The sequence below is a fragment of the Loxodonta africana genome, unplaced genomic scaffold (assembly GCF_030014295.1).
Source record: "Loxodonta africana isolate mLoxAfr1 unplaced genomic scaffold, mLoxAfr1.hap2 scaffold_50, whole genome shotgun sequence".
In the NCBI taxonomy this organism is placed as follows: Eukaryota; Metazoa; Chordata; class Mammalia; order Proboscidea; family Elephantidae; genus Loxodonta; species Loxodonta africana.
The window spans coordinates 1,686,238-1,758,326 of NW_026975218.1; the positions used below are offsets into that span (position 1 = coordinate 1,686,238).

Sequence of the window (72,089 nt, forward strand, 5' to 3'; positions counted from 1 at the left end):
TACCATCCCCATGTTGGAACTTTTATTTTCCTTGGAGAAGTCTGCTCCTTCCTCATCACCACCCCAACCTTCTTAATTTCTTCCTGAAATGGTCTCCCCATTTGCTGGTTTCTCTTCTAAATGGCCTCCTAAACAAAAACAGAGTCTGTCATGGGATTTCCCCAAGTCAACTCCCAAACTTCCCATTCTGGCTGACCACAAAATTCCTGAGTCTTAGGGCTTTTTGGTAAGTCATAAACCTCATCTGTTCCAATGGGGTCAGTTTTCTTCACCTCCACGCTTCACCAGGGAGAGCAGGCCAGCAGATGGGAAGGGAGAGAACATTTCCTAGTCAGAGAGCAGAGCCTGTGTGAAGACTCAGAGGCTAAGGAGACCTAAGAGGGGCTCAGAGTGGACATTTTATAACCAGAGCTGGAGAGACATGATTCCAACAGAGTCAAATGAGAGGATTGGGAGAAAGCAGCTGCCCATGATACTGTTATCATTCCCTGTGCTCTCATTACCCACCAAGGGATAGTAACCCCTTACAGGGCACCGAAAAGTTTCAATTCATTTTTAGTATCTAATCTCCTTCTTCCCACATTGGCACTAGCACTTCTCAAGCGCCTACCTGACAGTTTCATGTTTTTCTGGTTGCCGTGTTTAGCTTCAAACTGGGCCCATGGAACTCAGCACTGTCAGCAATGATGTCACACAGGATTACGGAAGCCTTGGTGCTAACTCAGATCTCAGCTGCATTTTGAAAAGGGTGCCAACCTCAGGTCTTGTGGGAGAGAAACTGTAGCTACTGAATCAAGGAAATTCAGGGGCAAGGCAGAGTCCCCAGGTTATTAAAGCTTCCTGCTGGGAGAAGGGATAAAGGTCCCTCAGACCATTATGTTTGGACATCTTCACCCAAGCAGGATGAAACAGTGACACACGAGGAAAAGGCCTTTCTCTAAGACTCCAGATAAAGGTGAGGAAAAGTTGTCCCAGACTGATGAGTGCTACAGAACAAAAGGTCTGACTTCCAGCAGAAAAGAGAGCCATGGTAGGACAAGATGAAGGATTTGGGATGAATGGATAAGGTCATAAGGAAGATTCTCCTGAGAAAGCACATTCTGTCATTTAGTAGATAATTAACCAAAGTTTATTTTGTCAATAAGAAATGTAGGAATAAATGAGGGATGAAATGAAAGAATTCAATTGTAAGTTTGAGAGCTTTCCAGAATAGCTGCAGAAAAGGCACTCTTTTGTTCTGGATCTGAACATGGTGGAAAGGAAGGAAGCCAGTGGGCAACTGGGGCAGAGAGTATAGGATGGTGGAAAGGGTGGGTTGCAAGAAGCGTACGTCATTATTATATTTTCTAATGAGATGGAATTAATATACCATGTGAAGAACTAAGGAAATTTCTCAGGAGGTTCTGGGAGTGGTAGGTTGAAGAGGCCAGAACCCACATCATTGAGGGCAGAAGAAGGGCTGTAGACTCCTTCCTAGATCCAGGAACTCCCCTTCCCCTCCTGTGTCTCCTGCCCACCTCCCTCAAGAGCCTAACAACCCCTAACCACAAAGATGGCTACAGGATAGAATTTTTTATTTTTCCTACTTTTCTCAACCTGAGCTTCATCTAGGATCAGTCATCTATCACTCTTTTCAGGGCAGTTTTGTTGCCCTCCCCACTACTATTACCTCTGCTGTCCTCCTCCACCCAGTGCTGCCCTCCACTGGCCCTGCTTCCTGCTGCTTGCTTCCTGCTTTTCTGACTGGCCTCTAATACCCTTTGAGAGATCCCCCACCCCATCTTCTGTCTGTCACTGGAGCTTACACTCCCCTCCCAAACTCCTTCTCTTTCTTCCTTAACTCGCCAATCCTTCCCTCAAACTCAGAAAAAAACTGACCCTTCAGCTGACATATACAAGCCCCGCTCGCCCACACAGGAGGCATGGTTGTGATTCAGCTACTACGGTTTGTGCCATCAGGCTCTCAAATACGGACATCTGTTTCTGCCTCACGCTGAAGGACATGGTAATGGGCTTCTGTTCAGAGAAAGGCAATTTTAATCTCCTGGTGTAGGCTAGTTAAGGGTACGAGGAGAAGTTTTAAATCACACAGAAAAGTACAAATTACGCTGTCTCTTTAAGTATAATTCCTTCTGTGAAAATCCTTCCCTTAAAAGGAGGATGAAAACAAGTTACAAAGAGGAGACCGATTCTCCTGTTTCAATGTTTACACTCTAAATTTACTAAAAAAAATAACTTTCATAGAAAACAGTTTTTAGAGAAACCATGTATTATCATGAAGGTGCAGAGGATGAGGTAACTTCCATATTCCACAGGAGCAAATTCACTTCCATCCAACAAACGCAAAAAAAAAAAAATTTTTTTTTAATGTGGCGATCCTCTGTTTATATTATAAACTATCACAGGATAAACCTTCGGCTGCTAACTAAAAGGTTTGGCAGTTGGAATCCACCAGCGGCTCCTTGGAAACCCTAAGGGGAGTTCTACTCTGTCCTATAGGGTTGCTATGAATTGGAATCTACTAAAAGAAAACTGGGAGTTTTATTTTTAAATCAATGTATTATAATTTTTTAAAAACGATAGAATTTCGCTATAAGGTAGCACCATCACTGAAATTTTCTGGAGGAGACTTTATTGCCCAGAGTAAATTCCCTAAAGTATGGTCTGTGCCTGGGGAAGAAGAAAGAAACCATGGGGACTGTGGAAGTGGAGGATGGTGGTGATGGAGAGGCCTCCAGGGATCCCTAGACCAGAGACTTAGGTCACAGTTGAGACACCAGAGCCCAGAGGGCTCATGTAAATTAACTCTCCACTATTGCAAGTCTCAACCCAAGAGGAAAGTGTCACTCAGGGTAGAACATGAGAACAAAAAGCCCAAGTTCCAAGCCCAGGAGGATTCCCCAAGTATCAGTGAGGCCTTTTGCATCAGCTTCCACTAGGCAGAATTCCCACTCATCAAATTACTCCAGAGATCCATAGGTCAAGTATGAGTATTCTACCCAAGTGTGTAAGGTCAAGGGGTTAGCCATGGTCTGGCAGACCAGACCAAAACATCTCACACCCCTGTCGGGAAAAGGCCCCTGGTCTTGAGGCTGAGTTTTTGAAGAAAGTGAGTGCCATCAGGTCTGCCCTCAGTCTAACCAACACTGAGTTCCTGGTCAGCATCCTGGAGTCCTGTCAAGAAGAGCCAGGCACCTCCAGGAGCATCTGGAGGAGGAGACAGGGGCTGAAGAGGCTACCACACCTACTGGTGCTGCTACACATGTCGGAGACCTGGCTGCAGAGGGTGCAGGCATGGCCTCAAGGTCAAAGGAGAAAGCGCCTGAAGACGTGCTAGGACTCTTAGACTGAGAGGAGCAGGATGTCTGGACTGCAAAATATGCACCCTTCAGGGAAGAACTTCATTCAGGCTTCTTAAACCCACCTCACCTGGAAGATCCACTCTTTTAGCCTTGTGCCCCTTCCATGACCCCTCAAGTACATGGAGAGATCCAGCCCTAGAGCACCAGGGTGGAAGAAGCCCCAGGATAGCTGTCCAAAGACATGAGGTCCACTCCAAAGCTCCCCCCGCCAAGGAGAGAAGAGGACAAGACTCACCTGCAGATGAGGTCTCAGGGCCCTGAGAATGAGCACAATGTTTGTAAGGAAAGAGAAATGGGATTTCAGTGGGACATGGAAGTCTGACAAAGAGCCTCTGCAAAGATAGCTCTAAGGGAGGTGTGATTGTGAAGGTGGGCTGGTCACTGAGTTCTTTGTAGTACAAGGTACCAGACAGAAGCCAGACTCTGGAGGGAACCTGCCTGCCGGTGAGCAGTGGGCTTAAAACCCTAAACCAATGAGAATCGAATCCCTTCCCAGCAGCTTCTGCACAGATCAGTGATGTTTGCTTGGTCTTTCTCTTTTCTGTGGTCTAACCTGATCTGTCCTGAGATCAGAGAGTTGGAATAGAAAAGCCTGACTGAAATGAAATGAGCAAAGAGAAGACAAGGCCTCCTAAATCTGGTGAAGACAGAACACAGATAACCAAAGGTGAGGATGGGAAGAAAGAGATTGAGTTCCAAGTCCCATCCACAGTATCCCAGGGCCTGGGAATCCCTGGAAGTGCCAGAGGTGTGTACTCCCTGGGAGATGTGACCCCAAGTGTCAGAGGAAGCCCTACGGAGCAAGGAAGGAAGGGCAGGGACTCTAGGATGGGCACTTCCATACAGGCTGCCCATGTGAATTTCTCAGAGTGACCGTGACAGATCCTGAGAGGGACAGTTTGAGGCAAAGGAAAGTAAGTTTTCTGAAGAGGGGTGAATTCCACAGTCTCCTGATAATGAAACAGAAATCCCGTCCTGCTCAGAGGTACTGAGTAGGAGGGATTGTGAATTCCCATCCTGCACAGAGGCTGGCTGGGAAGTTCGACTGTCTAAAGACAATGTGGCCAAAGTCTTTTTTATCTTTCAAAGATATATCTTCAACTTCCTGCAAATTCAATCCTGGAAAAAAGCCTAGAATATACAAGTGTGGGTTTTTCAGGAGAGCAACAAGGGGAGAAGGTGATAGTGGCATATCAGAGAAGGAGAACAACAGTCTAATAGTCCCTGTGTTACTTAATGAATCACACATGGTGTCCAGCATTCTTCCTTATCTGTAGACATGTAAATGCAGTAGATGTTTTAGCAATAACCGAATTAATCCTCACAGAATTCTTTTTGGCCATTTCCAGGTACAGAGACCAGAAGAAGTCATTAGTTACAAGAGCAAGCAATAATTCGCTGGTCTGAATTTTGTTCAATATCTGTGTTTGCCCTTCATAGATTGATAAAAGTCTCTGAATCTGGCATTGAAGACAGTGTTTTCTCTATTGTTATGGATTGAATAGTGTCCCCCAAAATGTGTGCCAACCTGGCCAGACCATGATTCCCAGTATTGTGTGGTTGTCCTGCATTTTGTGATCTGATGTGATTACTTATGTGTTGTAAATTGTAACCTCTGTGATGTTAATAAGGTGGGATTAGAGGCAGTTAGGTTAATGAGGGAGGACACAATCTACAGGATTAGGGTGAGTCTTGAGTCAGTCTCTTTTGAGATACAAAGAGAAGAGTGAGCAGAAATGAGAGGGACCTCATACTACCAAGGAAGAAGTGCCTGGAGTGGAGCACGTCTTTTTGACCCAGTGTCCACGCGCTGAGAATTTCCTAGGCCAGGGGAAGATAGATGACAAGGACCTTCCCCCAGAGCCACAAAGAGAGAAAGCTTTCTCCTAGACCTGGTGCCCTGACTTCAAACTTGTTGCTTCTTAAACTGTGAGAGAATAAGTTTCTGTTTGTTAAAGCCATCCACTTGCGGTATCTCTGCTATAGCCACACTAAAAAAAAAACTAGATAACTAAAAAACACATATATAAAATAGTCAAAAGAAAAAAAGTTTCAAATACACACACATACACGTATGATGTTATTAAACTTTAAAAGCTTTTACATTCTTATAACACATTTAACAATAGAGATTTGTATATAGAAGTTATAATAAGAGCCATCCCCACATAAGTATATTGTACCTGCTCCCCTGAAGTGTCCAGTGTCCAAAGATACATATGTACCCTTTTACACACTTCTTTTTGCCGGGACACGTGTAAGTACATTCATTTCTTTGTTTTTATGGAAATTAGGTCACACTCTACCCATGTTTTTCTCTGAATCACTCTTCACTTGGTCAATATCATGAGTCAGAATCAGGCCAGGGGCTGACTGCAGAACAGATGATCAGTTGCTCATATTCACGTTCAAGTTGAAGCTGAAGAAAATTAAAACAAGTCCATGAGTCAAAGTATGCCCTTGAGTATATCAAACCTGAATTTAGAGACCATCTCAAGAATAGATTTGATGCACTGCACACTAATGATCGAAGACCAGATTAGTTGTGGGATGATAGCAAGGACATCATATATGAAAAAAACAAAAAGTCATTAGAAAGACAGGAAAGAAAGCAAACACCAAAGAGGATGTCACAAGAGACTCTGAATCTTGCTCTTGAATGTACAGTAGCTAAAGAGAATGGAGGGAAAAATAAAGTAAAAGAGCTCAATAGAATACCTGAAAGGGAAGCTGGAGAAGACAAAGCATGATAATAATAATGTGAACAGATCTGGAGTTAGAAAACCAAAAGGGAAGAAAACACCTGGCATTTCTCAAGCTAAAAGAACTGAAGGAAATATTCAAGCCTCTAGGTGCAATACTGAAGAATTCTATGGGCAAAATATCGAACAACAGAGGAAACATCAAAAGTAGATGGAAGGAATACAAAGACTCAATACACCAAAAACAATTGGTCGACGTTCAACCATATCAGGAGGTAGCATAGGATCAAGAGCTGATGGTACTGAAGGAAGAACTCCAAGCTGCACTGAAGGCATTGGCACAAAACATGGCTCCAGGAATTGATGGCATACCAAATGAGATGTTTCAACACAGTGACGCAGTGCTGGAGGTGCTCACTTGTCTATTCCAATATATTTGGAAGACAGCTACCTGACCAAATGACTGAAAGAGATCTATATGTGTGCCCATTCCAAAGAGAGGTGGTCCAACGCAATGCGGAAATTATCGAGCAATGTCATTAACATTACATGCAAGAAAAATTTTGCTGAATTTAATTTAAAAACAGTTGCAGCAGTACACAGACAGGGATCTACCAAAAATTCAAGCTGGATTCAGAGGAAGACATGGAACGTGGGATATCATTTCTGATGTCTGATGGATCTTGGCTGAAAGTAGAGACTATAACTAAGATGTTTACCTATTTTTGTTTATTATACAAGCACACTCAACTGTGTGGCTCATGACAAATTATGGATAGCTTACCAAAGAATGGGAATTCCAGAACACTTAACTGTAGTCATGCGGAATATCTACGTAGACCAAGAGGCAGTCATTTGAGTAGGGCAAGGGGATACCGTGTGGTTTAAAATCAGAAAGTTATGTGTCATGGTGGTATCCTTTCACCATACTTACTCAATCTGTATGCTGAGCAAATAATCTGAGAAGCTGGTCTGTAAGAAGAAGAACATGGCATCAGTTTTGGAGAAAGATTCACTAACAACCTATGATATGCAGCTGATACGACCTTCCTTGCTGAAAGTAAAGAGGACTTGAAGCAGTTACTGATGAAGAGCAACCACTACACCCTTCAGTATGGATTACACCTCAACATAAAGAAAACAAAAATTCTCACAACTGGACCAGTAAGCAACACCATGATAAATAGAGAAAATACTGAAGTCATCGAGCAATTCATTTAACTTGAATCCATAATCAATGCCCACAGAAGCAGCAGTCAAGAATTCAAACAATGTATTGCATTGGGCAAATCTGTTGCAAAAGACCTCCTTAAAGTGTTGTGAAGGAAAGATGTCACTTTGAGGACTAAGGTGTGCCTGAGCAAAGCCATGATATTTTCTATTACCTCACATGCTTGAGCAAGTTAGACAATGAATACGGAAAACCGAAGAACTGATTCATTTAAAATATGGTGTTGGCAAAGAATACTGAATATACCATGGACTGCCAGAAGAATAAACAAATCCATCTGGGAAGAAGTACACCAAGAATGCACCTTAGAAGCAAGGATGGAGAGACTTCGTCTCACGTGCCTTGGACATATTTTCAGGAGGGACCTGTCCCAGGAAAGGCTCATCATGCTTGGAAAAGCTGAGGGTCAGAAAAAAAGAGGAAGGCGCTCAACAACATGAACTGACACACTGGCTGCAAGAATGGGCTCAAACATAGCAATGATTGTGAGGATGGTTCAGGATCAGGCGGTGTTTCATTCTGTTTTACACAGGATCGATGGCCTCTAACAGTCACAAGTAACATATGTAAGCATATATGGGGGTGTGTGTGTGTGTGTGTGTGTGTGTGTGTACCCATTGCTGTCAAGTCGGTTCCAACTCATAATGACCCTACAGGACAGAGTAGAACTGCCCCACAGAGTTCCCAAGGAGCGCCTGGTGGATTCGAAATGCTAACCTTTTGGTTAGCAGCTATAGCTATTAACCATTATGCGACTAGGGTTTCCATATAAAAAAAAAAAAAATTTTTATATATATATATACACACACATATATATACACACACTCTTTTTTTTTTTCATATATATGTGTGTATATATATATTCTGTTCACCAGTTTTGCATCTCTAGAGATCCCAGGCTAAGACATTTGGTACCGACACTGGCTCCAGAGGAACCAAATCTTAAGGACGAGTTTTCTGAATTGATTCTCAAGTCTGGCTAATCTTAAAGGCACTGATGACTGTCTCCAGTAGTAAATAGGCTATTGCTAATCCATGGTGGGAGGTGACAATAGAAATACGCAAAATACTACTACAACTGGATCAAATATTTGTGAGAGACAAGGCTCTGCCTGATTACATATTTGATACTTTTCTATAATTTTGTCAGAATAAGAATAATAAGGAAGCTGCTTGGTTGGTCCTGCTTTTGCTAGCCACACTGGTGAATGAAAGAAATGGACTCAAAGCTCAAGCACCACATACAAGATCTGAAAGCTGCCACTTGTGCCCAGAAAGAAAACCATATTTCTTATAGTAACAAGGCTAATGCTGCCAAAAATAAACTCAGATTCTTATCATAAGAGTGACTGAATTAAAGCGCCAGTTGAATATCCAACCTCAAATGCTTTCTGAAGTTAAAGTAAGGGCACTGATTGGGAAGAAATGGGATCCTGAAACTTGGGATGAGGACATATGGGCAGATAGTCAGGAAGCGGGGGACAATGAACCTCCAATTTCTGTTGAATCGCTCTTCCTAACAGAACCAGACCTCTTACTCCCATCTGAAGAGATTCTCTAACTTTGCCTGCTAAGCCACCCTTCCCAGTAAAACAATTATCCCTTCCACCTCCATCTGATGAGATTACCCCAGCTGTGCCTGAAGTGTCTTGTTTGAGTTGTCTCCTGGGGTGGTGTCTGGGGCATTGCCTGGGGTATCACCTTAGGCAGATGCCTTATAAGACACGGCTGAACATCCCACTGCCACTGTCCATTTTTGCTTCTAGACCTATACCTAGACTTCAGTCCCAACAAGCCCCAAAAGGTGAGCTATGAAGTGTGACCCAGGAAAAGCTATGCTAAACTCCAAAAGAACTGCTTGATTTTTCTAATATATACATACAGAAACCTGGTGAATATGTGTGGGAATGGCTATTATGGGTGTGGGATAACGGTGCAAGCAACATAAAGGTGGATTAGTCTGAGTTTATTGATATAGACCCAGGAAGCATAGATTCTTCATTCAGTGTTTCAGCTTCAGAGGTTAGAAAAGGATCTCATAGTTTATTTGGCTGGTTTACTGAAGCATGGATTAAGTGGTGGCCTAAAATAAATCAAGTGGAAATGGCAGATCTGCCATTGTATACTGTAGGAGAAGGTATCCAAAGGCTGAGGGAAATTGGAATGTTAGAATAGATTTATTAGGCTGGACCCACAGACCCACACACGGAGTGCCCAGAGGGCTCTCTTTTTACCATAGCAGTGAGGTACAAATTTGGGAAGCAAGCCCCAGCATTATTGAAGACTTCTGTGGTTGCTATTTTATGTAAGTAAGAGTCCACAGTGAGAACTGCCCTAACTGAATGAAGACACCTGACTACAATGCAGTTGACTGGACCCCATGGTGGTAGCAGCCAAGTGGTGGCACTCAATCAACAAAGACAAGGTGGGTGTGGTTACCGTAACAGACAGTAGAGTCAAAGCAGTAATCAGAACAGTCTGCTCACGTGGATTTATGGCATTGGCTACTTAGTCATAGTGTCCCTGGGAGTGAAAGAGCTGGGAAATGTACATCTCCTGGTACCTAGCGTCTTAGATATCTAGTGCTCCTGTAACAGAAATACCACAAACGGATGACTTTAACAAAGAAAATTATTCCCTCACAGTCTGGGAGGCTATAAGTCCAAATTCAGGGTGCCAACTCCAGGGGAAGGCTTTTTCTCTCTGTCACTCCTACGAGAAGGTCTTTGTCACCAATCTTCCCCTGGACAAGAAGGTTCTGAGCACAGGGATCCTAGGTCCAAAGGATGCACTGCTCCTGACACTTCTTTCTTGGTGGTACTGAGGTCCCCCTGTCTCTCTGCTCTTTTCTCTTTTATATCTCAAAAGAGATTGACTTAAAACACAACTTAATCTTGTAGACTGAGCCCTGCCTCCTTAACATAACTGCTTCAAATCCTCGATCATTAACATCATAGAGGTATGATTTACAATACATTGGAAAATCACATCAGCTGACAAAATGGTGGATAATCGCACAATACTGAGAAGCATGGCCTAGTCAAGCTGATATATACATTTTGGGAAGACAGAATTTAATCTGTAACACCTAGTATGCAGCTATCGACCTGTTAATGCCTTTTTCTCCATACCTGTTTCGAAGTATCACCAGAAACAGTGTGCCTTCTCTCTGACCTAAGTATATAAGGACCAAATAATGTACAGGAATCTCTGTTACATTTTCTCCATCTTACCATTATTTGGCCTCATACGCAGACCCAGTCACTTAATTGCGCAGCAGAATGAAGAGATTAAAGCCCCAACATTCTTGCCAGTGGACCAGGAAGGTAGCTGCTCAGACATCAGAGAGCCTCAGAGAGACAGAGACCAGGCGGCTCAAGAGAGGGATACCATAAAGTTGTTTTTCATACCCCTCCCCACTCCCACAGTTGCATATGCTTTGCTCTGACCCTAAAAAGTAGATCAATCCTTTGAGAACTGCATTATGGGTTAGAACACCAACAAGGTCCCAGACTGAGTGACACTCCCATAGATTACATCCAAATATCACTGCAAAGTCTTCAAAATCTGAACTGACATCTGAGCCACAGCACACAGAAGTTGGGAAAGAACCTGCAGCCTGAACATAACTGGGTCAAGTGATTCCTAAAACAAACAACATCGACATTTTCTGTAAGATTGAAGTAAGACACAGTCTTGGAAACACAGACAAAAACTTTAAAAAGCTACTTTAACCATGCTCAAAGAAGTAACAGGCACAACTTAGAAAAATAGAAAAATACACAGAAACCATTCACAAATGAAAATTTTAGACAGGAAAAACAGAAAAATGGAGATAAAAAATTCACTTGATCAGCTCTACAGCGGAATGCTGTTGACAGACAAAAGGATCAATGAGATGAAAACAGTTCAATTGAAAATATCCAATCTGAAAACAGAGAACAAATATTGAAAAAAAATGAACAGAGCCTCAAAAATATCTAACATTTATTTATTGGAATTCCATAAGGTGTAGAGAAAATATGTGGTGTAGAAAAAAGTATCTGAAGAAATACTGGCTCAACACTTTCCCAATTTGTTGAAAGACATAAACTTACAGATTCAAGAAGCTATGCAAACTCCAACAAGTTAAACTCACATAATTTTATGCCCAAATGCCTCATTGTCAATTGTGGAATAACAAGGACCAAGAAAATATCTTCAAAGAAGCTAGAGAGAAAACAACTCATCTCACACAGGAGAAACAATTGGAATGACTCTGTGTTCATCATCAGAAGCCATGGACGCCAAAAGGCTGTGAAAACAACATTTTTTCAACACTGAAAGAAAAGAAACATTAACCCAGTGTTCTATAGGCTGTTATTTCCTTCATGAGTAAAGGAAAAATATTGACATTCTCAGGTGAAAGACGCTTAAGAGAGTTCATCGCCACCAGACTTGCTCTAAATGAAACACTAAAGGAAGTTCTTCAGGTGGCAGGCTTGGAATTTCAGGAATTATGGAAAGCAACAAAGTGGAAAGTATCTTCGGAAGTTCGCCCTCCACCAAAGATTAGACAGGTCTATAAAACAAACAACAACACACGTGAAGAAAGTGTTTCTTAGTTCAATCATGTGTATGAGACCAAAAGTACAAAACCAGCCCAAAAGCACTGAAAAGAGGGCAGGACGGAACAGGAATCATGGCGGATGGAAACGGGGAACTGGAGCATAGGAGAGGACAATATTGACACATCATGAATATTGCAACCAATGTCACAAAACAATTGTGTATAAATGGTTGAACAAGAAAGTAATTTGCTCTGTAAAGTTTCAAATAAAGCACAATAAAAAATAAAAAAAAGTGGTAGGTGTCTCGGTAAACATATTATGCCAACCCTGTTGTCACTGCACAACATGGTGCAGGACTCCCCTCTTTGGATAGACTTTCTAGCCTATTGGAAAAACTTTGGAATATACTCTTGGTGGCAAATTAGTATTAGAGAATGGGGTTAATTTTGAAAATATGAGATGTCTGTACTCATGCCTGGTGAATAAACTGGATAATAATATTTTCAGAGCGAAATGAGATGTTCTAACAGAAAAATAGGCCTGAATTCCCACGTGGGCCATGAGCCTACTACTCTGAAAGCCTTTCCCAGAGAGGCATTTCAGGCACTTCTAGAGCAGCAGGAGCACTGGGGAATGCAGGTGTCAACCTCCCCCAGGGCCTTCTCTGAGGGGTAAGTACCTGCTTTAGTACTGAGCTTAGTGGTTCATAAATTGTCATTCTGCATAAGGTCTTCAGGTTCAAGTCTGTAATGCAGCTGGGATTCTGTGTGTGCTGCATCTCTGCATCAAAAGAACATGCTTCTAGAAGCAGAATGCCAGGAGAGAGGCGGTTGGGCAGTTGGCGTTGGGGGGTGCTGCGCAGACAGGGGTGCCCGAGGGAGGCACAATATAGTCATTCTGCAGGAGGTCTAGTCCTTCTGCACAAGAATTAGAATGCTTCTCAATGCACAATAGTTTACATGCAGGACATAAACAAAGTGACTGAAGGACAAAGTTGAATAGTAAACCAAGCCACTCCCTGTCAATCCTTACCTGAGAGGGTCTTCATCAGGACTTCCGGGGATGGAGAAGGACACAGTAAACGCTGATTTATTTTACCTCTTCCTTCCTCAAGAAACAGGAACTGGTGTTAAGATGTCAGGTGTCAAGCCCCAAACTCCTCTTCTGGTCTGTATTTAAGCTGTATAATAAAACTGGGAATCAGGCAATCAGCCATGAGCAGACAGACCCAGGAGTATTTCCAGTGCCCCACATCTTTGAGCTCCAGTGAGATCCTGTTCTTAGTCCCTAGATTAGCAGAGGAGCTGAAAGACTGAAATTCCGCGTTTTCAGGCAACTTGGGCTTCAAGCAGGCACTTATTGCTAAAGTCGTATTTCTCTGTGTTAATTTATGATCCTTAACTCAAATCCGGACTTTGAAGCTCATTTTGATAACTCCTCATTAGTCTGCCTAGACAAGAGTCTGCTCACAGTCAGTGATGACAATGGAGGAAACAAAGTCCCTAGCCCAGAGGAGGGACTGTTCCCCAAATTTGGGGCAATGCCCCTGGGGAGCATCGGCGAGGTGCACTGTGGCCTCTGTGGATTTGCCTTCTGCTCCTGGAATTGCACCCTGGGGGCCTCCATATGCAGACGCAGAGTCCGTGGGTGACCACAACTCCTGCCCTTCTGGGTCATCGTCCGGACGCACGTTGCGATATGCTTCCTGCCCTCCTTCCCAGCATAAGTGCTGCGATCACACGTGGCAGAACCAGTTCCCAGGTCCAGACCCTAGGTCTTGCCCTCCTTGGCCTTAGGCTTCCCCTAGTCCTGGGGGAACCCGCAAGCCTGGCGGGTGCGAGGTGAGCACCCGGCTGGGCGGGCTTGGGCCTGTCTCAAAAGGCTCATGGCGCACGCAGGTTCCACCTCCTTAGAGCCCGCGGGCTTGCGGCGGGCAGCCCGGCATCTCCTGCCTCCCTCGGGCGCCCTCTCTGGGCAGCAGCTCCCCTCCCCCCGCCCCGCCAACCACCCAACAGTCGCACTGCCTGCTTTCTGCTTCTAGAAGCGTGTTCTTTTGATGCACACATGCACACACACAGAATCCCAGCTGGATTACAGACTTGAACCTCAAACGCACAACTTTAAAACTACTAGACTGGGGAGGGGGGGTATTGGCAGTGAAAAAAGGAAAAAAAAAATAAGAAAGAGAACAATTACAAAAAAAGTATTAGAAGACTGTAACCTCACGTTATGGACTCAAGAAGGCTGCGGATACACAACTACGTAGATAGCATACTGTTGTCTCTTTCTTTGCAAATACGTCTTAGATGAGGGAATTTGGTACCGGGAAGAGTTGCAGAGCCTGACTTTGGGGAAATCTGGGATTGATTAATTGGCTTGCATGAGGCTACAAGCCCTGATAATCAATATTTAAAGATGAGATTCGAGCAATCTAGAACATGCATCAGAATTTTTTACAAGTAAATTAGCACCAGAAGAGGCCTTTAACCACTAAATAAAATGGGTCAGTAGTTCAAGATCTCCCTACAAAGAAAATGGCAGACCTAGATCGTTTCCAGTCAGGTTCCAGCAAACATGCAAGAAACAGTCATTTTAATCTTGTACATAGTCAACAGAGATTAGAAAACCATGAGATACTCCCCTAACTTGATCCTTATGGCTAGTTTAAAAATGATAACAAATTAGAGAAGGAAGGTAGAAGAAGAGTTAGAGGACAAGCACACTCAGTAACTGAGATGCAAAACCCTACATAAGATGCCAGCAAAGGAAATCCAGCAAAGGGTAAACCACGTAACATGCCATGATCAAGGCGGTTTATTGTAGGCATACAAATTTGAGTGGACATTAAAGATTTAGTAATTTCATTCACCACATGCATAGGTGAAAGAGGAGAAGACATATGCTCACCTCAAGAGATGGGGGCAAAGCAGGTTGATAAAATCCAATCACACGGAGAGATAAGGACTAGGTGCAAACATGGAACAGAAAAGGAGTTCCCGAACGTGGAAAACTACAACTAGCATGATAGTTCATGGTGATGTGTGGGACATTCTCTTTAAAATTAATAAAAAATAAAATAAGGATGCTTCTATCATTATTTTTATTAAACATTTAACACTGGAAGTGTAAGCTAGTACAAAAAAAGTATAACTGCTATTCATAGATTATAGGACTGTCTCCATTGAAAACCGTAGAAAATATTGGAATTAATAGTAATCATAAATAAAAAATAAATTGAAATTTCAATGCGTCAGCATCAAGCGGACTCTGTCATAGCTCTTAGGTGAAAGCAAAGGACACTGATACGGAAAGAGCAGGTTCGGGTGGGCTAGACCAAGGAGGGAAGAAAATTATTCTGCACTGGGCTGAACTTATAAGCACGGGTAGGTGTGTTAGTTACCTAGTCCCTCCATAACAAAAAATAACACAACTGGATGGCTTTTAAAGGACAGAAATTTATTTTCTCACAGTTTAGCAGGTAGTCGTTCGAATTCAGGGCATGGCTGTAGTGGGAGGTCCTTCCTTGTCTAACTCAGCTTCTAGTAGATGCCAGCAATCATTTGTGTTCCTGGCCTTCTAGAAGCATCTGTCTTCTTTGTCTGTCTTCCTTTTCACCTGTTTGTGTCTGTCTGTGTGTATTCTGCTCCTTTTATAACTAAGAAGAGTTAGGCTTAGGACCCACCCTACATTGGTATGACCTCATTCACATAATAAAAGCAGGCCCCTTATTTCCAAACAAGGTCAGAATTACAGGTACAGGGGTTAGGATTTCCACATACATTTTGGAGGGACACAATTCAATCCCTAACAGTTGATTTACCAGATATTCTGGATTGAGAGTACTCACATGAACAGCTGAGAGTAGTTCCAATTCTTTGCTACATTCAGTGGCTGAAACCTGTCTCAATGGTCACCCATAGGAATGCTGGAGCAATTTATTGTGCAGGACCTGGCCTACCATTCCTAATCATGTCCATTGTGTGGAAAAACACACACTCCCATCACCGAAGCCTTGAGAAATTCATCGATAAGAACGGAATGGTGGTTGGAACCAAGAATTGTTTCATAGCCTAGATAACATGGTGCAGCTGTTAGATATTCACATGGAGATGTCAGGTAATAAAACTTCACCCCACATGGGGATGTCAAGGATAATACCAACGGCTAATGTTCATTGAGTACCTACACTGGTGCCAGGCACTCCTGTGCTTTTTCTTTCATGTTTGCTTTTCATGATGGCCATATGAGGAATGTATCATTATAATGCATAAAGAGGTCAATACAGAGAGTTAGGCTCACATTTGAATATATGAGTCTGGACCCAGGAGGAGTTTGAATGGATGGAGGTATAAACCTCACGTCCTTAGCTACAAATAGACAGCAGTAAACTCACTGAGGCATCCTAGAGGGAGGGTGTCAGTAGAGAGAGGAGCAGGCACCAAGCCCAAGGGTACTCGGGTATCTAGAAGCTTGCCAGGTGAACAGCAGCCAACAAGCCTCTCTGAAGTCCAGTGTGGTTCCTGGAGGGTTGTCTGTCCTTGCTCTCAGCTGCATTTCCCCAGTGCTCCTCCCACCTGCACTGGGTTGTCCCCTTCATGAGGACAGGGACAGTGTGTACCTTTCACCACTGTATCTGCATAACATAGACTACTTCTGGCCCATGGAATATACTGACTGAATGAAAAATAAACAAAGGATAAGTACGTAAAATCCTTCGTAGTTGATACCTTGAAATACATTAAGGGGCTTCATGAGTAAGAGGGAGAAAAATTGATCAGGGCTGCTTCTGAGACCATCCCTTAGGCGTAATGAGTGTTAAACAACACTTAAACAAAGAGATTTAATGGCAGAGATGTATGTTAAAAAGATGTAAGTATAGCTTAAAGATTACTAGAAACATGCACATTATTGCAACTATAGTCAAATCGCTAAAAACCATATAGTACATGCACACAGAATATTACAAAGTAATTTAATGCCCTCATTAAAAAAAAACAAAAAAAAATTACCATGAAAAGACTAATGTTGAATGAAAATATCAGGATATAATATCTGTGTTAATATACATAAATGTGTGTGCGAATACACACATAAAACCAGTTGTCATTGAGTCAGTTCTGATTCATGATGACACCAGTGTGCCAGAGTAGAACTGTACTCCATAGGGGTTCCAATGGCTGAGTTTTCGGAAGTAGGCTGCCAGACCTCTCTTTCATAGCAATTCTGGGTGGACCTGAACTCCAACTTTCTGTCAGCAGCTCAAGATATTAACCATTTGCATCAACCAGAGACTCTAATACACATACATGCCAATATAAGCAAGAAAATAGACATATCGGAACGTTAATAATTTATTCGATGCATTACGTATGCTTTCTTGTTTTTTTTTTTTTTTTTTGCATACTTTCCCATTGCTTCCAAGTTTTTGAGGAATAGAATGTACTTCTGGAAAAATTCATGAGAGATTTTTAAGTAATGAAATAATTAACAGAAACAGAATGAGTAAATCTGTGGCAAGGCAGCCCATGAACCCAAGATTACAGTAACACTGGTATGAAAAGCAGAATTGTGGAGTCCTGAAGCTCAGTGGTTCCATGCATCCATCAGGAAAGAGGGAAGAGCAAATAAACAAGGAGAAAATACAGTGAGCCAGAGGAGTGGGAGCCCTCTGTTGTGGGCACAGTTTTCTCATGAAACTTTAGATGGACACAGTGGGTGGGATTATCCACTTCCATCATACAAACATCTTTATTACCCTTGATTTTAACGGAACTATGTTATAAAAACAAATAATAAAATAGAGTATAATAAAAGAATAAATCTCATCAGTGGACTACTATCATTTTCCCCAGCCACTGAGGAGGGCAGGAGACACACAAGGGAAAGAAGATGGAGCAGTGTGAAAACTCATGCTAAGTGGGGAGGAGAGCGTTTCTGAGACAGGCCTTAGCTGCTACCACCTAGGGAAGTAGGCAGCCGTGCAGGACCAACTGGAAGAAATGGCACATTATTTCTGAGACCTACTCCAGCTCATAACAAATTATGGATAACATGGGGAAGAATGAGATTTCCAGGACACTTAACTGTTTTTATGAGAAACCTGTACATAGAACAAGAGGCAGTCATCTAAACAGAACAAGGAATACAGCATGGTTTAAAGTCAAGAAAGGTGTGCATCACTGTTGTATCCTTTCACCATATGTATTCAACCTGTATGCTGAGCAAATAATCTGAGAAGCTGGTCTGAAGAAGAATAAGGCATCAGGATTGGAGGAAGACTCATTAATAACCTGAGATATGCAGATGATACAATCTTGCTTGCTGAAAGTGAAGAGGCCTTAAAGCATTTACTGCTGAAGATCAAAGACTACAGACTAACAGCCTAACAACTGGACCAATAAGCAACATCATGATAAACGGAGAAAATGTTCACGTCATTAAGGGCTTCATTTTTACTTGGATCCACAATAAACACCCACGGAAGCAGCAGTCAAGAAATCAAACGACACATTGCATTGGGCAAATCTGCTGCCAGAGGCCTCTTAAAGTGCTCAAAAGTACAGATGTCACCTTGAAAACTAATGTGCGCCTGACTCAAGCCATGGTGCTTTCAGTCGCCTCATACGCACACGAAAGGTGGGCAATGAATAAGGAAGACCAAAGAAAAATTGAAGGCATTGAATTACGGTGTTTGCAAAGAATATTGAATATACCATGGACTGCCAAAAGAATGAACAAATCTGTCTTGAAAGAAGTACAGCCAGAATATTCCTTAGAAGCAAGAATGGCGAGGCTTCATCTCACATATTTTGGACATGTTGTCAGGAGAGATCAGTCCCTGGAGAAGCAGGTCATACTTGGTAACAAGTGGCCACAACAATCGGCTCAAACATAACGATGACTGTGAAGGTGACGATAGGTAGTTTAACATACATTTTGACCCATATGAATTAAAATTTAAACAATTATTTCATGCCTTTTTGTAGGGGTTTTAGAATATACAATTAAAATAAATGTAAACAATTAATAGAAAAAATCTCTGAAAATAAAATTTAATTTTTTTAAATCACTGCTCCATACCCCAGATCTAAATGGCTTGATATAAAGCACTGGTCTTTGTGATTCACAAAAAGGAGGTGCCAATTCCTGGAGGGGGGATGGGAGGATAGAGAGAGTTGGAAGCTGGCAAAATTGTCACGAAAGGAGAGACTGGAAGGGCTGACTCATTAGGGGGAGAGCAAGTGGGAGTACGGAGTAAGGTGTATACAAACTTATATGTGACAGACTGACTTCACTTGTAAACGTTCACTTGAAGCTCAATAAAAGTTAATATAAAAAAAAAAGCCCAGCCCTGACCAATGTTTGCTTAAAAACTTTGAAAGTTTGTTCCTCTCTAAAATAAAGCAGGGTCTAACTTTAAAAATAAATAAATAAATGTAAACAATTTTTAGAAAAAATCTCTGAAAATAAAATTTAATTTTTTTAAATCACTGCTCCATACCCCAAATCTAAATGGCTTGATATACAGCACTGGTCTTTGTGATTCACAAAAAGCAGGTACCAATTCCTGAACAAGAACTGAAATGACAGGAGAAACCCCCCATGCTGTTACAGCCCTGAGTATGGGCCCTAATCCAGTGATCTGTCTTCATTAATTCCTTTTCATTTCATCTCTGTGAAAGAGGGGAGGGAGAAGGTGAGAGAGGGTTACATGTGCCTATTCTGTTCTTTAGCATCCAGTTCACTGCCAGGAACAAGTATTCGTAAGAGTCTAAAAAACGTTAAAGTACAAATAAGGAGGAAAACCTCCTAGTATATATATGTATTCGGTGGCACAAAGAGTTAAGTGCTCAGCTACTAACTGAAAGGTTGGCAGTTTAAATACACTCAGAGTTGCCTTGGAAGAAAGGCCTGGCAATCTACCTCCAAATAGTCACAGCTATTGAAAACCGTATGGAGGGCAGTCCTACTCTGAAAACTCACGGGGTCGTCATGAGTGAAAATCTACTCAACGGCAACTGGATTGGTAATCTATATATGGCATAAATGTTCGGAAAATTAGTTTCTGAACATATACGCGGCATACAGAATACACTGCACATTAGTATTATGTGCCAAAACCCACTGTCATCAAGTCGATTCTAACTCACAGTGACCCCAAAGGACAGAGTAAAACTGCCCCATAGGGTTTTCACTGAAGCGGACTGCCACGTCTGTCTCCTACAGAGAGGCTGGTGGGTTCGAACCACTGACCTTTCAGTTAGCAGCCAAGTTCTTTAACCACAGAGCCACTAGGGCTCACTGCTGTCATGTACGGTGATTACATAAGCAAATTCTGAAACAAACTGCCTGGGTTTAAATCCTAACTCAATTTATCAGCTGGGTGATCTGGGCACGTTACTTTACCTCTCACTGCCTCAGTTTCCCATTTCTAAAATGGGTCTTATTCAAAAGGTTGTTACGCAGGTTAAATAAAACACACAAGGCACTTAGAAAAAGGCCTTACACACAGAATGAACATAATAATTGTTAGCTTTCATAATTATTAAGGGAATACAAACAAACGGCTAGGTTGAAGGAACTTCCATTGAGAAAGAGCTGAGTTCCAAAATTCATGTGTAAAGTCATTTACATCAACTGTTAAAGTTGTATGTTTAGATTCAAGTGATTACTGAGGTGTGTTATGATCTTGAACAGAGTTCTGGGGACTATACAGGCAGACTCTGCATGCCCTTCTCCTGCACATCCATTCCATCTCCCTTGGAGCCCAGACATCATGTTATCAATTAAACCCCTTCCACGCTGGTGGTGTACTGTTTAAGAGCTACGGCTGCTAACCAAAAGGTCATCAGTTCAAATCCACCAGGCACTCCTTGGAAAGTCTATGGCACAGTTCTGCTCTGCCCTATAGGGCCGCTATGAGTTGGAATAGACTCAGTGGCAATGGGTTTTTAACGGGTATGAGGTAACTGTGCAGTGCTTAAAGACATACCAAAAGCAACCACGAACACAAAAGTATAGTAAAACGTTATTTCAGAGTAGCAAAACCTTAGTTTCTAACACAGTGGTGAATTAGGGTGGACTGTGGATCAAGAGGAGCTCTGGTGGCATAGTGGTTAAGAGCTCAGCTGCTAACCAAAAGGTCAGCAGTTCGAATCCACCAACTAGTCCTTGGAAACTCTATGGAATAGTTCTATTCTATGCTATAGGGTCTCTATGAGTTCGAATCAACTAGGGTCTCTATGAGTTGGAATCAACTTGATGGTGACAAGTTTGGTTTGGTGGGTGTCATGGATTGAATTATGACCCTAAAAAATGTGTGTCTCAACTTGGTTAGGCCATGATTCCCACTATTGTGTAGTTGTCCTCCATTTTGTGATTGTAATTTTACTTTAAGAGGATTAGGGTGGGATTGATTGTAACACCACCCTCACTCAGGTCACCTTTCCCTGGGGTGTGGCCTGCACCACCTTTTATCTCTCCAGAGATAAAACCAAAGGGAAGCAAGCAGAGAGTTGAGGGCCTCAGACTATCAAGAAAGCAGCACCAGGAGCAGAGCATGTCCTCTGGACCCAAGGTCCCTGCACCTGAGAAGCTCCTTGACCATGGGAAGGCTAAGGACAAGGACCTTCTTCCAGAGCCGAAAGAGAGAGAAAGCTTTCCCTTAGAGCTGATGCCTTGAATTTGGACTATTAGCCTACTTCAATGTGAGGTATTAAATTTCTCTTGGTTAAAGCCATCCACTCATGGTATTTCTGTTATGGCAGCACTAGATGATGAAGACAGTGGGTCAAGGTGGAAGGGGTGGATGAAGGACAAAAAAAGAAAAATGGACAACAGGAGAAATATAAGAATTCAGAGAACTGTGAAAATTTAATTCCTGAATATACTTTCTTTCTCCTCCCTATAACTGGAAGGACTTTTCTCATATACAGCATATATAAGTAAATCCTGGCAATATTTAAAACACTTAGATTTTTGTAAAACTCATTCTCTGAAAACTCATGGTGGCCCCATTAATTTCTGGCTTAAAAACAACTCAGAACTAAAAAGAAGCATAAATAAATAAATAAAGGCACTGCTGTCATTTGCAGGTGATGTTCTTTTCCTGCTATCCACAACCCACACACTCGGGTTAATTTTCCAGGGTCAGTGTTCATAGACCATCCTCTTTCTCTTACCACCACCCACCACCCTTAATTATTTAGAAAGGGCAGGGCCAGTCAGTGCTCCAAACATCAAGTTTTCTCTCCAAAATGCCAACTGGCACTTGGGGAGCAGGCTACATTCTCAGCTGTCAGCACTTCCACTAGCCCCTGCAGATAAGGAATGTGTCTCCACTGAACTGTTCGTTGTAATCAAAAAAAAAAAAAAAGTAAAAAACTGTTTCTTAAAAAAAACCAGGCATTTCCCTATTACCCACCCACCCCACTCTCCCACACCCAGTGCTCCCTCACCACACACACACTCAAATATTTCATACCAAGGGTGTGTCCCAAGCACGGGGTCTGGCTCCGCTCTTCTTTTACACCCCTTGGAGGCCTCTGGAGAAACCATACCTTTGGTTGGCAATTCCCTGAACCCTGCCTATTCAAGCTGGCACTTATTCAAAAAGGCAGGTGAGTCTTCAAGTCAGGTTTTTAAAAGGAGTTTAAGAGGTGCCAGGTGATATGCCTACTCACCCTCAAATTTCTCAAAGGTAATAATTTCTTCAGATGTTTACAATGTCTCAACTATGGGTTAATTAAATCCCTTAGGATGGTGGGCATAGGAAAATCCTCCATCTCAATGCCCCCCATTTCGAAAAAAAAAGAGGGGAATCTCCAAAATTACAAATTTCAATTTCTACATACTTGATTGAACTAAGGAGTAAGTTCCTCACATGTGTTATTCTTGGTCTGAGTCCTGGTGGTGCAGTGGGTAAGAGCTCAGCTGCTAACCAAAAGGTCTGCTGTTTGAATTCACCAGCTGCTCCTTAGAAACCCTATGGGGTACTTCTACTCAGTCCTATAGGGTTGCTAAGAGTTAGAATTCACTGGATGGCAATTGGTTTGTTTGCTTTTCAATCTTTGGCTGAAAGGTAGACTTTGTTATCAATTTATTAAATCAACTGGTAATTTGCTGGATATTTCTCATACAGGAACTTATGATGTCTTCAAATCCAGCTAATCAGGTTTAGGGAGAGAGAAACTTCTCTACCTTAGCTTCCCTGCCACTCCCACATCTTTTTCACTGATTTCCATGCCCTGTTTAAGTGACATCACTCATCACTTCTCACTGTCTAGGTTATCTGAGCCAATTCATGGCAGTCAATTCCACCTGAGCCCTAGGATACCCTCATTTACATACTCTGCCCTGTTCCTTCACCAATGGCTGACCTCACATCTCCCCTTGAATGTCTACTAGGCATCTCAAACTTAATGTGGTTCAAATAAAATTCTTCGTCCAAGTGTCTTATCTACCTCCCAGTCTTCCTTATCTCAGCAAATGTTCTCACTATCCTCTGGGTTGTTCAGGACAAAAACCTAGAAATCATCCTTGATTTCTCTCCTTTATTCAAATCTTGCATCCAATCCATTGACATATTCTGGACTCTTGGCACTACCTTAACATAAATCCTGACTCTATCCACTTCTCACTACCTCCACCTTACATCCACCATCATCTCTTGGTTAAAACTGGACTCCATGCACCGATCTTCCCTCTTATAATCTACATAACAGCATCATTTCAGTGGCTTCTCATGGCAATTAGGAAAAATTCCCAAATCCTTCCCATGGTCTTTCATGATGTGGGACTTGCTCACCATACTAACATCATTTCCTAACAGTCTTCCCTCGGTTCACTCCACACTAGCCATGACTTATTTCCTGAGCTTCCTCAAACGTGCCAAAACACTTGGTTATTTAAGGGCCTCAGAAACAACTCTTTCCTTTATTGGCAATATCCCTCCCTTCAGAACTTCATACAGCTATTCTCTCCTTTGATATAGGTCAGTTATCTCCTCAAATATCCTGCTCCCATAAGCCTTTACTATTAATCTAAAACAGCTCACCCCACTCATTCCCTCACATGCAACTCTGTCTTATTTTCAAAATATTTAGCTCTCCTTGACATTTTTTGTTAATTATTACCTGTATTTTTTCTGGTTGAGAATATATGCAGCAAAACATACACCAACTCAACAGTTTCTACCTGTACAATTTAATAACACTGGCTACATTCTTGAAGTTGTGCAACCATTCTTACCCTCCTTTTCCGAGTTGTTCCTCTGTCATTAACATAAACCCACTGCTCCTTAAGGTTCCTATCTAATCTTTTCAGTAGCTGTTGTCAATCTGATGCCATGTAGACAGTTCTTAAAAGAGCATATGCTCAAGGTAGACCATTTTTATTAGTTAAGTAAGCTAATGTTCTGGAGCCCTCATGGCACAGTGGTTAAGTGATACGGTAGCCAAGCAAAAGAAGAGCAGTTTGAATCCACCACCTGCACCTTGGAAACTCTATGGGGCAGTGCTATTCTGTCTTACAGAGTCTCTGAGTTGGAATCAACAGCAACAGTTTGGTTTTTTCTTTTTCATACTTCGGTTTTAAGATGATTCAAGGGAATGCTTTTGGTGTAATGTTTAAAGATTATCTCACGGCAATAGTTTCAGGAGTTCATTCACCCTCAGTGGCTCCAAAAAGTCTAGGGTTCATTTGAAATTCTGTTCTGCATTTTCCCCCTTTTGATCAGGGCTTTTCTATGGACTCTTTGATCAAAATGTTCAGCGACAGCAGCCGGGAACCTTCTGGTTCTTCTGGTCTCATGGCATGCTAGATGTTCTTCTAAAAAACATGAGTGGATGCTGAAGGTTATCAAATACTTATTTTATTACACCTATTAATGTAATCACATTTATTTTACCTGTACATATGGCAAATTATACTGATTCATTTTCGAATGTTAAACTAACCTTGAATTCTTGGGATAGACCCAACTTGGTCATAATATATTCTTCTTTAGAGTATTGCTGGGTTTGTTTTGCATATTTATTTTTATATTTTGCATCTATGTTCATCAGTGACATTGGCCTGTAATTTTCCCATCTTGTGCTGCTCTTGTCAGGTTTTGGTATCAATATTCATTCTACAAGCTTTATAAAATGAGTTTGGGTATATATTTCCTTTTATATTGAAGAATTTGTGAAATATTTCTTGAATATTTGGCAGAATTTGCAGGAAAAGCCATCTGATATGAAGTTTTCTTTTTGAGAATAGTTTGAGCTCTAATTCAATTGTATTAACAGTCGTGGAATTACTTTTGCTTCCTGTTTCTTCTTGAATCGTTGTTATTAACTTACATGGTATGATACGTTTGCCTACTTTACCTAAATTTGCAAATTTATTGGCTAATACGGTTCATAACATTCTCACATTATCTTTATGTTCTGCAAGATCTGTAGTCATTTTCTTTCTAATTCCTGATATTCGTTTTTTATATCTTTATTCTTTTTCACTTGATCAATCTTGCCTAAAGTTTGTCAATTTTACTAGCATTTTCTAAGAATCAACTTTAGTCTTTGTTGATCGTCTGTTGCATGTATTCAATCATTAATAGAAACAAAAATTCCTATGAATGTTTGTTTCTGGTTTTTTCCCAACATTTTGAACGGATGTTTAACTCACTTATTTTTCAAGATTTGTTCTTTCCAATTATATTTTTAAGGCTATAAGTTTCCTATATTATATTGTCTGTACTGCACAAATTTTTATATGCACTATGTTCATAATTGTTCACTTCAAAATGTATTCTAATTTTCATTATGATGTCTTTTTTGACTCATAGTATTTTAAAATATCCAAGCACATGGAGATTTTGTATTTTCATTTTCTAAGATGGTTTTTTTTTTTAATTATGATGTACTAACATAAAAAAAAAATGGAGATTTTGTATTTTCATTTTCTAAGATGGTTTTTTTTTTTAATTATGGTGTACTTACATAGTATCCTCTATGTTATTGCAGACTCTTGAAATTTGTTGAGACTTGCTTTATAACACAGTATACAGTTAATTTTTATACACGCTATGTATGTGCATGAGATGAATGTATATTCTTTCCTGGTTAGATAATACACACACATACACATATATCAATTTGGTATTTTTTTTACATGTTAAATCTTCTGTATCCTTGATAATTTATGGACTTCTATGTTTCTGAGGGGTGTGTTAAAAATCTATTATGATGCATGATGTCAAAAGGAGCCCCAGTAGTGCAGTGGTTAAGCACTCAGCTGTTAAACCTTTTGATTTGATCCACCAACTACTCCACAGGAGAAAGATATGACCGTTCCCTTCCATAAAGATTACAGCCTTAGAAACCTTTGGAGAAGTTCTACTCCATCCTATATTCACTATGAGTCAGAATTGACTCAACAGCACACAAGAAAAAATGTATGATGTGATGGAAACTCAGAAGTACGAAGCTAAAAAGAATTGGTCCTACCTCCAGGGTCAAAGGATGAAGGACAGAGAAAACAGCAGAGACATCCAAAAGCTTGGAAAAAGGGCTGAGAGGACAATGGTTGGTGGTTTAAGGGCTTTGAAGGGCTACCATATATACTGAGGAATCTGAAGTGCAATGTTCTTGCCTAAGGATGAAGACATGCTCATAAAGATCCTGACAAAGCTTTAGGCTTGCACCTCTGGTTGATCTTTGGGCTCCATGGGGGCAGGAAGTGAAGGCTAGGGCAGAGTTTTAGGCACTCTTGCTTAGCATTGAAAGAACGTGCCAGTTCAGAGCCAATCTGCAAAGACTGGGATAATGTTACTTTTTCTTTTTGGCTACAAGCATTTAAAGAAAGCACTGTCATGTCATGAACTGACTGCTGAGATAACAGAACAGAACTTCAGTGTCCACACATGAGAAGACATACAATCTTTGCAGAAATAGTTTGGAAACATCACTAAGCAAATGGATGACTGGCCCTCAACAATTAAAAAAAAAAAAAAAAAGCAAACCCTAATGACAGGAGGGAATCTGATTTCCAGAGTTACATTATAATATTTAAGATATCCAGTTTGCAACACACTATTCTAAGTCATAAAAAGAAAAAAGAAAAGGATGGTTCATTTGTTAAGAAGAAAGAAAGAAGAGAAATGAACAGAAAGCATCCCTAAGGAAACACAGATATTGGGATTACTAGACAAAGATTTTAAACCAATTGTCTTAAATTTCCTCAAAGAGCTAAACAAACCATAGACACACACACAAAAAAAGGAAACCAAGAGAAGAAATGTATGAAGAAGTAGAAAACATTAATAAAGAAATATTATACAAAAGAACCACATAGAAATTATAGAGCTGAAAAGTTGAATAGCTGAAATAAAAATTTCATTAGAGATTCAGGCAGCCAACAGATACATGAGAAAATGCTCTCGATCATTAGTCATTAGAGAAATGCAAATTAAAACTACGATGAGATTCCATCTGACACCAACTAGACTGGCATTAATTCAAAAAACACAAAATAATAAATGTTGGAGAGGCTGCGGAGAGACTGGAACTCTCATACACTGCTGGTGGGGTTGTAAAATGGTACAACCACTTTGGAAATCCATCTGGCGTTATCTTAAACAGTTAGAAATAGAACTACCATACAACCCAGAAATCCCACTCCTCGGAATATACCCTAAAAATACAAGACCCTTCACACAAACAGATATATGCACACCCATGTTTATTGCAGCTCTGTTTACAATAGCAAAAAGCTGGAAGCAAACAAGATGTCCATCAACAGACGAATGGGTAAATAAATTGTGGTATATTCACACAATGGAATACTACGCATCGATAAAGAACAGTGACGAATCTCTGAAACACTTCATAACATGGAGGAATCTGGAAGGCATTATGCTGAGCAAAATGAGTCAGTTGCAAAAGGACAAATATTGTATAAGACCACTATTATAAGATCTTGAGAAATAGAAAAAACGGAAAAGAACACATACTTTTGTGGTTACAAAGGGGGGAGGGAGGGAGGGAGGGAGAGGGCTTTTTATTGATCAATCTGTAGATGGGAACTGCTTTGGGTGAAGGGAAAGACAACACTCAAAACATGGAAGGTCAGCCTAATTGGACAGGATTAAAAGTAAAGAGGTTTTCGAGAGAAAATGAAAGCTTCAAAGGATAGCGAAGCAGGGGCTGGGGTCTGGGGAACTTGGTTTGAGAGGACTTCTAAATCAATGGGCAAAACAATTCTATTATGAAAACACTCTGCATCCCACTTTGAATTGTGGCACCTGGGGTCCTAAATGCCAACAAGCAGCCATCTAAAATACATTAATTGGTCTCAACCCACCGGGAGCAAAGGCAAAGGAAGAACACCAAGGTCACACGACAACTAAGAACCCAAGAGACAGAAAGGGCCACTTGAACCAGAGACCAACAATATCCTGAGACCAGAAGAACTAGTTGGTGCCCGGCCACAATCGATGTCTGCCCTGTCAGGGAACACAACAGACAACTCCTGAGGGAGCAGGAGACCAATGGGATGCAAACCCCAAATTCTCATTAAAAGACCACACCTAATGGTATGATTGCGACTAGAGGAATCCCAGAGACAATGCTCCCCAGAACTTCTGATGGCACAGGACAGGAACCATCCCCGAAGACAAATCATCAGGCATGAAAAGGACTGGTCAGTGGGGGGGAGAGAGATACTGATGAAGAGTGAGCTAATTAAATCAGGTGGACACAGGAGAGTGTGTTGGCAACTCTTGACTGGAGGGGGGATGGGAAGATAGAGAGAGAGGGAAGAAGGTAAAATTGGCACGAAACGAGAGACTGTAAGGGCTGACTCAATAGGGGGAGAGCAAGTGGGAGAAGGGAGTAAGATGTATGTAAACCTACATGTGACAGACTGATTGAAATGGTAAATGTTCACTTGAAGCTTAATAAAAATTTAAAAAAAAAAAATTTCATTAGAGGAGCTCAACAGCAGATTTGAGCAAGAAAGCAGGAAAATGTAAACTTGAAAAAGCACAACTGAAATTGTTCTAACTGAGGAGCATAAAGGAAAAAGAATGAAGAAAATGAATAGAGCCTAAGGGACCTGCGGGACAACATCAAGCATACCAATATACTCATTAAGGGAGTCCCAGAAAGGAAAGAAAGATGAAAGGACAGAAAGAATATTTAAAAACGTAATGACTGGAAGTTTCCCAAATGTCATCTAGATATCCAAGAAGCTCAATAAACTCAAAGGACAGTAAATACATAGATATCCACAGACAGACATAATCAAAATGTCAAAAGACGAAGACAGAAACTTGAAAGCAGCAACAGATAAGTGACCCCTAATGTACAAGAGAGTCTCAACAAGTTTAACTGTTGATTTTTCATCAGAAACCATTGAGACAAGAAAATAGTCGAATGATGTATTTAAGGTACTGGAAAAAAAATACAGAAACAAAACTATGAACCAAGATGTCAATATCTAGCAAAACTATCTTTAAAAAATGAAGGTGAAATTAAGACATGCCCAGATACACAAAACCTGAGGGAGTATGTTAGCAGCAGAACTGCCTTATGAGAAATGCTACAGGGAATCATCCTGGCTGGCACGGAAGGACACTAGACAGTAACTTGAAGCCATAAAAAGAAACGAAGACTCCGTAAAGGTAACTACTTAGATAAAACAAAGTCGGTAATATTTTTATATCACGCCTCTCTTTTTTTCATATATGATTTAAAGCACAAATGCATAAAAATACTTACACATCTCTCTTAATGCACACACAATGTATAAAGATGCAATTTTTGTAACAGCAACGTAAGTAGGGGAGGTAACTGAGCTGAATAAAAGCAGAATGTTGTATACTGTTGAAGCTAAATTTGTATTAACTAAAAGAAGATTGTTATGAACATAAGATATTAATTGTAATCCTCATGGTCACCACTAAGAAGTTAAAAAACATAAGGAAAGGAAATAAGGAGAGGATCAAAATTGTACACTTGAAAAAAATCAGTCAAACACAAAAGTGGACGGTAGTGAAGAAAATGAGAAACAAAATATGTATATGACCTACTACAAAGTAGAAGACATAAGTCCTTCCTTATCATTAATCGCTTTGAATTTAAATAGATTAAATTCACAATTGGGATCATTAAAGTTGTGTGTCAACTTTGTTGGACCATGATTCTCAGTGCTTTGGCAGTTATGATGTAGTTTAGCAGTCGTATAACGATGCAATCATTTCCATGATGAGATGTGATATAATGTGATTACCTCCATGATGGGATCTGCTGTGAGTAGCCAATCAGATCTAAGGGAGTTTCCTCGGGGGTGTGGAATGCATCCAATATAGGTGGACTTTCTGGCAAGGCTCTTGAGCTTTTGCTAACTCTGAATCCTGCAGCTGGCTCCTCTTCATCTGATCTCAAGTTTTTGGGACTTGAACTCTCAGCTTACCTTCCAATTTTGGGATTCACCAGCCTCCGCAGTCTGTGAGCTGCGGCCTGCCAGCTTACCTGCCGATCTTGAGATCTGTCAGCCTTTGCAGCCTGTGAGCCACAGACCTGTTGTATGACCTGCAGATCTTGAGTTCTGCAGTCCCTGCATCTATGTGAGTCAGGAGAAGCCACAAGCCTGACCCATGGACTTGAGACTTACCAGCCTCTACAGCCTCGTGAGCCATTTTCTTGATATAAAGCTATTTATATATAAATATATATATATACACCTCACTGGTTTTGTTTCTCTAGAGAACCCAGCCTAAGATACCAATTAAAAGACAAACATTGGCAGAATGCATAAAAAAATCATTCGATTGCTATCAAGCTGATCTGACTCATGGTGACCCCTCCCCTCATGTGTGTCAGAGTAGTACTGACACACAAGTGTGTCAGTTCAATGGCTAATTTTTCAAAAGTAGATCACCAAGCCTTTCTTCCAAAGTGCCTCTGGGTGGACTCAAACCTCCAACATTTTGGTTAGCAGCTGAATGCATTAACCGTTTGTACCTCCCAAGGACTACAACATGTATCTATGTTTATTTCTGTGTTACTTCTCTTTATACTATATACATACATACACACATACACACACATAGACATCCATGAGTGGTTCATACAGATGCTTTGGACTTCAACTAGCAGGGCTCTATTAATTATTGATAGAAAAGTACTGATACCAGTTATAAATGCGTATTTGTCCATTTCCCCTTTCAGATTTATTAGTTTTTGTATTTTGGAGCGCTGTTGTTAGACACGTACACATTTAGGAGTGTTTTATCTTTTTGGAGAATTGAACCTTTATTATGTTATGTCCCTACTTATTCCCAATAATACTCCTTTTTCTGAAGTATAATTTGTCTGATATTAATACAGCCACTGCAGTAGAACTGGATAATTTTCAACCATTTCAAGAGGTAGCATAAGATCAAGAACTGATGGTATAAAAGGAAGAAATCGAAGCTGCATTGAAGGCATTGGTGAAAAACTATCCTCTCTCCACCATCTTCACTAACTCTGACACCAACTGTCCCTCACACAGCACTCCCTACTTCTCTGCCGGGTTCAATAACTCATTGCAATGGCCACACAGAACTCATAGTCCATATTCACGATTATGGAGTTTATTAGGGAAGTAACAGTTATAACTCAGGCTCAACGACACTCAGAATACAGTTCTTCTATCAGGACAGCCTCTTCCCTCCTGTGCTCATAGGCGTGCCTCTGCCTGGCCTTGGGCCGGTCTCTCTCCAAAGGCACTCAGCTTTCCTTCTCCATGGGCCATCATCTCCTATAGCCAGGTCCCTGTTGCTCGGTCTCTCCTGCCATGGCATCTTACCATCTTCAGGGTTACAGCTTCCTCTCTCTATCTCAGTCTCCTGCTTCTAGGAGCTTCTCAGTGCAGGGATCTCAGGTCCATAATATACGCTCGGCTCTTGGCTGTTCTTCCTTGATGGGAGTTGAATCCTCCTCTTTGCTCTGGAACTGGTTCTCTTTGAAGGGAAAATAAACAATCCCCTTGGTGAGCCACAATTACCCTATCACACAGTCCTGCCCAAGCACCAGGGTGGATGTTATAAGACCATGGCTAGAAAGGCCACACAAAGTAAACAATCACATCACAGTACCTTGGACTCATTTTTCAAGTGAAGTACCAAAAATCCCATACAAACAGATTGGTAAAGAATATAATCAACAGCAAGAACATTTTCATACTTATGTTTTCTGTATTTGGAAGAAATCTATAGCACTATTCTTATTTTGCCAATTCACAGGGATCACAGAGATTAGTGGTAGATGTTGCAGTACCAGAAAACTCTCTGGTCAAACAGTCTGTGAGCAGTCTTACAAACATGGATATTCCACCAGAGTCAAAAGAATGACGTTACATATCATCAAAGAGAACATTTCAAGATCTAGCCTGAAGTACAATGTTGTCACTGATAGGCTAAAATCCATACACTTACAAGGAAGACCAGTTTATATGACTATTCAAATTTATGCACCAACCACTAATGCCAAAGACAAAGAAATTGAAGATTTTAAACAACTTCTGCAGCCTGAAATTGATCAAACATGCAATCAAGATGCATTGATAATTACTGGTCATTAGAATGTTAAAGTTGGAAACAAAGAAGGAAAAGTAGTTGGAAAATACAGCATCGCTGAAATAAATGACGCCAGAAATCTCATGAAAGAATTTTGCAAGACCAGTGACTCATCCACTGCAAATATTTTTTTTCACCAACATAAACGGCAGCTATACACGTGGACTTTACCAGATGGAATACACAGGAATCAAACTGACTACATCTGTGGAAAGAGAAGATGGGAAAACTCATATCATCAGTCAGAACAAGGCCAGGGATCGATTGTGAAACAGACTGTCAATTGCTCACATGGGAGTTCAAGTTGAAACTGAAGAAAATTAGAATAAGTCAAAAGGGGCCAAAATATGACCTTGAGTATATCTCACCTGTATTTAGAGACCACCTCAAGAACACATTTTACGTGTTGAACACTAATGACTGAAGACCAGACGAGTTGTGGAATGACATCAAGGACATCACACATGAAGAAAGCAAGAGATCCTTTAAAAGACAGGAAAGAAAGAAAAGACCAAAACGGATGTCGGAAGTGACTCTGAACGTTGCTCTTGAATGTCGAGTAGCTAAAGTGAAAGGAAGAAATGATGAAGTTTTGAGTATTGAGACGCCACCAGTGATCCCTCTTACAAAAAAGACCAGAAAAAACAAGTGAAGCGATTATATTTATGACAAGCTAGGAGCCCTGAACATCAAAGGTAAAGTTAGAAAACGGACTAGGCAGCGGAGGGAGGGAGAGACTATTCAGAAGCGGAGAGGAGTTACTGAACATGAATAGCCAGGAACCCTCAGGCACCGTTCCCTGGAGCGACTGCAGTGGGGCTGGCAGTGGCCTTCCAGAGGCGCTTAGCTCAGGGAAAGACAGCAAGTTGCACAGACTACTCACACCTCCAGAACAAGAGAAGAACGGCACTCTCAGCGAAAGCTAATTACTTGTGTTTATTTTACCACGCCCCCAGCCCCCAAGCTGGCTTCAGTGGCTGTCAACTTCCCTGGGCCTGAGATAGGCCCTGGTAGCGCTCTGAGCCATTTTTCCATCCTTGAAGAAGGTATAAGTTCACAACTGGGGGAAAGATAATCTGCCAGCTCAATTAAGCTGGGGAGCTCAGGACAGAAGCAGCTCTTGTTCAGGAACAAACAGTCCATGGGCTTTGAATACCTTTCACCCCAGCATGGACCTGTGTGGGCCCATTTCAGGAGAATAGGCCCTTGTTGCCAGACTGCAACTGTTTCAGCTGGACGGTGGAAAGATGGGTGTTTGATGTTTGACACTGCTTTGCCTATTAAACAGGGTCTTCACCTCCCCACATCAGGGGCCTAAGGACTGGTGGCCCCACCCACAATACCTAGCCACCTGTGACAGGGTTCCAAGGATAAGTAGTACCGCCCAGAACTTACAACCAAAAGCATTGGGTACCCATCGCCCTTCTGCAGAACCCACCCGTGTGCTCTACAGAACAGGGATGCGCTTTCCTCACAGACTCTCAGAGGACAGCTGTCAGACCCCTGCCTTGATCAGAGTCTGACCCCCTACTGCAGCCAGATACTTCTGCCTACACCAATAACCCCTGCCCCTCTAAGACTGCAGGACAGAGCCTGTACCTTACACTTTATGACCAACTACCTGGGCACCTGAGTTGAATCCATACAAGAAAACTAAATGAACTCCTAGGCTCATATACCTGGTAACAGTGCTAGCCATCTGGTGATAGTACATTAGAGCTTCAAAGGTGAAAATAATCAACCTAGCCCACTCAAGCAGCTTATTTGGGTATACCAAAACTAAACAAAGCAAGAAGCTAGGATATAAAAAGCAAGCATAAAATAAACTAGTACAATAACTTATAGATTGCTCAGAGACAACAGTCAACATCAAATCACATAAAGAGGCAGACACGGGGGCAGGACCAAGATGGCTGACTAGGTAGAAGATTCCGCTTATCCCTCTTGAAACAAAGACTCGAAAAAACAAGTGAACTGATTACATAAAGGGCAATCTACAAACCCTGACCATCAAACACAGAACTAAGGAGCTGACCTGAGTGACGGGGGAGTGAAAAGCCACGCTGCAGCAGGGACCGCTTCCAGAGCCAGTGTCCCACGCCGCAGCCTTGAGCCCTCGCGGTTTCCTCATGTCAGAGTGGTGGGGCTGATTGTGGCTTACTGAGACAGGGAAGAAGAGATATAGGCCTAACCCTCAGGACCAACCTCAGAGGGGACCCAGGCAGCACACGCAGGCTCCAAACAGACGCAGCTGACAGGGAAACGAAAAACTATAGGGAAGCAGCGACTGGTTTTGGAGCCTGGAGTGCAGCATCCCAGAAAGGAAACCCTGGTGCTGGGCTTTGGACTAAGTGTGGGGGAGCCGATTGTGGCTTCCTGAGATGGTGTGAGCATGGATGCAGCCCTAACCCTCTGGGACAGTCTCAGCAGGGATCCAGCCAGCACACACGAGCGACACAATGCTCTGGAATCTCAGAAAAAACAGTCCTCACCAAACAACATAAGTAACTTTCTATATTTTGCCAGGCTACTCTCTTCTATATATCTGATTCCACCCCTCATTGCCCCAGCCAGCTTCATTAACATTGGAATTCTCTGTGCCAGAGAGTGACGTGCACTGCTGGATTTTTTTTCTTCTTTCTTTTCTAACCCATTCTCCTGGCCTGAGAAAAGCAGCATTTAACAATCAAAGAAAAAATCCTTCCCTGACTTCCCTAAACTGAAATAACAGTACAGAATCAGCTCCATCCAGGTATTAACAGACCCATAGTCTTTGGCTTTCACCCTACAGGTAACTAGGTGGCTATTACAATGTAAAGGCAATTCTGATAGAGATCTGACCATAATTGTTTTAGCTCAGCAGTGGAAAGGCAAGTTTTGGAGGTCAGATACCTCTCTACCTATTAAACAGAGCCCTCGCTGATCCACACCAGCGAACTGAGGGCTGAAACTCCACCCACACGACCTAGCCACCTGCTAGAGGGGTCTGAGAATAGTGACGCCTACCCAAGCATTGGGTGCCTAAGATACAGCTGCAAAGCCCACCCACCAGAGTGCTCTAGAGAATAGAGCCACACCTACCTCACTGACACTTGAAGGAAGGCTGTCAGCATCCTGCCCTCCTCGAAATGTGACCCCATGCCACTCATAGAAACTGGTGCATAAACCATCACCACTACTCCTCTAAGATAATAGGTGAGAGCCTACACCACACACTAGGTGACCAGCTATCACGACACCTGAGCTGATTCTATTCAAGAATAGTGAATGGACTCATACACTTATATACCTGGTAACAGCTCAGGCAAGCTGGTAACAGGACGTAAGTGATTCAAAAGCTACATCAATCACGATACCACAATCTAGTAGCCCGTCTGGGTGTATTGTAACAAAACAAAATAAGAAGATAAGACTCAGTGAGCAAATATAAAAGAAAATATTACAATATCTTATAGATGGCTCAGAGACAGCAGTCAACATCAAATCACATGAAGAAGCAGACCATTATTGCTTCTACAAACCCCCAAATCAAAGAATCAAAATCATTCCCAGATGTAGATACATTCCTAGAATTGCCAAATGTAGAATATAAACAAATTGTATACAGAATGCTTCAAGACATCAGGAATGACCTCACAAATGAAATAAGGCAATCTACAGAAAACACCAAGGAATACGCGGATAAAGTAGTTGAAGATATCCAAAAGATTATTCAACAACATAGTGAAAAAATTAATAAGCTGTAAGAATCCATAGAGAGACAGCATTCAGAAATCCAAAAGATTACAATAAAGTCACAGAATCAGACAACTCAATAGGAAGTCAGAGGAGCAGAATAGAGGAACTGGAACGCAGAGTGGGGGAGCTGGAGGATAAGGCAATTGACACAAATATAGTTGAAGAAAAATCAAATAGAATTTAAAACTATGAAGAAACCCTAAGAATCATGGGGGACTCTATCAAGAATAATTTGCGTGTGATTGGAGTTCCAGAACAGGGAGGGATAACAGAAAATACAGAGAGAACAGTGGAAGATCTGATGGGAGAAAAATTCCCTGGCATTGTGAAAGATGAAAAGATATCTACCCAAGATGCTCATCGAACCTCATACAAAATAGATCCCAAAAGAAAATCACCAAGACATATTATCAAACCTGCCAAAACCAAAGATAAAGAGAAATTTCAAAAGCACCCGAGGATAAATGAAAAGTTACCTACAAAGGAGAATCAATAAGTTTGCACTACTCGGCAGAAACCATGCAGGCAAGAAGACAATGGGATAACATATATAGAGCACTGAAAGAGGAAAAACTGTCAGCGAACAATCATATATCCAGCAAAATTCTAAAACATGAAGGTGAAATTAAGATATTTACAGATAAACACAAGCTTAGAGAATTTGCAAAAACCAAACCAAAACTGCAAGAATTACTGAAGGAAATTCTTTGGTCAGAAAATCAATAATATCAGATACCAACACAACACAAGGTCACAGAACAAAACATCCTGATATCAACACAGATAGGGAAATCACAAAAACAAAATAAGATTAATTAAAAAAAATGCTCAAAAGAGGGAATCATTGATGTGATTATATAAAAGATTAAGATAGTGAAAAAAGAGGGACTAAATACAGGAGGCTTAGAAATTACATATGGAGAGGAAACCAAGGCGATACAGGGCGAAACAACTTAGGTTTTTACTTACTCAAACCAGGGTAAATATTAAGGTAACCACAACAAGGTCTAACAATTCCATACTTCAAAATAAAAACCAAGATAAACATAACGACTCACCAAAATAAATTCAACTACTATAAAAAGGAGGAACACACATTCTACAAAGAAAAACTCAGCACAAAAAAGTAAATGCAAAATGAAATTGTCAAAAACAGGCATCAAAATGACAGCACTAAACTCATACTTATCTATAATTACACTTAATGTAAATGGACTAAATTCACCAATAAAGAGACAGAAAGTTGCAGACTGGATAAAAAAACACGATCAGTCTGTATGCTTCCTAAAAGAGACACGCTTTAGAGTTAAGAGACACAAATAAACCAAAACTGAAAGGATGGATAAAAATATATCAAGCAAACAACAATCAAAAAAGACCAGGAGAGGCAATATTAATTTTGAACAAAATAGACTTTAAAATAAAATCCACCACAAAGGATAAAGAAGGACACTACATAAAGATTAAAGGGACAATTTACCAGGTACATATAACCGTATTAAATATTTATGCACCCAATGATAGGGCCGCAACATTCATAAAACAAATGTTAACAGAATTAAAAAGTGAGATAGACACCTCCACAATTATAGCAGGAGACTTCAACACAACACTCTCAGTGAAGGATAGGAAATGCAGTAAGAAGCTCAATAGAGACATGGAAGATCTAATTGCTACAATTAAACAACTTCACTTCATAGACTTATACAGAACACTCCACCCAACAGCTGCAAACTATAATTTCTTTTCTAGTGCACATGAAACATTCTCTAGAATAGATCACATATTAGGTCATAAAACAAGCCTTTGCAGAACCCAAAACACTGAAATATTACAAAACATCTTCTCTGAACAAAAGACCATAAAAGTAAAAATCAATAACAGAAAAACCAGGGAAAAGAAATCAAATGCTTGGAAACTGCACAATACCCTGCTCAAAAAAGACTGGGTTATGGAAGACCTTAAGGAGGGAATAAAGAAATTCACAGAATTCAACAAGACTGAAAACACTTCCTATGAAAACCTTTGGGACATGGTGAAAGCAGTGCTCAGAGGTCAATTTGTATCAATAAAGGCACACATATTAAAGAAGAGCCAAAATGAAAGAACTGTCCCTACAACTTGAACAAACAGAAAGAGAGCAACAAAAGGAACTGTCAGGCACCAAAAGAAAGAAAAAATAAAAACTACAGCAAAATTAAATGAATTAGAGAATAGAAAAACAATTGAAAGAGTTAACAAGGCCAAAAACTGCTTCTTTGAAAAAATTAACAAAATTGATAAACCATTGGCCAGACTGACTAAAGAAATACAGGAAAAGAAACCAATAATCCGAATAAGAAATGGGATGGGCCATATCACAACAGATCCAACTGAAATTAAAACAATCATATCAGATTACTACAAAAAATTGTATTCTAACAAATTTGAAAACCTAGAAAAAATGGATGAATTCCTAGAAACACACTACCTACCTAAACTAACACAAACTGAAGTACAACAACTAAATAGACCCATAACAAAAAAAGAGATTGAAAAGGTAATCAAAACACTCCCAACAAAAAAAAGCCCTGGCCCTGACGGCTTCACTGCAAAGTTCTACCAAACTTTCAGGGAAGACTTACCACTACTACTGAAGGTATTTCAAAGCATAGAAAAGGACGGAATACTACCTAACTCCTTCTATGAAGCCAGCATAACCCTGATACCAAAACCAGCAAAAGACAACACAAAAAAAGAAAATTACAGACCTATATCCCTCATGAACATAGATGCAAAAATCCTCAACAAAATTCGAGCCAGTAGAATTCAACAACATATCAAAAAAATAATCCACCATAACCAAGTAGGATTTATACCAGTTATGCAAGGTTGGTTCAATATTAGAAAAACAATTAATGTAATCCACCACATAAAAAAAGGACAAGAACCACATAATTTTATCAATTGATACAGAAAAGGCATTTGACAAAGTCCAACACCCACTCATGATAAAAACTCTCAGCGAAATAGGAATAGAAGGAAAATTCCTCAACATAATAAAGGGTATTGATACAAAGCCAATACCCAGCATCATCCTAAATGGAGAGAGCCTGAAAGCATTTCCCTTGAGAACGGGAAACAGACAAGGATCCCCTTTATCACTGCTCTTATTCAGCATTGTGCTAGAGGTCCTAGCCAGAGCAACTGGGCTAGACAAAGAAATAAAGGGCATCCAGATTGGTAAGGAAGAAATAAAATTATCTCTATTTCCAAAGACATTATCTTATACACAGAAAACCCTGAGGAATCCTCAAGAAAACTAATAGAAGGGTTCAGCAAAGTTTCAGATTACAATACAAACACACAAAATCAGTTGGATTCCTCTATATCAACAAAAAGAACATTGAAGAGGAAATCATCAAATGAATACCATTCACAGCAGCCCCCAAGAAGATAAAATACTTAGGAATAAACCTTACCAAAAATGTAAAAGTGCTATACCAAGAAAACTACAAGGTACTACTGCAAAAAGAACAAAAGGGACCTACGTAATTGGAAAAACATATCTTGCTCGTGGATAGGAAGACAACATTGTAAAATTGTCCATTCTATCAAAAGCACTTCCGATCCAAATTCCAATGACATTTTTTAAAAAGATGGACAAACAAATCACCAACTTCATATGGAAGGGAAAGAAGTTGCGGATAAGTAAAGCATTACTAAAAAAGAACAAAGTGGGAGGACTCACTCTGCCTGATATTAGAACAAATTATACTGTCACAGTAGTCAAAACAGCCTGGTACTGGTACAGCAACAGACACATAGACCAATGGAACAGAATTGAGAATCCAGATATAAATCCATCCACATATGAGCAGCTGATATTTGCCAAAGGCCCAGTGTCAGTTAACTGGGGAGAAGATAGTCTTTTTAACAAAAGGTGCTGGCGTAACTGTATAGCCACCTCCAAAAAATGAAACAGGACCCCTACCACACACCATGCACAAAAACTAACTCCAAATGGATCAAAGACCTAAACATAAAATCTAAAACGATAAAGATCATGGAAGAAAAAATAGGGACAACATTAGGAGACCTAATACATGGCATAAACAGAATACAAAACATTACTAAAAATGACGAAGAGAAACCAGATAACTGGGAGCTCCTAAAAATCAAACACCTATGCTCATCTAAAGACTTCACCAAAAGAGTAAAAAGACCACCTACAGACTGGGAAAAAGTTTTCAGCTAAGACATCTCCACCCGGTGCCTGATCTCTAAAACCTACATGACTCTGCTAAAACTCAACCACAAAAAGACAAACACCCCAATTAAAAAATGGGCAAAGGATATGAACAGACACTTCACTAAAGAAGACATTCAGGCAGCTAACAGATACATAAGGAAATGCTCTCGATCATTAGCCATTAGAGAAATGCGAATCAAAACTACAATGAGATTCCATCTCACTCCAACAAGGCTGGCATTAATCCAAAACACACAAAACAAATAAATGTTGGAGAGGCTGTGGAGAGACTGGAACACTTATACTCTGCTGGTGGGAATGTAAAATGGTATACAACCACATTGGAAATCAATTTGGTGCTTCCTTAAAAAGCTAGAAATAGAACTACCATACAACCCAGCAATCCCACTCCTCGGAATATATCCTAGAGAAATAAGAGCCTTTACACAAATAGATATATGCACTTCCACGTTTACTGCAGCACTGTTTACAATAGCAAAAAGATGGAACCAACCAAGGTGCCCATCAATGGATGAATGGATAAATAAATTATGGTATATTCACACAATGGAATACTGCACATCAACAAAGAACAGTGACGAATCTGTGAAACACTTCATAACATGGAGAAACCTGGAAGGCATTATGCTGAGTGAAATTAGTAGCAAAAGGTCAAATATTGTATAAGACCACTATTATAAGATCTTGAGAAATAGTTTAAACTGAGAAGAACATATTCCTTTGTTGTTATGAGGGGGGGAGGGAGGGAGGGTAGGAGAGGGGTATTTACTAAAGAGATAGACAAGAACTACTTTCGGTGAATGGAAGAACAACACTCAACACAGTGGAGATCAGCACAACTGGACTAAACCAAAGTAAAGAAGTTTCCTGAATAAACTGAATGCTTCGAAGGTCAGCAAAGCAGGGGCAGGGGTTTGGGGACCATTGTTTTAGGGGACATCTAAGTCAACTGGCATAATAAAATCTATTAAGAAAACATTCTGCATCCCACTTTGAAAAGTGGCATCTGGGATCTAGCAAGCAGCCATCTCAGATGCATCAATGATTCTCAACCCACCTCGATCAAGGGAGAATGGAGAACACCAAGAACATAAGATAATAACGAGCCCAAGAGACAGAAAGGACTACATGAACTAGAGACTACATCATCCTGAGATCAGAAGAACTAGACAGTGCTGGGCCACAACCAACGACTGCCCTGACGGGGAACATAACAGAGATCCCTTGAGGGAGCAGAACAATGGGATGCAGACCCAAAATTCTCATAAAAAGACCAGACTTAATGGTCTGACTGAGACTGGAAGGACCCCAGTGATCATGGCCCCCACACCTTCCGTTTACCCACTATGGGAACCATCCCCAAAGCCAGTTCATCAGACATGGGTTGGACTAGACAATGGATTGGAGAGGGATGCTGGTGAGGCGTGAGCTACTTGGTTTGGGTGGACACTTGAGACTATGTTGGCATCTCCTGCCTGGAAGGGAGATGGGTGGGTAGAGGGGCTTAGAAACTGGCAAAATAGTCACGGAAAGAAAGAGTGGAAGGAGGGAGTGGGCTGTCCCATTGGGGGGAAAGTAATTGGGAATATGTAACAAGTTGTGTATAAGTTTTTATGTGAGAGACTGGCTTGATTTGTAAACTTTCACTTAAAACACAATAAAAATTATTAAAATAAAAAAAAAAAGCTGACCCATGATTGCTTCAACAAGCTCTCAGAACTAAGACTCAAGGAATCTTCTCGATGAAGGTGCAATCCTGGAATTACCGGATACAGAATACAAAAGATTAATATACAGAACTCTCAAAGATATCAGGAAGGAAATGAGGCAAAATACAGAACAAGTCAAGGAACACAAAGATAAAGCAGCTGAAGAAATTAAAAAGGTTACTCAAGCACATAATTAAAAATTTAATAAGCTGCAAGAAACCATAGAGAGACTGCAATCAGAAATTCAGAAGATTAACAATAAAATTACAGAATTAGAAAACTCGACAGAAGGTAAGAAGAGCACAATTGAAGAACTGGAAGGCAGAATTACTGAGAATGAAGATAAAACTCTTGGGACCAATATATTTGAAAAGAAACCAGATAAAAGAATTTTAAATGAAGAAATCCAAAGAATCATGTGGGACTTTATCAAGAGAAATAACTATGAGTGATTGCAGTACCAGAACAGGGAGGGCTAACAGAAAATACAGAGGGAACTGTTGAAGATTTGTTGGCAGAAAACTTCCCTGATATCATGAAAGATGCTCATCAAATTCCACATAAGGTAGATCTCAAAAGAAAGTGACCGAGACATATAATAATCAAACTTGCCAAAATCAAACATAAAGAGAATTTTAAGAGAGGCTAGGGATAAAAGAAGTCACCAAAAAAGGAGAGTAAATAATAATAAACTTGGACTACTCAGCAGAAATCATGGAGGCAAGAAGGCAATGGGATGACTTACACAAAATATTGAAGGAAAAAAATTGCCAACCAGGAATCAAACCATAACCCTGGCCCTCTAGCCTTAGCCCTCTAACTCTAGCCCCTAAGCCCTAAGTCCCAAAGCCCCTAAGACCCTAAGCCCCTAAGACCCCCAAGGCCCTAAACTCTAACCCTAACCCAAACTCTAACCCCTATACCCTAAACCCTAAATCCTAACACCTAACCCCTAACCACCCTAACCTTAACGACCCTAACCCTAACCCTAACACTCGAACCCTAACCCTCTAACGCTAACCTGAAACCCTAACCCTCTAACTCTAACCCTCTAACCCTAGCCCTCTAATCCTAGCCCTAAACCTAACCCCAACCCCCAAACCCAACGCCAAACCCTAAACCTCAAATCCCTAGCCCTAAACCTAAGAATGAGTCTAAGCCTAACCCTATCACTTAACCCTAAACCCTAACACTTAAAACCCTAACACACAAAACCCTAACACCCTTAGCCCTAACACATTCAACCCTAACACCCTAAATGCCAAAGCTCTAAACACTAACACCCTTAACCCCAACCCCTAAACCCTAAACTTAAACGCTAAACCATCTAACCCTCTAACCCTAATACCCTAACACTAAACCCTAAACCCTAACCCCTGCCCCCAGCCCTAACCCTCACTCTAAGCCTTAAACCCTAAACCTTAAGTCCTAAACCCTAGGCTCTAAGCCCTAAGCCCTAAACCCTAAGTCCTAAAACCCTAAACTCTAAGCCTTAAGCCCTAAACATAACCCTCTAACCCTAAACCCTAAAACCTTACCCCAGACCCATCCCACACCCCTAAACCTGAACCCCTAAACCCTAGCCCTAACCCCTAACCCTAAACCTCTAAACCATACCCCTAATCTTCTAACCCTAAACCTCCAACCCTAACCCTCTAACCCTAACTCTCTAACCCTAACCACAACACCAACCCCAACCTCTGAACCCTGAAACCCTAACCCCCAACCCTAAACCTCTGAACCCTAAGCCTAAACCCTCTAACCCTAAACCCTAACCTTCACCCCCTCACACCCTCACCTTCTCACTCCCTCACTCTATAATCTTCTCAACCTCTAACCCCCTCACCCTCTAACCCCTCACCCTCTAACTCCCTCAATCTCTAACCCCCAAACCGCTAACACCCACCCTCTTACCCCAAACCACATATCCCAAACAAACCCAACACCAACCCCAACCCTAAACCTAAATCCTGACCCCTAAAACCTAACCCAAACGCTACCGACTAAACCCCAAAACCCTAAACCCCCAAAACTGTAAACCCCAAACTGCAACCCCTAACACCTAACCTGTAAATCCAAACTCTAACCTCAAACCCTAAACCTAAGCCTAACACCTAACCCCAACCGAAAAACCCTAACCCAAACCCTAACAACCCTAACCCTAACATCCCTAACCCCAAAACCCTAACCCCAATCCCTAACCCCAAACCCTAACAACCAGAACTCTAGCAACCCTAACCCTTTTTGTTAGCAGCCGTAGCACTTAACCACTAGCCACCAGGGTTTCCATGAGCAGTCACAGGAATAGACATATGCACACCCGTGTTCACTGCGACATTATTCACAGTAGCAAAAAGATGGAAACAACCTAAGTGCTCGTCCACAGAGGAATGGATAAACAACCTACGGTACATACACACAGTGGAACACTACACGACAATGAAGACCAATGATGAATCTCCGAAACATCTCACACCATGGATGAATCTGGAGCGCATCATGCTGACTAAGTCAATCACAAAACGACATATACACTAAGAGACCACTATCATAAAAACTCATGAAAACATTTACACACAGAAACAATCCTTGATGTTCACCAGGCAGACGGAGAGTGGGTAGAGAAAAGCTAACTAAACAATAACCAAAAAAAACAAACCCACCGCCGTCGAGTCGATTCCAGCTCATAGAGACCCTATAGGACAGATTAGAACTGCCCCATAGAGTTTCCAAGGAGCGCCTGGTGGATTCGAACTGCAGACCTTTGGTTAGCACTGGTGGGTCTTAACCACTATGCCATCAGGGTTTCCAACCAAACGACAGATATGTGGTAACTCTGGTGAAGGAAGAGACGGTACACAAGACTGGGAATCAACCTCAGCCTCACTCTAACCCTAACCATAACCCTAAACCACTTGTGCCCTAGCCTAGTAACCCCAGCCCTAACCCCAACCCCCAGCCACCTAAAACCTATACCCCTAAACCTAACTCCCAAACCTCTAACCCCCCAACCTGAACCCCTAACACCAAACCCTAACCCCTAACCCTAATCCTCTAACCCTTCTGCATCTCTGGGCCTCTCAACTCTCCGTCTATTTTCTCCCTCCAAATCCTACTAACACTCAGTGGAATTTTGAAGTTTCAGCTGTGCTTTGCTTCTTGTTGTCTCCACCGGTCCCATCAAGGCACTGCATCATTTATTTGCTCTGCTTCACTATTGAGTTCCAAAACCATGGCTTAGAATCACCTGACACTGAACCTCAGCGATTCGGTGCAAGGCCGCGAGAGGGTGTGCGCACCGCCGGTTCTGTTCTGCCCACCAGGCCCTCCGAGCACGGGAACCTCCTGGACCTAAGCCGGGACCGACCTGGGTACTGCTCCAGTGGCGACAGCAGAAGCTTTTCTTCCCGAGGGACCCAACGCCCCAGGGCGCTCTCTCAATACTCCCATTAATGCTACGATTATCCTAACCCACTCCTTCTGCGAGATCTAGTGGGTCCTCGACCAGGCCCAGCCTTCACGACCCGCACCCCCCTGCCGTGGTCACGTACAGGAACCTGCAGGGCCGCGCCCTCCCCGCCCAAGCTCTGCCCCTCCACACCCTGATGCCCTGCAGGCCTCTACTAGGTCACCGCCCAGGGGAGAGTTGTCGCCCCGCACGGGGGGGGGGGCACGAGGAAACATTCGGAAACCACCCCCCAGGCACGAAGCCGATTGCCCGTATTCAGACCATGTGAGCAGGGCTGCCCCGCCGACTGGAGCCTGCAGGGCATCACTCACGTTTGTCAGCTTCTCACCGCCCTCTGGGCTCAGGGTCCCAGAGCAGCCAATCCCCCCCGGGGGGGGGGGCGGCCCGTCCGCAGGGGCTGGAAGATCGGGTTGGTGCCCATGGCCGGAGCGCTTAAAACCCTTACAAGCCCTCATAAACCGTCAGCTCCAGACCTTCAAATGTCAGCCCGAGAGACACCTCATCTCCAACCTAAAAAAAAAAACCACACCTGTTGCCATCGAGTCAATTCTGACTCATAGCGACCCTATAGGACAGAGTAGAACTGCCCCACAGAGTTTCCAAGGAGTGCCTGGTGGATTCAAACTGCCAACCGTTTGGCTAGCAGCCTTAGCACTTAACCACTACGCCACCAGGGTAACCCACTGAACCCACTGCCACCAGGGTAGAGGCTCCAAATCCCACCAGTTTGAGGAACCCTCAAATCCCCTCAGCACCAGAGACCGCGTCCACAGCGACTGCTACACAGCGCCGCACAAACGTTTAAGTTAACAAACAACATGGGCGCTCAGGACCCCTTCCTGCTACCCCCACCCCCGCCACCCAGAGGGGGAGCGGGACCCGGCATCCACACTGTTAACAGACACTGAGTCGCTGCTGCTTCCACAAGGAGTAGGATCCCCGCGCTGCTCCACAGATTCCCAGGACCCCTTCCTTTCCAGGTGGGGCCGGGGCCGCGCCGACGCCCCAGCCCCGAGAGTAGACCAGCCGGGCGCGGGCGCGGGCGCGGGGTGCCTCAGCCTCCCAGGCACAGCGCCCAAAACAGTAAGGGGCAGCGGGGCCTTGGGCGGGGGATCGCTCTCTCCCCGTCCCTGGCACCCTACGGAGTCTGGTGGGGGTGGGACGACGAATGGGGGCGAGTGCCCCGTCCTCAGTCTGGAATCTCACCCCCCCGGGCGAACTCTGGGCCTTGGTTTCCCCCCCTGGCAGAGGGAGCAGGTGGGGGGCGGGGGGGGCAGAAGCCCATCACCCAGCTTGGCCCGCAAACCCGCCCCGGGCAGAGGAGGGACCTGGGCGCAGCCCTGGACACGGCCTTTCTCCCCAAGCCCTTCAAGCCCCCAGGCCCGAGGGCACTCCGCAGCTGGATCCCGCGGCTGGACCCCGCCCACCCCCCCCCCCCCGCCGCAAATCCATGGGGATGAAATTTCGCAGACCAGCTGCGTCTCCCGGGCCAGAGGCTCCCTCTCGCAGCCCTTACAGTGGCTGCGTCCGCCCGGCCCCGCACCGCGTCCGCCCCTGGGGATCACTGGGACGGGGTACGCCGGAGGGGGCGATGCCAGCTGCTAACCCAACGTCCGGACTCTCCAACCTCTGGAGCCCCCGGGATGCTGGGACTGGGACCCGCCCTCCTGGTGCCTTCCCTCCACACCTTCGAGGGGCCGGGCTTGTTCAGTCTGGGAGCGGGTCCCTCCACCCAGCTGCCGGAGTTTCCTACCTTTCAGAAACCACGGCACGGAAAGCAGCACGAACACCGTCCGCTCTAAGGCGCCATCTGGCCCGGGCCCCTCACCACCTGTCCAGGCGCTTCCGGGAGTAACTGGCTGGACGGCGAGGAACATGGCTGCCGGCCCCGCCCAGCGGCCCGGGTGTGGGGGGCGGGCGTGGGGGGGTTGGGCCTCCAGAGGGGAGGGTGGGGTCTAGAAGCAAGGACAACGCCAAGGTGTGCGGGGTGAGGAGACGGGAGACGTCAGGAGAGGGCCCTCTCGCGTGCAGAGTTAAGTATTGGAGGTGCAACGGTTAAGTGCTTGGCTAACTGAAAGGTGGGCTGTTGGAACCCACCAGCTCAGGGGTTGAAAAGATCTGAAGATGGGCTCCCGTAAAGATTCTAACCAAACAAAATCCGAACCAGTTGCTATTGAATCAATTCCGACTCATAGTGACCCTATAGGGCAGAGCAGAACTGCCCCATAGGGTTTCTAAGACTATAAGTCTTTACCGAAGCAGACTGCCATGTCTTTCTGCAAATAACCAACTGGCGGATTTGAACTGTCCACGCTTTGGTTAGCAGCCGAGCTCTTAACCACGGTGCCACCAGGGCTGCGCCATAAAGACTGCAACCTAGGAAACCTTGTGAGGCAGTTCTAAGTTGTCATACAGGGTTGATATGAGTCAGAATCTCTTGATGGCACACAACCATGATTGTACTAAGAAAAATTCCTCCAAGCATCTGCCTACATGACTCCTGAAGCAAACATGCATGCACGCTATCAAAGCAGTGCGGCCAAAGACAGGAAATTGGGATAGAGACATTATAGACTGCACACTGAAAAGTGATTTCTGAGGGGCATGCAGCTCAAGTGGAGGAGGTAGCATACAACTAAATGCCCTTCTCCTTCTATTGTTCAATGGTCTTGAGAAAGAATGTGTCCCAGGAATTAACTGTAGCCCAGGAGAACTTGAAGACAGCAAATACAGAGGACCGGTCAGGATGCTTCTGCAGTGGTCAGGGTGAGGAGTGATGGTGGAAGTGCAGGTGGGAACAGTGGGCAGGCTTGAGGTGTACTTTGGAGCTTGAGCTGCCAAGAATTGCTGGTCGATCAGATGTATGGGATGAGGGGAATGGAGAATCGAAGGTGACTTCTAGAATTCAGGCTACCATGAGAGCATGGTCACCAGAGCCATTCTCTACCATGTGGAAAACCATGGAGGAACAAGCTTGAGAAAATGATCAAAAGATTTTTTTCTGTACATGTTAGATTTGGATGTCTGAGTTCGTCAAAGTGTGGAGAACAGTTCCCAGCTGTGGATACCACTCAGAGGTAGAGTAGTTTTCTGGGTTCTAAGAATTTGGAGATCATCAGCCTATAGCTGATTTGAAAGCCACTGGTGGTGCGATGATTATGCATTTGGGTGCTACCAAAAGGTCTGCAGTTTGAATCTACCAGTCGCTCCTTGGAAACCCTGTGGGGAAGCTCTACTCTGTCCTATAGGGTCCCTATGAGTGAGAATCCACTCAATAGCGACTTTTGTTTTGTTTTGTTTTAATACTAAGCTCAGAAAAGTTGTGTGTCAGGGTTGTATTTTTTCACAATACTTACTCAGGCAGTTCGAATCTACCAGCCACTCCTTGGAAACCCTATGGGTCAATTCTACTCTGTCGTTTAGGGTCGCTATGAGATAGAATTGACCCAACAGCAATGGACTTAGAACTTGGACTTAGAGGAGCCCTTTCTTTGTCAAAGCTGAAAGTTTTATTTCATACTTTTTAAAAACTGCCATGTCTCATGTTACGTGGCTACCCTTACAGGAGCATTTTTGGTGCTAACTTGACTTGTCCTTGGTGAAGGGCTCTGCATTCATTTTCTAGGGCTGCCACAGTAAATTACCAAAAACTCAGTGTCTTTAAAAAAACATATAATCCATACAGTCCAAGAAGCTGGATCATATGAAGAAGAAGGGGCACGAGGATTGGAGGAAGACTCATTAACAGCCTAGACATGCAGATGACACAACCTTGCTTACGGAAAGTGAAGAGGACTTGAAGCACTTACTGATGAGGATCAAAGACTTCAGCCTTCAGTATGGATTACACTTCAACATAAAGAAAACAAAAATCCTCACAACTGGAACAATAAAAAAATCACAATAAAGAGAGAAAATACTGAAGTCGCCAAGGATTTCATTTTACTTGGATCCACAATCAACACCCATGGAAGCAGACTTCGAGAAATCAAATGACATATTTTATTGGGCAAATCTGCTACAAAAGACCTCTTTAAAGTGTTAAAAATCGAAGATGTCACTTTGAGGACTAAGGTGTGCCTGAACCAAGCCATGATATTTTCAGTCGCCTCATGTGCAGCTAAAGCTGGACAATGAATAAGGGAGACAAAAGAACTGAAACTTGAATTATGTTGTTGGTGAAGAATAATGAATATACCATGGACTGCTAGAAGAATGAACACACCTGTCTTGGAAGAACTACAGCCAGAATGCTCCTTAGAAAAGTGGGTGGCAAGACTTGGTCTCACGTACTCTGGACATATTATCAGGAGGAATCAGTCCCTGGAAAAAGACATCGTGCTTGGTAAAGTAGAGGGTCAGTGAAAAAGACAAAGATCCTCAATGAGACAGATTGAGACGGTGGCTGCAACAGTGGGCTCAGACATAGCAATGAGAAAGGCCCAGGGCTGGGCACTGTTCCGTTCTGTTGTACACAGGGTCGCTATGAGTTGGAACTGACCCAACAGCACCTGACAACAACATCATAAACTCACTAGATCTCCTGGGGATAGAATGTCATATTCACTGTAGAGTAGAAAGTTTGTCTGTTTGTTTACCATATTTACTAATACTATGATTTACATTTGATAACTTCCACAATCAGTTGGATCGCTTTTCTTTGGAATGGACACAAACATGCATCTCTTGCAGCCTGTTGGCCAGGTAGCTAGCTTCCAAATTTCTTTGCATAGTGGAGTGGGCATGTACAGGGCTGCATCTGTTTGTTGAAACAACTCAGTGGATATTCTGTCAGCTCCAGGAGCCTTGTTTTTCGCCAGTGCCTTCAGTGTAGCTTGGACTTCTTGCTTCACTACTACCAGTTCTTCATCATGTGCCACCTCATGAAATGACTGAGAGTCGACCATTTCTTTTGGTACTGTGACTCTGTGTATTCTTTGCATCTTTTGTGTGTGTGTGCTTTAAGTGAAACTTTACAAATCAAGTCAGTCTCTCATACAAAAATTTGTATACAGCTTGCTATGTGCTCCTAGTTCCTCTCCCACTAATGAGACAGCACACTCCTTCTCTCAGCCCTGAATTCCCTGTGTCCATTCAGCCACTTTCTGTCCCCCTCTGCCTTCTCATCTCCCCTCCAAACGGGAGCTGCCCACATAGTCTTATGTGTCCACTTGAGACCAGAAGGTCACTCTTCACCACTATCATATTCTATCCTATAATCCAGTCCAATCCCTGTCTGAAGAGTTGGCTTTGGGAATGGTTCCAGTCTTGGGCCAACAGAAGGTCTGGGGACCGTGACCTCCAGGGTTCCTCTAGTCTCAGTCAGATCATTAAGTCTGATTTTTTTATGAGACTTTGAGGTCTGCATCTCACTGTTCTCGTGCTCCATCAGGGATGCTCTGTTTCGTTCCCTGTCGGGGCAGTCTTCGGTTGTAGATGAGCACCATCTAGTTCTTCCGGTCTCAGGCTGATGTAGTCTCGGATTTACGTGGCCATTTCTGTCTTTTGGACTCATAATTACCTTGTATCTTTGGTGTTCTTCATTCTCCTTTGCTCCAGGTGGGTTGAGACCAATTGATGCATCTTAGATGGCTGCTTGATAGTGTTTTTAAGACTGCAGATACCACTCACCAAAGTGGGATGCAGAATGTTTTCTTAATAGATTTTATTATGTCAATTGACCTAGATGTCCCTTGAAAACATGGTCCCCCAACTGCTGTCCCTGCTACTCTGGCCTTTGGAGCATTTGGTTTATTCAGGAAACTGCTTTTGGTTTAGTCCAGTTATGCTGACCTCTCCTTTATTGTATGTTGTCTTTCCCTTCACCTAAAATAGTTCTTGTCTACTATCTAATTTGCAAATATCCTTCTCCCTCCCTTTCTCCCCACCCTCATAACCATCAAAGAATATTTTCTTCTCTGTTTAAACTATTTCTTGAGTTCTTATAATAGTGGTCTCATACAATATTCGTCCTTTTGCAACTGACTAATTTCACTCAGCATAATGCCCTCCAGATTCCTCCAAGCTATGAAATATTTCACGGATTCATCATTGTTCTTGATCTGTGTGAAGTATTCCATCGTGTGAATGTACCACAATTTATTTATCCATTCATCTGTTGATGGGCACCTTGGTTACTTCCATCTTTCTGCTATTGTAAACAGTGCTGCAATGAACATGGTTGTGCATATATCTGTTCATATAAAGGCTCTTATTTCTCTAAGATATATTCCAAGGAGTGGGATTGCCATATCCTATGGTAGTTCTATTTCTACCTTTTTGAGGAAGTGCCAGATTGATTTTCAAAGTGGCTGCACCATTTTAAATTCCCACCAGCAGTGAATAAGTGTTCCAGTCTCTCTACAACCTCTCCAACATTTATTATTTTGTGATTTGGCATTAATGGCAGCCTTGTTGGAGTGAGATGGTATCTCATTGTAGTTTTGATTTACATTTCTCTAACGGCTAATGATTGTGAGCATTTCCTCATGTATCTGTTACCTGCCTGAATGTCTTCTTCGTTGAAGTGCTTGTTCCTATCCTTTACCCATTTTTTAAATGGATTATTTGTCTTTTTGTTATTGAGTTTTTGCAATATCATGTAGATTTTAGAGTTCAGATGCTGATCAGAAATGTTATAGCTACAAACTGTTTCCCAGTCTGTAGGTAATCAGTTTACTCTCCTGGTGAAGACTTTGGATGAGCATAAGTGTTTGATTTTTAGGAGTTATCTAATTTCTCTTTGGGTACTTGTACATTGTTAGTAATGTTTTTGTCACAATCCCACCCTAATCCTCTTTAACATAAAATTACAATCACAAAATGGAGGACAACTACAGAACACTGGGAATCATGGCCTCACCAACTTGATACACACATTTTGGGGGGGACATAATACAATCCATGACATCCACCTTTTAGTATATTTTGGGGACTGGCTCTTGTAGTCAGAAACAGGTTGAATAAAAGTGCTTCCTTACCAGCAGTTTCCCAGCAGTGTTGGTGACGGATCCCCAGTTGGATACACACAATCACACTGACGTCATTTGCGGTGCCTCAGCAAGTCCCACTTGCCTTCATAACACTGATCTCTAGAACAAAACACAGCTCTGTAAGCGAGTCAGTTAAAAATAAAGGCATTGGATATTGAACATCACTAAAGACATAAGTGCATATTGGTTCTGTGTTGGTTGCCAGAATCTAATTCTCTTAATTAATTCATATTTTTTGTAGATATTTTTCTTGCTCCATATACCCAGAGCTCTGTGTACATATAATGAACATTCTACACGTAGTTTTCTCACAAATATTACCCAATGTCATTCATTTTTTTGACCATTCACTCAATGTTCAAGAATAAATTGAAGTATAGGAAACATTCTTATGGTTATTTAACTCTAAGGATGAAGAAATTGCATAGTGGGTCTTGGCTCCCTTTAGAAATTCTCTACGTGATGCAGTTCCACACAGCAACACGGACCTTCATCTCAGCACAGGAAGAAAGACAGCTTTGTCTCAATATTTGCCACTGCTCTTCACCTTCTACTAAGGTAAAAACTCTTCAGCCTGCCAAGAGCATTGTTCAAGAATTGGCTCCAAATCTCTCCTTGAAAATTACAGTGAAAAATCTTATAAAAATGTTAAGTTTTATTATTAGGCAAACCACTATTTCATCAAATCATCATCTCTATATAAATTTTTCACCACTATGTTTTTTTTTTATGTGGCTTAAGACAACAATCAGGTGTGTAATAATGTGTATATCATTACATTTCAAATTATAAAGTGATGTTCCAATGGTTTAAAGAGTTGGAGGGACTATTGTGGCTAGAGAATACTGAATCAAAAAATATTTTGACATGAAAATTTCAACAAATATGTTCCATAACTGTAGGTGTACTTGTAGGTAAATGTTTAATGTAATAATTCGGATGGTTAAAAAAGACAAAAACAAATAAAAACACATTAAACAGCAGAATAAGTCAATAGATATCTATTGTCATGACAGATACAAACAGAAAACAAAGAATAAAAAATAAGTGCAGCAGAGGTTACCAGCGTTATGTAAAAGAGAGGAGCATCTTGACACCGAAATAAAATAGCTAGATGCTTCAAAATGTGCATCCAGCAGCTTTTCTCTTTAGCAGGTGTTGCAATTTCTGATTTATTGGAATTAAACTAGTTGTCCATGTCATTCACGTATTATTTTAATGCAATAAATCATTTTACTAGTCCCATGCTGTAGAAAAAATGCTTAAATCATTACATAAACATAGCTTTGCTCACAACTCTTCCCATTCTGAATGCATTACTTTTCCCTTTACCACTTCCTAAACAGCTGTGAAAATCTTCACAGTGCTGTAAACCCAAGTTCTAGTCCCACCACCATTTTATGTGATACTGATCACTGTGTGTCCCTGTGAAGTCTTTTTTTTTTTTTTTTAACTTCCTATATATATATATTTTTTTATAGCACTATGGTCACTATTGTCGACTCAACATGTTTACTGCCTTATTGCGCTCTTTACCTGTTGAAGCTTTGTTATTTACTTTTAAATGTCTTTCTTATTTCTCTACCTTAACACTTAAAACAGTGTTTCATTTTATTTGCTGTTGTTTTTTTCTTTTATTATATTCTTGTCCACTCAGAGTTCAGGCATGATTAAAAAGTAATTACATTTTTGTGGAGACAGAATGGGATTTAGAATCAAGTTTCAATTACCTGGGTTTTACTTCCTTCATTGACTAGCTGTATATCGGCAATACTTACTGACTATAAAACTTAATTTCAACATTTGTAAAACAGGTTACAATCTATCTATGCTTTTTTTAGATGTATACATTTCTTTTTAATTTCAAAATATAAATTCACCAAAAATGATGTTAACATTTAGATTTTTCTTGTGTTAAAAAAAAACTAAACCAAACCTGTTGTCATCAAGTTGATTCCAACTCATACCGACTCTGTAGGACAGAGGAGAGCTGCCCCATAAGGGCTTCCAAGGAGTGGCTGGTGGATTTGAACTGTCAGCCTTTTGGTTAGCAGCCAGGTTGGAATCCGCTACATCACCAGGATTCCTTTCTTGTAATAAGTCGATAAATTGATAAGCTTATATTCCAGCTATGTATTTAGTGCATGAAATATGTCAAAGAGAATTATGTAATGTTTAAAATTTTAAATGTAAATTGATCAAAAATTATAATAAATTCCAAATAAGTAAGATCAAATGATTAGCTCCAGTTCTCAGTAGGGGTTTAAATGCCTTTGAGACCAGTTGGTGCTCCTGTTTTCACCCATTCTCAATGGCACAAACTCAGCATCAGTCCCTGAATAGTGATTATGATAGTAACACGGTAGACAGTCAGGAGTGGTTGGGCTACTATTTTCACATGTTTTGCTGGCTAATAGATTTAAATTATCTTTACTGTCTAATATTTCTTATCTTTTACTTTTGGAGAACGAAGTCAATTGTTCATGTCGTATTATGTATGGTACAGCCCAGAGTGTTTGTAGTGTTCAATACTTTAAATTTCTCACCACTTTCATCATTACTTTTTTGTATAGGAAACTCAGGAATCAAATAGGTATTTTATACTGTCCAGCAATGCTTACATTGTAAGTATAAAGTGGGAGCCATTATAACGTTAAGGGAAATATCATTGATACAATGTTGGCTTTTTAATTACGCAGATTTGTATTTGTAATCCCACTCTGCCCTTAACTGGCTGATGACTTTAAGTATGCTTCTTTACTTTCCGTAGCCTTGATTTACTCACCCACAAAATGGGATGATGACCCTCATCTGGAAAGAATATATATATATATATATATATATATATATATATATATATATATATATATATATATATACGTATGAAACTTACTTCTGACAATGGATGAAACAAAGCCAATACTAACAAATATTGCTATTTCTTCTACCTGCCTTCTTTACTCACTCCAGGCTTCTAGACAGTTTGCTCAGATACGTTTCCTTCCTTCCCGTCTTCTTTCTTTCTATGCTACCTCTTTTTGTTTCCCTTTCAGTTTCATTGTGAATTCACAAACACTAGGTTGAATTTCAGTGTTTATATGCTATTGGGGGTATGCATCTAAGTAAGCAATTTACCTTCCTGAAATTAAAATATAGATAATTCCTGCACTGCCTGCTTCACATGGCATGCGAAAGTTATTTAAAATAGTAAGAAAATATAAATATGTTACTTATTATCTATTGAATCCATACATCAGGCTAGATAATTTAACTGTCATGTTGAAGTGATAAATTTATAAATATAGATATTAATATTTTGTTATTAATGTAAGAAGAGTAAGTTAGAAACCTAATATGAAGAGCAGGTGAGGATTTCAAAAGGACTGGTTCTCAGAAGAGTAGGACTAGAACAGTAATAATCAAACAAAATGTAAAATATGTTCATAGCAGGAACATACAGAAGGTTGCTTCTACAATGGTGTTTAAAATAGAATAATGTATATTTGATTAGACGATCATTTATGGGAATAAAAAGATTAAGAAAATTTATCCTTACCTGCAAAATCTTAGAACCAAACCCAGTGCCGTCGAGGTGATTCCTACTCATGGCGACCCTATAGGACAGAGTAGAACTGCCCCATAGAGTTTCCAAGGAGCGCCTGGCAGATTCAAACTGCTGACCCTTTGGTTAGCAGCTGTAGCACTTAACCACTATGTCACCAGAGTTTCCACAAAATCTTAGAAGCAACAACATATTCATCATATTTCATCCAGAACATTCCTGACGTCCTGCAGTCATGCATTTGAACTCATTTGTGCAGAAACATTCATTTTTATAGCTACTTACCTTCCTGGTGGTTACATCATCGGCTCCTAAAGACCAGAAAAAGAACCAAATGCAATTTGGCTGTCTTGACTGGGTCCCAAAGAAGACTCTTAAAGTTAAACAAATGAACAGAAATATCTTAAACAAGCAATATCTTCTAGGTGCAACTGCTTGTGTGTGGCACGAGGAAAATAAACACTAATCAAGGTAACTTAATTCTCAGTGAAATGAAACCTCATATGGAAACATGGGAATTTTACTCTTCCTTGATAATTACATCATCTAGAATCATCTCATGTGAGATTTTTATCATAAAGGAAGGGTTCATGGAAAGGAGATGCCTGACTGGAGCCCGCTGTGGATTATTCTTAATTGCCTCTCCACTCTCACATTCCCAAAAGGAAGGAGGATATCAGGGCTTAATATGACTCAAGTAAAGCATGAGAAAATGGAATATGTTTACAAATGTCAACACAACTATCTGTAAAATAATTCGATATTTATTAAATCTTTTTGTGAGAAATGAAGTGGCTCTAATCAGACTTAAATAAATGGGTTGACTAATTTTTTTTTTGTTAATATTTGAATGTACCATGCAACTAGGTTGATGGAAGTTGTATATAAAAGTTATCCAAATCACTCAGTAGGATGATTTCGAAGAATCTGAAAAAAGTTAGGAAAATAAATTTGAAATACTGTGGCACTATGAGTCAACCAGAATTACAGAGCGTTCAGTAAATTGGAGTAAAAAAGAACTGAAGGTATCATTTTCAAATTGATTGTTATTGTTAGGTGCCATCAAGTCTGTTCTGACTCATAGCCAACCTATGTATCACAGAACAAAACACTGCCTGGTCCTGTACCATTCTTAAAATCGTTACTATCCTGGAGCCCATTGTCGCACCCACTGTGTCAATCTCTCTCTTTGAGGGTCTTCCTTTTTTTCCGCTGATCCTGTACTTTACCAAGCATAATGTCCTTCTCCAGGAACTGATCTTTCCTGACAACATGTCCAACGTATGTAAGACACACTCTCGCCATCCTTGCTTCTAAGGAGCATTCTGGTTGTACTTCTTCCAAGACAGATTTGTTCCTTCTCTTGGCAGTGCATTCAATATTCTTTGCCAACGCCACAATTCAAAGGCGTCAATTCTTTTTTGGTCTTCCTTATTCATTGTCCAGTTTTCACATGCATATTGGGCGATTGAAAACACAATGCCTTGGGTCAGGCACACCTTAGTCTTCAAGGTGACATATTTGCTTTTCAACACTTTAAAGAAGTCCTTTGCAGCAGATTTGCCCAATGCAATGCGTCTTTTGATTTCTTTCTTTTTTTTTTTTTTTAATTTTTGTTGTGCTTTAAGCAAAAGTTTACAAATCAAGTCAGTCTGTCACACAAAAACTTATATACACCTGGTTACATACTCCCAATTGCTCTTCCCCTAATGAGACAGCCTACTCCCTCCCTCCACTCTCTCTTTTCATGTCCATTCCTCCAGCTTCTAACCCTCTCTACCCTCTCCTCTTCCCTCCAGACAGGAGATGCCAGCATAGTCTCAAGTGTCCACCTGATCCAAGAAACTCACTCCTCACCAGCATCCCTCTCCAACCTATTGTCCAGTCCAATCCCTGTCTGAAGAGTTGGTTCCTGTCCTGGGCCAAGAGAAGGTCTGGGGGCCATGACCACCAGGGTCCTTCTAGTCTCAGTCAGACCATTAAGTCTGGTCTTTTTACGAGAATTTGGAGTCTGCATCCCACTGCTCTCCTGCTCCCTCAGGGGTTCTCTGTGTTCCCTGTCAGGGCAGTCATCAGTTGTAGCTGGGCACCATCTAGTTCTTCTGGTCTCAGGCTGATGTAGTCTCTGGTTTATGTGGCCCTTTCTGTCTCTTGGGCTCTTAATGACCTTGTGTCCTTGGTGTTCTACATTCTCCTTTGATCCAGGTGGACTGAGACCAATTGATGCATCTTAGATGGCCGCTTGCTAGGGCCAAAGACTCCAGATGCCAATCTTCAAAGTGGGATGCAGAATGTTTTCTTAATAGATTTTATTATGCCAATTGACTTAGATGTCCCTTGAAACCATGGTCCCCAAACCCCTGCCCTGGCTACTCTGGCTTTCGAAGCGTTCAGTTTATTCAGGAAACTTCTTTGCTTTTGGTTTAGTCCAGTTGTGCTGACCTCCCCTGTATTGTGTGTTGTCTTTCCCATCACCTAAAGTAGTTCTTATCTACTACCTAAAGTAGTTCTTATCTACTACCTAATTAGTGAATATCCCTCTCCTTCCCTCCCTCCCATCTCTCTTAACCATCAAAGAATATTTTCTTCTCTGTTTAAACTATTTCTTAGTTCTTATAGTAGTGGTCTTATACAATACTTATTCTGTTGTAACTAATTTCACTCAACATAATGCCTTCCAGGTTCCTCCATGTTGTGAAGTGTTTCACAGATTCATCACTGTTCTTTATCAATGCGCAGTATTCTGTCATGTGAATATACCATAGTTTATTTATTCATTCATTCATTGATGGGCACCTTGGTTGCTTCCATCTTTTTGCTATTCTAAACAGTGCTGCAATGAACATAAGGGTGCATATATCTGTTCCTGTAAAAGTTCTTATTTCTCTAGGGTATATTCCAAGGAGTGGGATTGCTGGATCTTATGGTAGTTCTATTTGTAGCTTTTTAAGGAAGCGCCAAATTGATTTCAAAAGTGGTTGTACCATTTTACATTCCCACCAACCGTGTGTAAGTGTTCCAATCTCTCCACAACTTCCCCAACATTTCTTGTTTTGTGTTTTTTGGATTAATGCCAGCCTTGTTGGAGTGAGATGAAATGTCATTGTAGTTTTGATCTGCATTTCTCTAATGGCTAACGACCATGAATATTTCCTCATGTATCTGTTAGCTACCTGAATGTCTTCTTTAGTGAGGTGTCTGTTCATATCTTTTGACAATTTTTTAATTGTGTTATTTGTCTTTTTGTAGTTGAATTTTTGCAGTATCATGTAGATTCTAGGGATCAGGCACTGATTGGAAATGTCATACCTAAAAACTTTTCCTCAGTCTAGGTAATCTTTTAACTCTTTTGGTGAAGTCTTTGGATGAGCATAGGTGTTTGATTTTTAGGAGCTCCCAGTTACCTGGTTTTTCTTCTGCATTATTAATAATGTTTCATATACTCTTTATGCCATGTATTAGGGCTCCGAACAGTGTCCCTATTTTTCTTCCATGATCTTTATCATTTTAGATTTTATATTTAGGTCTTTGATCCATTTTGAGTTTGTTTTTGTGCATGGGGTGAGGTATGGGTCTTGTTTGATTTTTTTGCAGATGGATATCCAGTTATGCCAGCATCATTTGTTAAAAAAAACTGTCTTTTCCCTATTTAACTGTTTTGGTGCCTTAGTCAAATATCAACTGCTCATATGTGGATGGATTTATGTCTGGATTCTCAAATCTGTTCCAGTGGTCTATGAATCTGTTGTTGTAGGAGTACCAGGCTGTTTTGACTACTGTGGCAGTATAATATGTTCTAAAATCAGGTAGAGTGAGGCCTCCCACTTTATTCTTCTTTTCCAGTAATGCTTTACTTATCATTAAAAAATGTCGTTGGACTCATTAGACATGGATTGGACTGGACAATGGATTGGAGAGAGAGATGATGAGGAGTGAGCTACTTGTATCAGGTGGACACCTGAGACTATGTTGGCATCTCCTGTTTGGAGGGAAGATGGGACGGTTAGAAGCTTACAAAATGGTCACCAAAAAAGAGACTGGAAGGAGGGAGCGGGCTGTCTCATTGTGTAGTAAGGCGTATATTATAAGTTTATATGTGAGAGACTGACTTGATTTGTAAACTTTCACTTAAAGCACAATACAAATTATTTTTAAAAAGTTGGAATTTGGCTCAGAATTGCATTAAATCTATAGATTGCCTTTGGTAGAATAGACATTTTTATAATGTTAAGTCTTCCTATCCATGAGCCACGTATGTTTTTCCACATAGGTAGGTCTCTTTTGGTTTCTTGCAGTAGCGTCTTCTAGTTTTCTATGTTTAGGTATTTTACATCTCTGGTAAGATGTATTCCTAAGTATTTTATCTTCTTCGGGGCTATTGTAAATGGTATTGATTTGGTGATTTCCTCTTCGATGTTCTTTTTGTTGGTGTAGAGGAATCCAACTGATTTTTGTATGTTTGTCTTGTATCCTGATACTCTGCTGAACTCTTCTACCAGTTTCAGTAGTTTTCTGGAGGATTCCTTAGGGTTTTCTGTGTATAAGATCATGTCATCTGCAAATAGAGATACTTTTACTTTTTCCTTGCCAATCTGGATGCCCTTTATGTCTTTATCTAGCCTAATTGCTATGGGTAGGACCTCCAGCACAGTGTTCAATAAGAGTGGTGATAAAGGGCATCCTTGTCTGGTTCCCTATCTCAAGGGGAATACTTTCAGGCTCTCTCCATTTAGGATGATGTTGGCTATCGGTTTTGTATCAATGCCCTTTATTATGTTGAGGAATTTTCCTTGTATTCCTATTTTGCTGAGAGTTTTTGTCATGAATGGTGTTGAACTTTGTCAAATGCCTTTTCTGCATCAATTGATGAAATCATGTGATTCTTGTCTTTTGTTTTATTTATATGATGGATTACATTAATGGTTTTTCTAATGTTGAAACATTCCTGTATACGTGGTATGAATCCCACTTGGTCATGGTGAATTATTTTTTTTTGATATGTTGTTGAACTCTATTGGCTAGAGTTTTGTTGAGGATTTTGGCATCTAAGTTCATGAGGGATATAGGTCTGTAATTTTTTGTGTGTGTGTGATGTCTTTACGTGGTTTTGGTATCAGGGATATGGTGGCTTCATAGAATGAGTTTGGGAGTATTCTGTCCTTTTCTGTTCTCTGAAATACCTGTAGTAGTAGTGGTGTTATCCCTTCTCTGAAAGTTTGATAGAACTCTTCAGTGAAACTGTCCAGGCCAGAGCTTTTTGGGGGGGGGGGCAGTTTTTTTGATTACCCTTTTCGCTTCGTCTTTTGTTATGGCTCTATTTAGTTGTACTACCTCTGTTTGTGTTAGTTTAAGTAGGTAATGTGTTTCTAGGAATTCATCCATTTCTTCTAGGTTTTCAAATTGTTAGAGTACAATTTTTCAGAGTAATCTGATATGATTCTTTTAATTTCAGTTGGGTGTGTTGTAACATCGCCCATCTCATTTCTTATTCGGGTTATTTGGTTCCTCTCCTGTTTTTCTTTTGTCAGTTTGGCCAGTAGTTTATCAATTTTGTTGATTTTTTTCAAAAAAACTAGCTTTTGGTCTTATTAATTCTTTCTATTGTTTTTCTGTTTTCTATTTCATTTAGTTCTGCTCTAATTTTTATTATTTGTTTTCTTCTAGTGTCTGTGAGTTTTTTTTTTGTTGCTCTGTTTCTATTTCTTCAAGTTGTAGAGATAATTCTTTCATTTTGGCCATTTTTTCTTTTTGTATGTGTGCATTTATTGATATAAATTGGCCTCTGAGCACTGCTTTTGCTGTGTCCCAAAGGTTCTGTTAGGAAGTGTTTTCATCTTATTGGATTCTATGAATTTCTTTATTCCATCCTTATTTTTTTTTTTAATGTCTTCTATAATCCAATCTTTTTTGAGCAGGGTATTGTTTAGTTAGTGTTTGATTTCTTTTTCCTGCTTTTCCTGTTATTGATTTCCACTTTTATGGCCTTCTGGTCAGAGAAAATGCTTTGTAATATTTCAGTGTTTTGGATTCTGCTAAGGCTTGCTTTATGACCTAATATGTGGTCTATTCTATAGAATGTTCCATGTGCACTAGAAAAGAAAGTTTAGTTGGTTGCTGTTGGGTGGAGTGTTCTGTATATGTCTATGAGGTCGTGTTAGTTGATTGTGGCATTTAGATCTTCCGTGTCTTTACTGAGCTTCTTTCTGGATATCCTGTTCTTCAGCGAAAGTGGTGTGTTGAAGTATCCCAGTATTATTGTGGAGCTATCTATCTCACTATTCAATGCTGATAGAGTTTGTTTTATGTATCTTGCAGCCCTGTCATTGGGTGTGTAAGTATTTAATATGGTTATAGCTTCTTGGTGTATTGTCCCTTTAATCATTATATAGTGTCCTTCCTTATCTTTTCTGATGGATTTAACTTTAAAGCCTATTTTGTCAGAAATTAATATTGCTACTCCTGCTCTTTTTTGCTTATTGTTTGCTTGATATATTTTTTCCATCCTTTAAGTTTTAGTTTGTGTCTCTAAGTCTAAGGTGTGTCTCTTGTAGGCAGCATATAGACAGATCGTGTTTCTTTATCCAGTCTGAGACTCTCTGACTCTTTATTGGTGCATTTAGTCCATTTACATTCAGAGTAATTATGGATAGGTGTGAATTTAGTGCTATCATTTTGATGTCTTTTTTTGTGTATTGACAGTTTCTTTTTCCCACTTGATTTTATGTTCTGAGTAGATTTTCTTTATATATTGTCCTTTCCTCATATCTGTTGTTGTTGATTTTGTTTCTGCTGAGTCTCTATTATTATTATTATTTTTTAATGAGTAGGGTAGCTTGTCTCCTTTGTGGTTACCTTATTATTTACCCCTATTTTTCTAAATTTAAATGGAACTTTTATTTCTTTGTATTGCCATATTTTCCACTCCATATGGAAGGTGTATGATAACATTTCTTACTCCCTCTTTATTATTCTAATGTTGTCTTCTTTTCTATGATAACATTGCTGTTACCCTGTTTTGAGCTTTTTTTTTTTTTTAATAATCTTGCTTTGTTTTTTTGGATTTCCCTATCTGGGTTGACTTCTGGTTGCTCTGCCCAGTGTTCTAGTCTTGGGTTGATACCTGATATTATCAATTTTCTAGCCAAAGAACTCCCTTTAGTGTTTCTTGTAGTTTTGCGTTGGTTTTTATGAATTCTCTAAACTTCTGTTTACCTGGAAATGTCTGAATTTCACCTTTATATTTGAGAGACATTTTTGCTGGCTATATGATTCTTGGCTGGCAATTTTTTCCTTCAACTTTTTATATGTCATCCCATTGCCTTCTTGCCTGTGTGGTTTCTGCCTAGTAGTCCAAGCTTATTCTTATTGGCTCTCCTTTCTAGGTGACTTTTCCTTTATCCCTAGCTGCTCTTAAAATTCTTTCTTTATCTTTGGTTTTGGCAAGTTCAAGTATAATCTGTCTTGGAGACTTTCTTTTGACATCTGCCTCATGTTCAGTTAGACGAGTATCTTGGATAGATATCTTCTCATCTTTCATGATATCAGGGAAGTTTTCTGCTAAAAAATCTTCAAAAATTTTCTCTGTATTTTGTATTATCCCTCCCTGTTCTGATACTCCAATCATTCGTAGGTTATTTCCCTTGATACAGTCTGCCATGATTCTTAAGCTTTCTTCATTTTTTAAAAATTCTTTTATCTGATTTTTCTTCAAACATATGACTGCCAAGTGCTTTATCTTCAAGTTCAGAAATTCTGCCTTCCATTTGCTCAAATCTGCTTCTCTGGCTTTCTATTGAGTTGTCTATTTCTTTAATTTTATTGTTAATTTTCAGAATTTCTGATTGCTGTCTGTCTATGGATTTTTCCAGCTTATGAAATTTTTCATTATGTTCCTGAATAATCTTTTTAATTTTTTCAATTGCTTTATCTGTATGTTCCTTGGCTTGTTCTGCACATTGCCTTATTTCCTTCTTGATGTCTTGAAAGGTTCTGCATATTAATGTTTTGTTTTCTGCCTCTGGTAATTCCAGGAATGCACTTTCATCTAGAAGATCCCTTGATTCTTTGTTTTGAGAGTTTGTTGAGATAATTATGGTCTGTTTCTTTATGTGACTTGAAATTGACTGTTTTTTTTTTTTTGAGCCATCTATAAGTTATTGCATTAGTTTATTTTATGTTTGCTTACTGTGTCAAAGCTTCTTGCTTTGTTTTGTTTTGATATGCCCAGATGGTTGCTTGAGTGAGCTAACTTGATTATTTTCACTTTTGGAGCTCAGATGTCCTCTCACCAGATGGTTAGAGCTGTTATCAGGTAGATCAGTCTAGGAGTGCATTCAGTTTTCTTGTATGAATTCAGCTCAGGTGTCTAGGTAGCTGATCATCAAGTGTGTGGTGCAGGCTGTGTCCCACACCCTTAGAGGGGCAGGGGTGATTGGTGCAGGTACCTGTATCTGGTTGTAGCAGGTGGTCATACTCTGAACAAGGCAGGGGGCTGAGAATCATCCCCCAAGTGTCTCTGAGGAAAGTGTGCCCCTATTCCCTAGAGTGTACAGTTGGGTGGGTTCTTCAGACGGACCATGGGCACCCAATATTTTTGGTTGTAAGAACTGAGAAGTACCAGTTATCCTCGGACCCCTTTTGCGGGTGGCTGGGTGACCTGAGTGGAGCCATCTGTCTTTAGGCCCCTGATATGGGTAGGTGAGGACCCTGTTTAATAGGCAAAGCAATGTCAAACATCAAACACCCACCTCTCCACCACACAGCTGAAATAGTTGGTGTTTGCCAACAGGGGCCTATTCTCCTGAAATAGGCCCAGACAGGTCCATGCAGGGGGGAAGTTTGTCAAAGTCCACAGACCGTTTATGTCTGATCAGGAGCTGCTTCTGTCCTGAGCTTCCCCAGTTAATGGAGCTGGTAAATTATGTTTTTCCCCAATTGCAAATTTATTCCTTCTCAAAGCCCATGAGGATAGGTCTAGGCTCTCAACAGGACCTATCTCAGGCCCAGGGAAGTCAGCCACTGAAGCCATCTTGGGAGTAGGGGGGGCGGGGGGGCAGAGTGGGGGGTGCAGTGAAATATATGCAGGTAATTAGCTTTTGCTGAGAGCGCCATTCTTCTCTGGTTCCAGAGGTCTGAGTAGGCTGTATGGCTGGCTGCTTCTCCCTGAGGAAACTGTGGCCGAACACTAGTACCAACCCGCCACTGCAGCTCCTGGGAATGGGGCCTAAGGGCTCCCCATGATTCAGGTCTGGTAACTCCTCTCCACTTCTGAACCATCTCTTCCTCCCCCTGCCCCTCAGTTCTTTTTCTAAGCTTGCCTTTGATACTCAGGGCTCCTAGCTTGTCATAAATATACTTGTTTCACTTGTTTTTTTCAGGTGTTTGTTGTAAAGAGAGCTCGCTGGAAGCGCCTGTCTATTCTGCCACCTTGGCTCTGCCTCTGGAAATAGCATCTTTCGATTTCTTGATTGCTGCTGCTATGGTATTGATTGTGGATCCAAGTAAAATGAAATCCTTGACAACTTCAATCTTTTCTCTGTTTATCGTGGTTTGGCTTATTGGTCCAGTTGTGAGGATTTTTGTTTTTTTGTGTTGAAGTGTAATCCATAATGAAGGCTGTAGTCTTTGATTTTCCTCAGTAAATGCTTCAAATCCTCTTCACTTTCAGCAAGCAAGGTTGTGTCATCTGCATAATGCAGGCTGTAATGAGTCTTCCTCCAATTCTGATACCTCATTCTTCTTCATACAGTCCAGTTCCTCAGATTATTTGCTCAGCATAGAGATTGAATAGGTATCGTGAAAGGACACAACCCTGACATTCACCTTTCTTCACGGTAAACTACTCAGTCTCCCCATGTTCTGTCTGAACAATTGCCTCTTGATCCATGTACAGATTCCTGATAACACAATTATGTGTTCTGGAATTCCCATTCTTCACAGTGTTATCCATAATTTGTTATGATCCACACATACTCGAATGCCTTTGCATAGCCAGTAAAACACAAGTAAACATCCTTCTGGTATTCTCTGCTTTCAGCCAGGATCCATCTGACATCAGCAATGATATCCCTGGTTCCACTCCCTCTTCTGAATCTGGCTTGAATTTTTTGCAGTTCTCTGTTGTTATACTGATATTCAAATCTATTAATGTCCCGTTTATCTTACCATTAATAAGGACCAGTTATAAAAATATATAAATGGTCACCTAATGGTATTAAAAATATGATATTCAAGTCAGCTATTATAGGGACATCTTTGGTTTAGGGTCTGTCAAAACCAATATGCCTATTGTTCATAGGAGACACCTGTGATATCTCACTGGTTTCTAGTCATGCTTGTAGAGCAAGTCAAAATTTCACCCAAGCTCCTGTCAGTATTAATTATATAAAATACATATGGGTTGGGACAGGTGTATATCATCACCATTATCATCAGCAGCAGCACTTTTTTTGCATTATCACTAAATCAGTTAAAATTTGTGTTAACTGGGTTAAAAAAAAAAAAACCTGAGTTCAAACTTGTATAATAATTACAGGTGCATGAACCCCTTCTAGAATAAATAAACAGTTGACCTAATTAGACAACATCTGGTTTAATTCATGCTCCAGAAATAATCACGACAAATGGGATTACTGTTATTGGTGAAATGGTTGGGTTATATCCTTGGAACTGGGCTTGAACTCTATCCTAGTTGATTGACAATCCACAAGTTTCATTGACTTAAAATGTGGGGATATTTCTCATTTATAATACCTCTTGGGTGTGAGTCAAGTGCAAATCTGCTCTGAATTATCATCTTTCCTATTTCATTTCTGGTTAGCAGCTCTTATGTTAGTCACTATCATGGCAAATGCATAGGAATATGGATGGAACCAGGTAAATGGCACTTAATTCTTCTGTTTGAATGTGGAATCTTTCACTTCATTCATATTCCATTTGCCCAGCAAGTCATATGGCAAATCCTGATGTGGAAGAGATGAGAAATACCCCACTACTCAGGATGCACCAAGGATAACCCTTTCCCTTGTTTCTAGGTATAGTGAATTAATCATACACTTCATATACCATTAGGTCTGTATTTGGCTTCCATATCATGTTCCTATATTAGTCATGGAATCGACTCGAAGGCACTGGGTTGGGATATTAGTCAGAATTTTACTACAATAATGATGTATAAAAGACAACCACAAAATCTTAGTGACACGTAATAAAAAGTATTTCATGCAACTCTACAGATGAGCTAGGTTTTGAGTTCAGGTTGTTTCCATGCATCTCTTAATTTCCTTGGACAAGTTGAAGGGGCGGCAGACACTTGAGGCAAGTTCATCTCATGGTAGAACTTCAAGCTTTCAGAGGAGAAATCTCTTACAGACTAGGCTGGGAAACACCACACTCACACTCATATCCACATTGCATTAACCAAGTAACATGGCCAAGACTAGTGTCAATGGGTCAGGAAATATACTCCTCCCATGGAGACAGTGTAGGTCTGTGTGGGGGGGGGGTCAAGCAGGGGAATAATGTCAATATTTGGTGACTAATAATCTAATCTACACAAGTTGCATTCACTCATCCAAGAAATACTTTCTGGACACAAATATTTTTTTCAGATACCAAAGCAGGATGTCAAAGTATATGCATTCTAGTTGTTGTTAGCTGCCATCAAGTTGGTTCCGAGTTACGGTGACTTTATGCATAATAAAATGAAAGATTGCCATGTCCTGTAACATCTTCATGATCTTTGGTATTTTGAGTCCATTGTTGCAGCTATTGGGTTATTCCGTCTCACTGAGGGTTCCCCCCATTTTGGTTGGCTCTCTACTTTACCAAACATGGTACCTTTTCCTAGCAATTGGTGTTTCCTGATGACATGTCCAAAGTAAGCAATTTGAAGTCTCACCAGCTGTCATGGATTGAATTGTGTCCCCCCCAAAATATCTGTCAACTTGCCTAGGTCATGATTCCCTTGTCCGATTCTATGATTGCCTATCATTTTACGATCTGATGTGGTTTCGCTAAGTGTTGTACACCTTATCACTATGATGTAATAAGATGGATTAGCAGAAGTTATGTTGATGAAATGTATAAGATCAGGTAGTGTCTTAAGTGAATCTCTTTTGAGATACAAAAGAGAGAAGTGAGAAGAGAGACATGGGGGCCTCATACCACCAAGAAAGGAGTGCTGGAGCAGAGCATGTCCTTTGGGTCTGAGATTCCTGCACTGAGATGCTCCCAGACCAAGGGAAGATTGATGACAAGGGCATTCCTCCAGAGCAGACAGAGAGAGAAAGCCTTCCCCTGGAGCCGACGACCTGAATTTGGACTTGTAGCCTACTAGACAGTGAGAGAATAAATTTTTCTTTGTTAAAGCCATCCTCCTGTGGTATTTCTGATATAGCAGCATTAGATGACTAAAACACTGTCCTAATTTCTAAGGTACATTTTGGTTGTATTTCTTCTAAGACTGAATGAGTAAACATTCATTCTATTGGGAGTCTATGGTATATTCAATATTCTTCATCAACACTGAAGTTTGCATGCATCAATTCTTTTTCTAGTAGTAGACAGAAATAGATACACATAATTACATATATAGTTAGATGGTGCCTTGCTCTCTGAAGAAAAATTAAAAAAGTAGGGTAAAGAACAAGATAGTAACTGGTTCAGGGATGAAGTCTCTCTATCATTTCTAGAAGCAGACTGCTCAAAGCAAATGAACTGGCTAAAGCCCTGAAATAAGAGATGAGTTAGTATCCAAAGAAGAAACCTCAGCAAAATGTAGCTGTAATACAATGAAAGAGCCCAGTGATGTAATAGGAATTGAGGAGCACACAACAATGGAGGCCAGGTGGAGTTGGGCCTTGAGTTTAATTTTAAAAGCTTTCCATTCAACTCAGGTTTTTGTAAAATTGAATAGAACCGTAATAAAATCTAACATACTTTAAGTGGATTATTCCATGTGCTTTATGGTACAAAGATGGGCACAGTAAGACAATTTAGATAGATATTACAAAAGTACAGGTGAGTAAGTATGATGACTTGAACCATCAAGTATGGAAAATAGCAAAAGTAGCAAAATCCTGAAGACAATGAGCAAATGCTGAACAATGCATTCTTTGAGAGAACAGTGGAGTCAGGGATGCTACTAAAGCTTTGGTTGAATAAAGGCATCATTTATTGATAGGATGAAGATTGAGCAGGAAAATATCTTGGAGAGCCTAATCAACCTTTAAACTTCAAACACGTCAACTTTGAATACTTAACATATATCCTCATGGAGAGATTAACTTGGAAGTTGATATTCAACCATAGATTTCAGGGAAGAGATTCTATTTGGAGATATAAATTTGGTAGTTGTAAGCATAGAGATAGAAATTAAACAATGACATAAACGATTTAGTCAAATGAGAAGTCTGTTTATTTAAATAAGGACACAGCACTGTTCATTTATTACAAAATGTCAGGTATCTGGTAGGGGCTGTTACTTATTTTTTAGTACTACTCTAGCTACTATTGGGCCTTTACATACCTACGTAAGTTTTAGAATTAGTTTGTCATTTTCTTTACAAATTTTGTTGTGATTTTTATTAGATTTGCATAGAATATATAAACAGTATTGATGGAATTTAGTCTTCTTAACCATTAACTTTCTATATCTCAAGAATTATTGAGATCTACCTTCATGTCAATATTATAATTTTATCCGTGAAATCCTTGAGTGGATATGTGTGTTCATGAGTGTAGGAGTGTGTGCATGCATGTGTGTGTTCATATACACGCGTGTAAGTCTGTTCACAGATATACATTAACAAAATATAATCAATAAAATACCAAAAAAACACTGAATAGAAAATACCTAAACTAGAAAGCTACTGAACCATTAAAATCCAAAGCAAATCACTGTCATATAATTTTTATGTTACTTTTATCAAAATAGCAAGAAACTTGCAATTCTTATACTTTGTAATATATTGCAGACACAGGGCATAGTGAGGGTAAGGAGTTTCCAGGGGCAATCTCTAAGTTCAGCCTTTCCCTATCCCAAATTTCAAGATGAATAGATGTTGATGAGTCAGCAGAAATGTCTTCCCCCTCTTGTCTGGCTTTCATATTTGTGGTGCCTAAAAGTATTCTGTACCTTGTCTGCTGCACCCTTGGACTTGGACCCTGGGGCATGTGCCCTCCTCTGCCCCCCTTTTGTGATGCTTCTGTTTAGACAATGGAGAATATAAAATAGAACAAAACCATGTGATTAATAATAATCATACGAATTCTAGTTGCATGACCAAGAACAAGTTACTTAACCTCTCTGAGCCTCAACTTTGTCATCTGTACAATGGCAGTAATAACAGTAACAGATTCAATAGAAGTAATAGGTTTTGATGTTGTGAGGATTAACTAGTTGCCATCCAACTGATTTCATCTCATGGCAAACCCATACTCTGTAGGGCTTTCAATTGCTGTGACCTTTTGGAGGTAGATCACTAGGTCTTTCTTCTGAGGTGCCTCTGGGCAGACTGAAGCCACAAATATTTTGGTTAACAGCAAAAAAAAAAAAAAAAAAATTTTTTTTTTTTTTAGTGCAACTAGGGACTCCCTGTGAAAGTTAAGTGACTTATTATAAACAAAATGTGTAGAACACTGCTTGGTATATTGTAGTTGCTACTTAATTGTTATCAGAAATTGTTATCAATATATCATGAATATTTATGGCATTATCACTGAAACATTTGATAAAAAGAACAAAAATATAAAGTTGGACAAGCCTCACTTATGCATATTATTTAATACCATAAATCAAATCCCAGAAAATGAATGCTGTCAGTAGATAAAAAAGATACTGTATTTTAAACATATATTTGTAATTACAAAATTCCTAAGATGGCCCTACAATAGGACCAGTACAATAATCCATTCATTAAAAAATATTAAGTAAGTGCATATTGTTTGTCAACTGCTGTTTCAGGTCCCATAGAAACAGAAGTAAACCATCAGACAAATCTCTGCCCATCAGAAACTTACATTCCAATGTAGAAGTACACAAAAAATGCATATACAAATAGAGATACAGTAAAATTCAAAGTAATGCTAATGCTTACAAAATGAGCAAGGCATTGAAGTAGAATGTTAATTTATAGGTTAAATTAGTTGGTCAGCAAAGTCCTTTCTTAAGAGTGATATCTGAGCAGAGATCTGAAAGAAAGGGGAGAGACAACCAACAGGAAAATATGCAAAAAAAAGAAAAAAATGCTAGGAGAGAGAACCAACCCCAGTCCAAAAGCCTGGAGGCAATGAAACAAAACAAGGAGGATGCACAACAGAAATCAAGGGAGAGAGGGGTGCTCTGTAGTGAGGTGAGAGATATGTCCAAAAGACTATCATGGCAGCCTAAAGGACTTGGATTTATTTAAAATCTTTGAAAAGATTTGATCAGAGAGACATGTCACCTGAGTAATGTTTTAAGAACTTCCCCCTGGTTGTTGTCTGATTAGACTCTAGAGGGAAAAATTGAAGGTTGGGAGAGCAGTTAGGAGGCCCTTGCAGTGTCTGAGCAAGCTGTAATGGCAGCCAGGCCCAGGGTGTTGGCAAGGGAGTAATTTAGAAGTGGGCAGATATGGAATCTATTCTGAAGATACAACCAACAGAAAGTGTTGTATATAAGATGTTAGAGAAAGAGAGAAGTCAATGATGACTCCAAATTAGAGAAAAACCCTGACATCACATAAGTGGGGGATAAACATTTTTGGTAAAAAATAATGCAAATTCCCATAGAACACTAAATACAAACATACTAATTTTTTTTGATAGTCTAGAAGAGGCAGAAAAAAATCTGTAATATGATAAAATGCATACGTAGTTTAAATGGAAAATAAAACACTGTTAATGTTTTCCATCAATGTTACAATCAAACATTAAGG

General features: G+C 40.8%; 1 long non-coding RNA gene across 2 annotated transcripts; it reads right to left on the reverse strand.

Moving 5' to 3' along the window:
- Nucleotides 1-3,695: 3,695 nt before the first annotated feature.
- LOC135229751 (uncharacterized) lies at nt 3,696-32,334 on the reverse strand. Of its 2 annotated transcripts, none has more exons than XR_010320439.1 (3): nt 31,682-32,334; nt 12,878-13,025; nt 3,696-5,781 (listed from the first exon to the last, which is right to left on the reverse strand). It is a non-coding gene; the product is annotated as an uncharacterized LOC135229751 (long non-coding RNA). The 2 variants fall into 2 exon arrangements; XR_010320440.1 differs by lacking the exon at nt 3,696-5,781 and adding an exon at nt 12,601-12,625.
- Nucleotides 32,335-72,089: the final 39,755 nt, after the last annotated feature.